This window comes from Neoarius graeffei, chromosome 4, assembly GCF_027579695.1.
Source record: "Neoarius graeffei isolate fNeoGra1 chromosome 4, fNeoGra1.pri, whole genome shotgun sequence".
Lineage (NCBI taxonomy): Eukaryota > Metazoa > Chordata > Actinopteri > Siluriformes > Ariidae > Neoarius > Neoarius graeffei.
This window is the reverse complement of record NC_083572.1, coordinates 34,517,772-34,589,860: the sequence shown is the minus strand read 5'-3', so window position 1 is coordinate 34,589,860 and position 72,089 is coordinate 34,517,772. Positions and strand designations below refer to the sequence as shown.

Here is a 72,089-nt window from a genome sequence, read left to right as displayed (position 1 = left end):
GAGAGATGGCTGCAGTGAGGGAGAGGGTGGGGGGGATGTAGGAGCTGTTTTCACAGAGTTTGCAAGTATTCTGTCAGGTATGCGGCAGTAGACAGATCTAAGTACAGGAAGAGTATTTATTTGCAGGTGTGATATTTACAAAAACAAAACATGAGGCAAGGTCAGAGTAAGGAAACACAAACGAAAGCAAAAGCAAAACAGAAAACAGTCATAAAGCAGAATATTTAACCAGAATCATAAACATGGCTAGAAACAAACATGACCTTGATAATGAAAATACTTCACAAAGTCTCTGTGAAAACAAGGTCCTTATACTGTATGCATATGCAGACTGCGCTCAAATCAGCATCAGGTGTTTCCCTGAACAACTGGGTCCCAAGAGCTTGCACAACGCGTTCTTTGAGCGAGCATGGCTGCTTGAGCTGTGCCAGATTCAAACATGCGAAGGCATGACAGTCAAGTGTTCGCCTGCTGTATGACCACAACTTTTAGCTCACCTGTATATTGCCAAGCATTGCCGCCCAAATGTCTCATTTTCATCAATAACCCATCACAAATAATGTTTCTACTAGTTAGGATCACCATAGGTGCAAGGACCCTACTGGATCCATAAGGAGGAGAAGTTTTTTTTCCTTATTCTTCTTCAAGATGGTCATTTTTGAGGTAGCTCCCATGGGCAAAAAATCATAATTTGGCACACACATCAGTGCTTGTGACAGTTACTCAGGAACAAAGCTGGGTGTTGCCTAGTGGCTCTATAGCACCACCATTTGTAATTAAATCCTTTGCCCAGAATATAGTTTCATGTACATGCAACAAATTTGTTACACGTGGGACTCCCTAAGATGAACACATTTGTATTATTCATTGCTTTAGCCTCACCCCACAGGAAGGGAGTTATTTTGGATTTTGTGCATTTTGACGTGTGACATTTTGAAATACTTGTCTTAGGCAGTTCATTGGATTCATGTCACATTTGTTATACATGATGTCAAAACATTTTTGATGTTAAATTGCAAATGTATTTTTGATAACTTGCAAGGCATTTGTGGCAGCAAGTGTGTGGTCGAGTATTGGCTGTGAATGGCAAGGAGTCAGGTTCAACCAGCAGGTAACATGTGACGAGGTACACCTGTGTCTAATTTCTGGCTGTCTATTAACATGAGTCTCTGTGTGTCTTTCAGATAGCCAGGAACAAGAGAGAGCTACAATGGTGCTTGAAAGTTTGTGAACCCTTTAGAATTTTCTATATTTCTGCATAAATATGACCTAAAACATCATCAGATTTTCACACAAGTCCTAAAACTAAATAAAGAGAACCCAGTTAAACAAATGAGACAAAAATATTATACTCTGTCATTTATTTATTGAGGAAAATGATCCAATATTACATATCTGTGAGTGACAAAAGTATGTGAACCTCTAGGATGAGCAGTTAATTTGAAGGTGAAATTAGAGTCAGGTGTTTTCAAATCAATGGGATGACAATCAGGTGTGAGTGGGCACCCTGTTTTATTTAAAGAACAGGGATCTATCAAAGTTTGATCTTCATAACACATGTTTGTGGAAGTGTATCATGGCGCAAACAAAGGAGATTTCTGAGGACCTCAGAAAAAGCGTTATTGATGCTCATTAGGCTGGAAAAGGTTACAAAACCATCTCTAAAGAGTTGGGACTCCACCAATCCACAGTCAGACAGATTGTGTACAAATGGAGGAAATTCAAGACCATTGTTACCCTCCCCAGGAGTGGTCGACCAACAAAGATCACTCCAAGAGCAAGGTGTGTAATAGTCGGCGAGGTCAAAAAGGACCCCACAGTAACTTCTAAGCAACTGAAGGCCTCTCTCACATTGGCTAATGGTCATGTTCATGAGTCCACCATCAGGAGAACAATGAACAACAATGGTGTGCATGGCAGGGTTGCAAGGAGAAAGCCACTGCTCTCCAAAAAGAACATTGCTGCTCGTTTGCAGTTTGCTAAAGATCATGTGGACAAGCAAAAAGGCTATTTGAAAAATTTTTTGTGGACGGATGAGACCGAAATAGAAAATTTTGGTTACAATGAGAAGTGTTATGTTTGGAAAAGGAAAACACTGCATTCCAGCATAAGAACCTTATCCCATCTATGAAACATGATGGTGGTAGTATCATGGATTGGGCCTGTTTTGCTGCATCTGGGTCAGGACGGCTTGCAGTCATTGATGGAACAATGAATTCTGAATTATACCAGCGAATTCTAAAGGAAAATGTCAGGACATCTGTCCATGAACTGAACCTCAGAGCAGGTGGGTCATGCAGCAAGACAACAACCCTAAGCACACAAGTTATTCTACCAAAGAATGGTTAAAGAAGAATAAAAAGTTAATGTTTTGGAATGGCCAAGTCAAAGTCCTGACCTTAATCCAATCAAGATGTTGTGGAAGGACATGAAGCGAGCAGTTCATGTGAGGAAACCCACCAACATCCCAGAGTTGAAGCTGTTCTGTACGGAGGAATGGGCTAAAATTCCTCCAAGCCGGTGTGCATGACTGATCAATTACCGGAAACATTTAGTTGCAGTTATTGCTAGGGATGTCCCGATCCGATCACGTGATCGGAAATCCGGCCCGATCACGTGGTTTCAGACTCGATCGGAATCGGGCATTACCTCCCGATCAGGGATCGGATATATATCTATATAATATATTCTCATTTTTAACACATCAATAGCTATGCGTTGGCACAGAGTGAGACCAGACCTCTTGTCTCAACACACCAACATCAACGTGTGCGGCATGACATCACTTTGTAGCAGAGACGCTATTGGTTATTGGCTGCCTGTTGCTGGCAAAGTTGAACACGGAAGCAGTTCAAAGCGGAAAGCAAAGCATGTCTGAGGTGTGGCAGTATTTCAAAGTTGATGACAGCAACATTGCCATAGCAAACTGTGAAATATGTAAAGTTGGAATTTCAAGGGGTGGACAGGAAAGGGCCGCATTTAATATGACAAACCTGATATGGCACCTGAAAAACAAACACCCAACACAATACAGCGAGTTTACACAGGCAACGCAGCCAAAGACGACTCAGCTCACGCTGCAGGAGAGTTTAAAAAGGAAAGAAAAAATGCCCCGTGAAAGCGCAAAGGCACAGGAGACCATAGCCAAGATAGCACAGATGATTGCAATGAGTGACCTGCCGTTGCCTTTGTAGAGAACCCTGGGTTTCTTATGCTTATGGAGCACGTAGAACCTCGATTTAAAATGCCATCTCGTCACTATTTCACCAAGAAAGCTCTGCCAGCCCTTAATAAGAAGATTTCTGACACACTACGTGTCCTGTTATCAGATGTACCCCATGTTTCGTTCACCACAGACATCTGGAGTTCGTCGGTGGCTCCCATGTCTCTACTAAGCCTTACCGCACAGTGGATTGATTCAAGTTTTGTTTTGCGCCGTACGACCCTACATGCCCAGGAATTTCGCAGATCGCACACTGCAGAACGCATCCAGCAAGCGATGGAAAATATGCTAATAAACTGGGGAATTGACAAGCAACGGGTCCACATAATTTTGCGCGACAACGCAGCAAATATGAAGAAAGCTATGAGGGATATGGGGGTGCCGAGTCTGGGCTGCGTAGCCCATTCCTGTCAACTCTGTGTGCATGAGGGCCTGCTGTCTCAGCGCAGCGTGACCGAGACCCTGGCCAATGCAAGGAAGATAGTAGGCCATTTTAAACACTCCCCGTTGGCCTACTCTCGACTAGAAGACATCCAGATGGAGCTTCATATGGATATTAAGCACCTACAGCAAGATGTACCGGTGAGATTCATCTCGTCATTCTTTAATATATTTTTATTTTATTATTTATTTCCCATACACTTGATTTAGTAAGCCACATATATTACGTGCTCTGCACCTAATTTGCACAAAAAATAAAGTGAACCATGTTGTTTTATGTGCAGACACGATGGAACAACAGCCTCTACATGCTGCAGAGCCTACTGGAACAAAAACGCGCTCTTAGTGTGTTTGCAGCTGAGCGCACTCTACCAGCTACACTGTCAGCTCACCAGTGGGAGCTGATGAAGAAGACTGCTGATGTGCTATCCCCCTTTGAAGAGCTGACCAGGGATGTGAGCAGGGAGACTGCAACAGCAGCTGATGTGATCCCTGCCATAACAGATAATTTGTATTTTAATTTATTAGTTTATACTGTAACATTTATTGATGTTTGAAAAAAAAATTATCTCATGCATTCATTAAGTCAATCATTCACTCATTAGTCCTCAGACATGTTCTATCTCGGGAGGATGATGATGATGACCAGTGAATAAAAACAATGAAGAGGACTCTCCTGGAGGCAGTGGAGAAGCGCTTTGCTGATGTTGAAACTGAGCCACTCTACTACATCGCCACTCTTCTAGATCCCAGATACAAAGATGGGCAAGTATAGTAAAATTAAAATGCACCTCTAAATGTTTATATAAAGTCAAGTCATCCCCAGACACCAGTACTAAACCAATTTATTTTTTAAATTTCTTTTTAATTTAGTTTTGAGAAATTTAGTTCTAAGGTTAGATTTTTTTCATTTTTACATTGTTTATTAATTGAGTACATGTGTAGGAAGTTGCCTAACTGAAGAGCTGTGCTTTGTGGTGTCTCAGTCTTGTCTCATTATTTTGAATTGTTAATCTGTTTCTAGCTTTTTCACAAAGTCAGCCAACCTGTTGCTTGCAAAGGAACATCTTATCCAGGAGGTGACAAAGGCAGAGGAGAGGAGGACTGCCAGTGTAGTGGCAGAGGAAAATGAGGCCACAGCAGAGCCAGTGAGCAAGGCACCACAACATGAAGCATGTAGCAGCCTGGACATCGCCTTTGAGGAAATCTTACGAGAGAGGCAATCACAGGGACGGTCCGTGAGTACCACATCAGCAGAAACTCAAGTGCAGACCTACCTCTCAGAAAAAAACACCCCTAAGAAAAGTGACCCACTTCAATATTGGAAAGAACATGCCATTCAGTTTCCATCTATGGTTGCTGTTGCAACCCAGTATCTCAGTGCCCCCTGCAGCTCTGTGGACAGTGAGAGACTTTTTAGTGCTGTTGCAAACATGTTGGATGACAAAAGAAACAGGATCAAACATGCTTGTTTTCATCAAGAAAAACATTCATTTCCTTAATTGAAATTACTGTATACCACTGTGAGATGCGTTCTTAAAAGCAAATTACTGGCAGTGTGGCACTTTTATTTTTTTATTTGTTTACATTCCTGCCAGGTATTTTAAGGTTATGTTTTTAATTTATGTTATTTATTGTTCAAACTACCTCACGTAAGTGCTCTGTTTGCTAACGGAGTTGTTGGATGTTAAAAATAAGGTGTTAAATAAAAAATGAGGAACATCCTGGATCCGTTTCTTTCCTCGTCTTTATTATTTTTTATGGATTATAAGAAGTATTGGATCGGGATTCGGTATCGGCAGATACTCAAAATCAAATGATCGGTATCGGATCAGAGGGCAAAAAAACCTGATCGGGACATCCCTAGTTATTGCTGCACAAGGGGGTCACACCAGATAGTGAAAGCAAAGGTTCACATACTTTTGCCACTCACAGATATGTAATATTGGATCATTTTCCTCAACCAATAAATGACCAAGTATAATATTTTTGTCTCATTTGTTTACCTGGGTTCTCTTTATGTACTTTTAGAACTTGTGTGAAAATCTGATGATGTTTTAGGTAATATTTATGCAGAAATATAGAAAATTCTAAAGGGTTCACAAACTTTCAAGCACCACTGTATGTCACACACTATGCGAATTGTACAAATTACTGGGGATTAAATCGATTTGTGCTGGTGTTTATCATCCGTAAATGGATGGATTGGTTGAACAGTTTAACCAAACCCTTAAAAACATGATTCGTAAGTTCATTCATGGGGACACTTAAAAAGTGGGATAGATGGCTAGACCTTCTGTTGTTTGCAGTACACGAAGTCCCACAAGCCTCCACCGGGTTTTCCCCATTTGAATTGCTGTATGGGTGCAAGCTCCATGGCGTCTTAGACATCATTAGAGAGAACTGGGAGGAGGAGCCTTCTCAAAAGCAAAAATGACATTCAATACATTCTTGACCTGAGAGCAAACTCCATGCACTGAGTCACATAACCCAGGAGAATTTCCTACAGGCCCAAGAATGTCAATCTCGCCTGTACAACAGAGGGACACAGCTAAAGGAATTTGCACCAGGAGATACAGTCCTCATTTTACTTTCCACCTCAAGCTCATAATTACTCACCAAGTGGCAAGGGTCCTTTGAGGTCTCATCTCATCTCATTATCTCTAACCGCTTTATCCTGTTCTACAGGGTCGCAGGCAAGCTGGAGCCTATCCCAGCTGACTACGGGTGAAAGGCGGGGTACACCCTGGACAAGTCGCCAGGTCATCACAGGGCTTCCTTTGAGGTCATACAGCAAATTGGGGAAGATGACTATGAGGTCAGGCATCCAGATACAGGCGACACATGTTAAATTTACCACCTCACTCTCCTGAACGGTGGAGAGAGGAGGTTTCCGTGGCTCTGACAATGCTAGTTCTGAAGACAGCAGAGCTGGGACAGGAGGTAAGTCTAAAAAGTCTGGCCCAATTCACCCCAGTCCCTTATGGAAACCACATCTCACTGTCCCAGAGAGCAGAGGTTATTAGGTTGCAGGAGGAATTCCTTCAATGTGTTTTTGCCCCTCCCTGGTCACACTAACCTCATAGAACACCACACTGAGACTCCCCCAGGGGTGGTGGTGTGCAGCCGCCCATATCGGCTCCCCGATCACAAGAAAAATGTGGTTCAAGATGAACTCCAGGCTATGCTTAAGATGGTGGTAAATGAGGAGTCGCACAGTGACCGGAGCAGCCCAGTGGTCTTGGTTCCCAAGACTGACTGGTTGGTCCAGTTCTGTGTGGACTACAGAAAAGTCAACATAGTGTCTAAATTTGACGCATATCCAATGCTTCGCATTGATGAACTGCTCGATCAGTTAGGCACGGCTCACATTTACTTGACAATGGATTTATCAAAGGGATATTGGCAGATCACCCTGACTCCATTATCTCACGAGAAAATGGCCTTTTCCACTCTGGTTTACACCAATTTGTCACCCTCCCTTTTGGGTTGTTTGGGGCCCCAGACATGTTTCAGTGTCTCATGGACTGAATTCTCTATTCCCACAATATATATGCAGTGGCCTATCTACAGTGGTGCTTGAAAGTTTGTGAACCCTTTAGAATTTTCTATATTTCTCCATAAATATGACCTAAAAGATTTTCATACAAGTCCTAAAAGTAGATAAAGAGAGCCCAGTTAAACAAATGAGACAAAAATATTATACTTGGTCATTTATTTATTGAGGAAAATGATCCAATATTACATATCTGTGAGTGGCAAAAGTATGTGAACCTCTAGGATTAGCAGTTAATTTGAAGGTGAAATTAGAGTCAGGTGTTTTCAATCAATGGGATGACAATCAGGTGTGAGTGGGCACCCTGTTTTATTTAAAGAACAGGGATCTCTCAAAGTCTGATCTTCACAACACATGTTTGTGGAAGTGTATCATGGCACGAACAAAGGAGATTTCTAAGGACCTCAGAAAAATTATTGTTGATGCTCATCAGGCTGGAAAAGGTTACAAAACCATCTCTAAAGAGTTTGGACTCCACCAATCCACAGTCAGACAGATCGTGTACAAATGGAGGAAATTCAAGACCATTGTTACCCTCCCCAGGAGTGGTCGACCAACAAAGATCACTCCAAGAGCAAGGCGTGTAATAGTCAGCGAGGTCACAAAGGACCCCAGGGTAACTTCTAAGCAACTGAAGGCCTTTCTCACATTGGTTAATGTTAATGAGTCCACCATCAGGAGAACACTGAACAACAATGGTGTGCATGGCAGGGTTGCAAGGAGAAAGCCACTGCTCTCCAAAAAGAACATTGCTGCTCATCTGCAGTTTGCTAAAGGTCATGTGTACAAGCCAGAAGGCTATTGGAAAAATGTTTTGTGGACAGATGAGACCAAAATGGAAATTTTGGTTTAAATGAGAAGCATTATGTTTGGAGGAAGGAAAACACTGCATTCCAGCATAAGAACCTTATCCCATCTGTGAAATATGGTGGTGGTAGTATCATGGTTTGGGCCTGTTTTGATGCATCTGGGCCAGGACGGCTTGCCATCATTGATGGAACAATGAATTGTGAATTATACCAGCGAATTCTAAAGGAAAATGTCAGGACATCTGTCCATGAACTGAATCTCAAGAGAAGGTGGGTCATGCAGCAAGACAACGACCCTTAGCACACAAGTCGTTCTACCAAAGAATGGTTAAAGAAGAATAAAGTTAATGTTTTGGAATGGCCAAGTCAAAGTCCTGACCTTAATCCAATGGAAATGTTGTGGAAGGACCTGAAGCGAGCAGTTCATGTGAGGAAACCCACCAACATCCCAGAGTTGAAGCTGTTGTGTCCAGAGGAATGGGCTAAAATTCCTCCAAGCTGGTGTGCACGACTGATCAACAGTTACCAGAAACGTTTAGTTGCAGTTATTGCTGCACAAGGGGATCACATCAGATACTGAAAGCAAAGATTCACATACTTTTCCCACTCACAGATATGTAATATTGGATCATTTTCCTCAATAAGTAAATGACCAAGTATAATATTTTTGTCTCATTTGTTTAACTGGGCTCTCTTTATCTACTTTTAGGACTTGTGTGAAAATCTAATGATGTTTTAGGTTATATTTATGCAGAAATATAGAAAATTCTAAAGGGTTCACAAACTTTCAAGCACCACTGTAGATGACAATCATTTATAGCAATGATTGAGAGTGGCATCTCCACCAGCTCAGGGCCGTCCTGAGGTTGCTGAGACATGCTGGGCTCACAGCAACCCAGAAAAAGTGTGCAATTGGACAGGTGGAAGTACGGTATCTGGGCTTCTACTTGGGTCATAGGGAGGTGCATCCCCAAATTGATAAGACTGCAGTGATTGCAGCTTGCCCAAGACCTAAGACCAAAAAGGGAGTGAGGAAGTTCCTGGGGCTGGCTGGCTATTATAGACGGTTCATGCCTAACTTTTTGGACATCAACAGCCCAGTGACTGTCCTCACAAAAAGGGGGCGCCAGATCCAGTCCAGTGGACAGAGCCATGAGAATGGGCTTTTGCTCACGTAAAAGCAGTTTTATGTGGGGGCCCACTGTTGCATTCTCCTGACTTTTCTCTCTCTTTTGTTTTACGTGGCAGATTACCTCTCCTGCCGGGGGGGGGGGGGGGGGGGGGGGTAGCCTCCACTCATGTCCACATTTGTAAATGCCTAGCTTTATGTGGAAATGACCATATGCCCAGTTTTCTATTGTATGTTCATTTCGTAAATGAGGGCCACTGAGTGCATGGGCAGAGTGACAGTAGATAGGTAGACCAGCAGCTAGACCATTCAATCAACTCTTTTGGACCAAATGAAATGATTGGACAGAATTTTTATAGCCCTGTGACTGCTACAGATGATGGCAGATCAGATGATTTTATCATCAGAGCATTTGATTTATTCATTACTGTCAGGATGTAAGGAGAATTTCAAGAAACATCAAAAAGCTTCTAAAAAAATACCTACCCTACCTTTAAACTGCTCTCGAGTTGCATATATTATTTTGCTATACTTTCTCCTTTTGTGTTTATTTTGCATTTGACTTTTGTCCACTCTTTGATGTGAGGTGCAGTGCATGTAAGGGAGTCAAGGCTAATTTCCAGAAATACTTGTGGCATGTGGGAAGAGTGGAAGCAAAGTGATGGGGAATTCGTAGCAAACCCAACAGCCAGCAGTAGTAGTATACAGTAAGTAGTATAGAAGTACAGTATATTGAATTATCATGAAAGAGTTCTGCAAAATTGAGACAAGTGAACTTGTGAATAAGATTTTTAAACTCAACAATATAATTCATACATAAACTTTTAGTAACATATGCTATTTACAGTTGCAATCAGAAGTTTACATACAGAGACATGAATGTCATGACAATATTGGGCTTTCAATTATTGAACTGTTCTTTTTCTGTGGCAGAATAATTGTACAGCATACATCTTTAACAAAAAAAAATGGTGCACTAGCTTTAATTTATTTTGGGCTTTCTGAAATCAACACACTCAATTATACATACAGGGTCAAATATTTACATCCACCCACTTACATTAGTAATTCTGCTAGTGATCATGATTGACTACAACTGGTAGCTTCTCAGTAGGTTTGTTTGACAGCATTCTTTGAATTGACCAACATACAGTATATAGAGATAGTCCAAGGAAGCTCAGTACAGCTCTGAGAAAGAGGATCCTAGATTAGCACAACTCAGGAATGTCTCTTGGAGACATTTCTAAAAATTGCAGATTCCAAGATCATCAGTTCAAACAATTGTATATACAGTAAGTACAAGTTATTGGGAGGTGTAGCAACTTTGCCAAACCACTTTGCTGGAAGAAGAGCCAAATCATCACATTCAGCTGAGAAGAAATTGGTTTGGATGGTCAGGAACAACCCAGGAAGTAACCTTGACTGAAAACTGCTGGAACACTGTCTCCAGTCAAGCAAGTTTTACATTGCTATTGGACCAAGATGCTACTGTCCAAGAAACAAATCCCTGCTCCAAAATAAACACCTTCAGGCTTGACCCAAGATTGCAACTGACCATATGGACAAAGAAAAAGCCTCTTGGAGGAAAGTTTTATGGTCAGTTGAGAAAAGTATTGAATTGTTTGGCTACAATGACCAGTAGTACAGAAACACTGTACCAACTGTGAGAGGAGATCAACAATCGACATGCTTTCATACATTACTCAGTGATGGAACAATGCCCTAGACTCTCAGAAAGAAATCAGAGTTCTTGCCCTCGACATCAAGAAAGCGTTTGATTGTATATGGCACCGTGCTTTTTTTGTCCAAATTGACTTTGTTCAGTATCCAGGGTGACCTACATGTCTGGATCTCATCCTTCTTAGCTGGCAGATGCCAATCAGTTGTACTTGACGGGTTTACCTCTTCATCAATGCCCATATCTGCTGGAGTTCCCCAAGGCAGTGTTCTAGGGCCTTTACTTTTTCTTATGTATATTAGTGATCTTGCCTCACACTTGGAGAATGACCTTCACCTATTTGCTGATGAGTCAACACTGCACATTGTCATAAAAAATCCAGGCATAAGAAGCATTTGTGCAGAGAGCCTACAGCGTGATCTTGACTCAATTGAAAAGTGGGCTTCTGACTGGTGCATAACATTTAATGCAAGTTAAACAGAGATGATCATAAGCAGAAAGCAGACTCAGAACCACCCTCTTTATTTCATGAAAGAAGAGCTAAAGCCCACACAGAGTATAACTCTGCTTGATGCAATCATTACTAACACACTGACTTGGACTCCATACATCAAAGGCCTTGCCAAAAAGACTGCTAGGAGGTTACATATCTTCGGGCACACCAGAAACCTCCTCCCTCTCCAGGCACGGATCGCGGTCTACAAGGCTTTATATCCACCCCCTTATGGAATATGCTTCTCCAATATGGAGCGGAGCAGGCACAACAGCTCTAAAGCTACTGGACAGGCTTCAGAGGAAAGCTCTGTGCCTACTCAGTGACCCACAAAAGGCAAGCATCCTCTCACTGGAACATAGGAGGAAAGTTGCAACTGTCAGCATTTTCTACCACCACATCTTCCTGCAACTTTCTGTGGAGCTTTCAAAAATCTTGCCTGCTCAAGCACCTAGAGCACAAGTAACTCAAGCATCTATGAGTGGTCACCCATACCTTGTCAGTGTACCCAAATCTAACATCCAGCTTCCCTAGGGCAAGCAGATTGTGGAACTTGATTCCAGCTGCTGTATTTCCCAGCACTGTCAATGTGGACAGATTCAAGACTGCTATAAATGCATATTTCTTGAAGTCATTGTAGATACATGTATTTATATTTGTATTGCTATTAATGATAGTCAGATGACAATGCAATTGCGATGTAATTTATATTACTATAAATTCCTAGAGCCGCTTTTCATCTTTTAGATAGCATCACCAGGCTCAGAACTCAGATTTCTTTTTTCTTAAAGGCATGGTGGTGCTATGTTCTGGGGCTGTTTTGCTGCCAGTGGAACTCGTGCATTGCACAAAGTGGATGGAATAATGGAGCCTTCCCACAAAAGTCTTCAGCATAAACTCAAACTATCACAATCTTGGAGACAACTGAATGTTCCAACAGGACAATAACCCCAAATACACATCAAAGCTGGTTGTGGAATGGATAAAGTAGGCCAACATTACATTAAAAAAAAAAGTCCTAACCTCAACCCTGTTGAAAACATGGGAACCGTGCTTAAACATTGGGTCCATGCTCGGAAACCAACAATTGAATTAAAGTTCATTTGAATTTAAATTTACCCTACCAAGAAGGGTCTAATTTGCAACCAGAATTCTGTCAGAACCTTGTTAATAGTTACCAAAAGCATCTGGTCATGGTGAAACTTAAGGGTCATTTAACCAAATATTTGGTGTGCTCTATGTACATTTTGATGCTGTATGGATAATTTTGACCTTGTGCTGAATTCAGACAATTCAAAATAAATTAAAACTTGTGCATCAAATTGTTTATTTTCTGTTAAAGATGCACGTTGTACAATCACTTCTGCAGAGAAAAAAATTTCACAGAAGTTACTGAAAGCCCAATGCCATTCATGTCCATGATGCGTGTATGTAAACTTCTGACTGCATTTGTAGATGATAGTCACATCACTTCTCCAAAACTGCCTTCAGTGGGAGTTTGAAAGGTAGAATGATGTCAGTTCAGAAGTGCGCAACACCAGATGCAGATTAAATTCTGTTATAGCTTAATGACAAGTATTAGTATAAAGTTTCATTTATATGCTGCATCATGTTTGTATAAATAAATTCATGGTCCATGAATGTGATATCCTGTGTGAAGGTGGTGAATATCCAGGTGAAAGCTGTTAAAGTCTGGTGTTCTCCATTCCTTCACAGTCATGCAAAAATTTTATTAGATGCCTTAAAATTGTATGAGACCCCAGTTATCCACAAACACCTCTCATATCTGAATCTGTAGAAAGTTGACCTTTTGCTTCAGCAATGACAAAAATTCAATCTTGAATTACAAGCCAAAAACATGCAATGCCCAATTGTGCCTGTTTTGTTTGCTGTTCTATACAAAAAAAAAAAAAAAAGCATTCAAGATTATGAGCAGAATCATTCCACTCTGCTTGGACATATTTTGATAACCATTACTTATGGATTTGATACATAAGAACTGGAATGTTCATAAAGCCACAGGATTAAAGTGAGGGATGACAACAGAATGCAGTGTCATTATTCCTTAATTTGTTTGTTGAACCAAATTATCTACTTAATGCATGTTGGCATTTGTGTTTCAGTTGTGTTGACTAAGATTTCAGTGAGTGAGTGAGTGAGTAATCATCAAATATGGTCAAAACCAAACTCCAAGTGTCCCCCTTCCCATGTTATTCTTGTCAGGGTTCCAACATCTACAGAACTCAGAAAGTTTGAAATTACAGTCAATCTGCACATTATGAACTTTAATTAAAAAGCTGCAACAGCATTTGAACAAACTGAGCTGCACACAGGTACAACTTGTTACTTTCAATACTCTTGAGCTCTAATAAGCTTGGTTTAGACATTCACCACCACTGAAGTCACCTCAGATCCTGGGATTTTAACAGTGACAAGAACAAAAAAAAAAAGTTATGATAAAACTCACAGAACCAGTCAAAAGTTTGAACATGACTAATTCAATTTTTTTCTACATTTCTATTAATGTTGGGGGGGGGGGGACTTCTTATCCAACAGTGATGAACAGTTGAATGGTTGACATGGGTCACTACAGTTGTGGGCTATTTACTGTATTTTTATTTATTACTTGGTGCTTGAGACCATCAAACACCTTAAGGTGGCAAGAAATACCACTAATTAACTTCTGACAAGGCACATGTGTTAACTGAAAAGCATTCCAGGTGACTACCTCATGAAGCTGGTTAAGATCATGCCAATAGCTGTCGAGGTAAACGGTGGTTAAGAATCTAAAATATGAAACTTCTTTAATAAAAAACACTGTTTACCATATAATTCCATACGTTACTTCATAGATTTGATGTCTTCAGTATTGTTTTACAATGTAGAATATGGTCAAAACACAAACCTATGAATGAGTAGGTGTCCAAACTTTTGACTGGTACAGTACATGCTCACACATCAAAATCTTTCAGCATACAATTAAAGTTGAGCTGAAAGATTAAAACAGAAAAAAAAAAAAAAACCTGTAAGCCTATAAACCCATGAACTAAGATTTGAGACCGCGTTGCCTTGCAAAATGGAAAATAAAGTAACAGGTTTATTTGTGATTAAAATATGACTTCAGTGAGGCTCTCATTTTCAGCACATTCATCAGGATTTCTCATTAGATGCGTGTTTGTTCATAGGCAGATACTGTCCAGGGTTTGTCCAAAAAGCATTAAGGAGGACTTTGAGAATCTGGACTCTAGGTGCCCACAATACTGGGATCATGTGCCGAGTCTGGCAGTGGCGAGTCATGGCAGTGGTAAAGGAAGCAATTACCCCAGCAGCTGTAACAAATGAGGAACAATGCTGCAAGAAACACTAAGGCACAAATGGTGCATGGCTTCCTTTCCAACAGGAAGCTAAGCAAGTAGAAGCCCATGAACATAGAATGGCTGAACCACAGAGCTGGGTTCAGCGGCTTTGGGATCAGTAGGACCGGAAGTAACCACTGGAGGCAGTACATTGTCTCTGTAGTTGCTGGAGGTGATCAAGTTTCAAAAAGATATATCCAGAGCGATGGGTGGTTGTGTTGTACAACCAATAACTGCTGGTGGAGCTCAGCTTTGCAGTCCAGATATCACGTCAGGCCTTGAAGAGAATAAGATGACATTAAAAACAAATGCATTAACTTTAAAACTTAATTGTATATTAGCCATTACTTTAAAAAAAAAACCACCCCACCCACACAAACCCACACCCCAGTATGACAGTATACAACAAAATCTCAACGAGTTCTACTTAGGGTTGCACAAATGCATTTAAACTTCAGTACTTCTGATTCTAAAACAAAAAACTGTTAGACTCCAGAATAGTCAATACTTTGGGGTCTTATTTCAGTACAGTCATGTCATTTTCCCTGGTGAATCACATTACATTCTAATCAGTGTGCAACAACACATGCATAGAAAGCGATCAAATCACGGCTGAGCCGAATACACCTGCAGGTTCTCCAAAAGACAGAGTGAAAGAGTGAAGTATGGGCATATTTTGCCTACTTTGCAAATGACTAGGGCAAGTCCAAAAGAATGCCTCAAACCTCTCAAAACATCTTGCTGACAAGCATCCCCACCTTTACTGAGAGCTTAAGAGTTGATTATCCTGTACAAGTTATGATGAAACTGTTTAGAAAGATAGCGCCTATGTGTTAGCCTACCTTTTTGAACACCACACTCAATGCAGCATTTTATGAGTAAACAAGTTCAATTTATAGTGTCTCACACTCAAGGTTGCTTTACAATTTTATTGGGGGGGGCTCCCCCAAAAGAGGATCAGGATGCAATTCCAGTGGCATAGCTATCCACAACCCCCCCAAAAAAATTCCAGTGAGAAGCAGCAGCCAAAACACACAGCATGCTCCCAACCGGAAATGACCAATACCATCATTCTAAGCATTGTTCTTACCAAAACATCTGCTCTTAAAAAGGTCTTTAATTTTCAATATAAAACTTTAAACACGCATGCTTAAAGACTGATGTTAAATCTTTGGGCAGAAATATGATAAAGTAAACCAACCTTTTCCAAGTGCATGTAGGAATTACAGCTTGAGCCAAAGTATTCGACTGTTTGAATATTCGTACATTGGGTAGGCATTCGGTTTTCAATTTTAGGATTCAGATTTTTTTTTTGGCCACATCAATTCAATTCCATTTTATTTGTATTGAGCTTTTAACAATGGACATTCTAGCAAAGTAAACAAACGCTACGTTCACACTGCAAGGCTTAATGCTCAATTCCGATTTTTTTGTGAAATCCGATTGTTTTGTGAGGTCGTTCACATTAACAAATATGCGCGACTTGTATGTGATCCTCAGTATGAACGAAAAGCGACCTAAAAGTGTTCCGCATGCACATTGCAGGATACGACGACGTCACACGCAGTGAGCATGGCCAGTGTTTACGGAAGTAAAACCGCCCGGTTGCGGTATGACCCATCCAATCTAGCTTGAATAGCTGCATCCCCCCAAATGGAAATCAGCTCCCTAACCTCTGCGTCCTTCCATTGAGAAGATTCAGAACCTTCACAGCCCGAAGCGTCCCTCGCATTGATGTCATGCGCAGGGGCGCAGATACGTTTTTTGAACTGGGGGGGGGGACAAAAAACTGGGGGGGACAAAGCTGCCAGCAAATCAACCCCGATATGCCTGTCAAACTTGTTGTGGGTTACCACAGCAACCAAGCTCGAGCTCGCAACCTGTGCAGTCTGCGCAGCTCAACCAACCGAATATCAGTCTTTGTTTTGTTTTATGTGAATTGTTGCAACTATGTATACACTGCCGTGCACCTCAATAAACCGAATGGTAATTAGTCTTTTGATTTTTCCGTGAGGTTTGCCTTATGCAAAGAAAGACAGCATAGACGTTTTTTTCCTCCCTATAAGTGGGGGGGGGGGGGGGGGGGGACCGAACGAGGTGAATTTAAATCTGGGTGGGACGAGTCCCACCGTCTATCTGCGCCCGTGATTATGCGCCTGTTGTTGTAACTTTTTTTGAGAGACCCGCCGCCTACTTCAGCGCAGAATAGTGACGTTTGTGGCTTGTTGATGACGTGCAAGTCGGATGAATGCGACCTGGCAGTTCAGACTGAAGTCGCATATGAAAAGAGCGGATAGGAATCGGAATTAGGACCACATATCCAAACGGCCTGGGTCGGATTTGAAAAAAAAAAAATCGGATCTGTGTCGTTCATACTGTCAATAAAAGATCGGATACAGGTCACATATGGGCAAAAAGATCGGATTTGAGCCTGCAGTGTGAACGTAGCCAAAGTCATCGAAATCCCCCACCCTATATACCAACTTTCAAGGTATTATTGGTCATTTTTTTTCAAGCTCTGCTGCAGGAACCCAACTCTACCTCTTTACACTGACCTCAGCAGCCCATGGCATAAGCCCACCAGACCTTTGGTCCAGGGGAGCTAAAAATTAAAATTTCTCACATCTCTTAGTATCAAAAGGCAAACATACATTACTTAAATCAACATGTATACCAACTTTCAAGACCATACCACTCAGATTTCAAGTTCTGCTCCAGAAACAAAACCTACCACTAAGACTAACCTGAGAGACCAAGTCTGAAACTGTTTCCATGGAAACATGAAAAATTAAAATCTCTCATTTCTTAGTATGAAAAACGAACATCTACACCTTGTTAAATTGTATACCAAGTTTCAAATCCATATCAAGAATAGCTTTGGATATATACTCCGGGAGGCGGCACGGTGGTGTAGTGGTTAGCACTGTCGCCTCACAGCAAGGTGGTCTGGGTTCGAGCCCCGTGGCCGGCGAGGGCCTTTCTGTGTGGAGTTTGCATGTTCTCCCCATGTCTGCGTGGGTTTCCTCCGGGTGCTCCGGTTTCCCCCCAGTCCAAAAGACATGCAGATTAGGTTAACTGGTGACTCTAAATTGACCGTAGGTGTGAACGCGAGTGTGAATGGTTGTCTGTGTCTATGTGTCAGCCCTGTGATGACCTGGCGACTTGTCCAGGGTGTACCCCGCCTTTCGCCCATAGTCAGCTGGGATAGGCTCCAGCTTGCCTGTGACCATGTAGAACAGGATAAAGCGTCTAGAGATGATATGCTCCGGAAACAAACATTGCTCTTAAAAACCAAAGTCAATCCATTTAAAAAATAATAATTTGAAAAACACTTCAAAAATCCAAAATAACAAAAAGGCACCAGTTCACATGTTGCTTTATATGTATACAAAGTCTCATGAGATCTTTAGTAGTTTAAAAACATGGAAACAAAAACGTGACCAGACGGACAGCCAGACGGAACCTGTAACATTACCTTGTTAACATGTATACCAAGTTTCAAATCCGTATCATGGAGAGAGAAAAAAGAAAATTTTTTTTATATTTTTATAAAAATACACATATACACACACACACTTGTGTTCAAAATAATAGCAGTCCAACACGACGAACCAGATCAATCACTGTTTTTGGTGGAAATTATATTACTACATGGCAAATAATTTACCAGTAGGTGTAGTAGAGTCATAGAAAACCAACAGACCCAACGTTCATGATATGCATGCTCCTGAGTCTGTGTAATCGAATAATTAAGTGAAAGGGACGTGTTCAAAATAATAGCAGTGTGGAGTTTAATTAGTGACGTCATTCATTCTGTGAAAAAACAGGTGGTGTCAATCAGGTGGCCCTAATTTAAGGATGAAGCCAGCACATGTTGTACATCCATTTCTCTCTGAAAACATGAGAAACATGGGTCGTTCCAGACACTGTTCAGAAGAACAGCGTGCTTTGATTAAAACGTTGATTGGAGAGGTAAAACGTATACTGTAAAGTGGTGCAGAAAATGATGGGCTGCTCAGCTAAAATGATCTCCAGTGCTTTAAAATGGACAGCAAAGCCAGAGAGACGTGGAAGAAAACAGAAGACTACCATTCGAATGGATCGAAGAATAGCCAGAATGGCAAAGACTCAGCCAATGATCAGCTCCAGGGTGATCAAAGACGGTCTGAAGTTACCTGTGAGTACTGTGACAATTAGAAGATGCCTGTGTGAAGCTAATCTATCGGCAAGAAGCTCCTGCAAAGTTCCACTGTTTTAAAAAAAAAAAAAAGTGCTGAAGAGGATACAATTTGCCAAAGAACACATCGACTGGCCTAAAGAGAAATGGAAAAACATTTTGTGGACTAATGAAAGTAAAATTGTTCTTTTTGGGTCCAAGAGCCGCAGACAGTTTTTCAGACGACCCCCAAACACTGAATTCAAGCCACAGTACACTCTGAAGACAGTGAAGCATGGTGGTGCAAGCATCATGATATGGGAATATTTCTCTATGATGTTGGGCCCATTTATCGCATACCAGGGATCATGGATCAGTTTGCATATATCAAAATACTTGGAGGTCATGTTGCCTTATGCTGAAGAGGAAATGCCCTTGAAATGGGTGTTTCAACAAGACAACGACCCCAAACACACCAGTAAGCGAGCAGCATCAGGGTTCAAGACCAACAAAATGAAAGTTATGGAGTGGCCAGCCCAATCCCCAGACCTTAATCCGATAGAAAACTTGTGGGGTGACATCAAAAATGCTGTTTCTGAGGCAAAACCAAGAAATGCAGAGGAATTGTGGAATGTTGTCAAATCATCCTGGGCTGGAATACCTGTTCACAGGTGCCAGAAGTTCTCAGAAACCGTGGTTATACAACTAAATATTAGTTTAGTGATTCACATGAATACTAAATCCTTAAGATTTTTTCAGTTTATACAGTAAATATTTGGAGTTTGTAATGAAAAATGCAGACACTGCAATTTTTTTGAACAGCCCAATGTTGATTTTTCTTCATTTTCTGTAAAGTAATTAAAATATTGATACATTTTTCTTCATGTTTTGATGTAGAATATAAATGTGCATTGTTCCCAATGCATGGAAATAAAAACTTAAGGATTTTGAGCTTTACTCACATTTTTAAACACGCTGCTATGATTTTGAACACACACACACACACACACATATATATATATGAATGAGTGATTCCACGCTTATGGGTACTGAAATGGGGACATGAACTTATTTTTAAAAATTCACCTAAAACCATTTCTTTTTTTTACCATCAGGTCACAAAACATGTAATCTTTAATGAATGATATGTTAAAAGATAACTTTAATTTTCTGAGATGTAATAAAAACATTTATATGCCAAAGTCAGAACATAACAGAAGTGTTGTGGACATATATATTCTCAATTTTAACAATGTAGAATTACTTTTTGAAACATAGGAAGGTAATGTTTTAGCAAATATAATTAATAAACATGTGTAGTAGAATAAACATACACATTCTTTCAATAAGATTAACATGGTATATAGCTAGATTGTAATTAATTTGTAACAGACATGAGATGGACAATCGTAACAGAAGTAATGTAACAGACATCATTTTGGAACTCATAGGCTTGACTTTGGCATATAAATATGTTTTTATTACATCTCAGAAAATTAAAGTTATCTTTTAACATATCATTCATTAAAGATTACATGTTTTGTGACCTGATGGTAAAAAAAGAAATGGTTTTAGGTGAATTTTTAAAAATAAGTTCATGTCCCCATAAGCGTGGAATCACTTTTTTTTTTATAAAAATAATGTAAAAATTTGAAACACACTTCAAAAATCCAAAACAGCAAAAAGGAGCCAGTTCACATGTTGCTTGATCTGTTTGCAAAATTTCATGAAGATATCGTCAGCAGTTTTAAAGATATGGCCCAGAAACAAAAACATAACCGGACGGATGGAACCGGTTTCTATATCCCCCACCAAACTTTGTTTGGGCAGGGGATAATAATCCCAACAATACTGTAGAATTACAATCCTTAAAAAGGGAGTGCGTCTTTAACCTTGAAAAGACATTTTGCAGAGCTATGCCATCCATCTCAGCAAAGAACGGAGAAATGCCCGGCCGGTCCATCCTGAGTCAAATTTAGTGTGCGCCATGCACACATACATGAACAACTTAAGTGCAAATTTACTGCTGTCTTTCGAAGATTTAAAAAAAGGTGCATGCACCATTTCTCCACTAAGGTTACCCAGTGCGTACATGAGTACTGGGTATAAACACTGCAATTGAAATAAAGCATACACCTGTTCTCATATATTTGTATCCATATATTTTATGAAGTGTCTGGATTTTGTTATTTTACACTAAAGGTCTGTCCTGTTATGTTAGTTGGGTTCAGTAAATTAAGTTCTTGGTGAATGTTTTGTAAAAATGTGTTGATTTTTAAAGTGAAATTCTAGATGTGATATGGCTCACCTGGACTGATTTCCTAACATGCCATTTGAATGTAGAAAGGCTTGGGCCGTCTTAAAACAATACAATGCACTGATGTTATGCAGTTACAAAATATATAAAGAACTCATGCTGTTGTTGAACTTTTCTGTATCTGTTGATGTGATTACTCATTTCAAGCAGCATCTCTCAAGCCCCTCTCATAAACTGGCCCCCATTACAAACTAATTGAATAGCCCTGGTCTAGACTATCCTGGTACTCAACCCAGAAGTGAAAAAGGGTTTCGCTGCATGCACCGACTGCCTTTTGAAACCATACATAAAACCACGTTCTGGGCACTGGTGTCGTTGCATGATTTGACTGCAATTCTGTTCTCTGAGTCCTGGAATTTATAATATTAATAAAAAAGTCTGCCATGAATGCTATGCTTTTCATTTCATGTAGGGATGTCCCGATCAGGTTTTTTTGCCCTCCGATCCGATACCGATCATTTGATTGAGTATCTGCCGATACCGAGTCCCGATCCGATACTTCTTATAATCCATAAAAAATAAAGACAAGGAAAGAAACGGATCCAGGATGTTCCTCATTTTTTATTTAACATCTTATTTTAACATCCAACAACTCCGTTAGCAAACAGAGCACTTACGTGAGGCAGTTTCAACAATAAATAACAAATTTTAAAAAATAACCTTAAAATACCTGGCAGGAATGTAAACAAAAAAAAAAAAAAAGTGCCACAGTGCCGGTAATTTGCTTTTAAGAACACATCTCACAGTGGTGTATGTTATGTATTGATGGGTTAAGTTTGTCCCACTGTTCTTTCCGTCCACTCCCTACGGCAGTCTGCCTGTTACTTTTCTGTATGCAGATTCCCGGGTTATTCAATACAGAAGCATGTACCCTACTTCAGGTCTCCTGTGTCCTTAATCTTATGTGAATATGTGTAGCTTTATTAAGGAGCCAAGATATAATAACTGGCGACGAGGACGATTCGTGCCTGCGCTCTGTTAGTGGCACAGAAAAATATGTTCTGAAGTTTTGTTTTGCTTTTTTTTTTCCCCTCGCGCGGACGTTTCATGTTTTCTGGCTCAACGCAGCAGCTAGCGCTGATTGTAATGGACGGATGTGGACACTTCTATGACGGTGAAGATTAAAACCAAAAATAATAAAGGGAGGGAAAATAAAGTTCTGACAACAACGACGGAGGACGTAAGAAGAGAAGTTGACGGCACGATAAAAAGGGATAAATAAGAATAAATGCTGGACAATGGCCGCGCTGTTGGGAAATATTGGACCATTTGATGACGCCACTGAACAGTGGAGTGCGTACACAGAGAGGTTTGAGTACTTTGTTCTCGCTAATAAGATCGCAGATGATGTTAAAGTGCCAACCTTTTTGAGTGTAATGGGAGGGAAAGCATTTAATCTGTTACGCAGTTTAACGCAACCACACAAACCTGGAACAAAGTCATACGCAGATATCGTGAAGATCTTAGGGGATCACTATTCCCCCAAACCGCTCGTTATTGCCGAGCGGTTCAGATTCCATAACAGGAACCAGGAAGAAGGTGAATCTATTTCAGAGTTTGTAGCCGCGCTGAAACGTTTATCTGAACACTGAATTTGGATCGTCCGTCCTAAATGACAATACGAGACAGACTGGTGTGTGGTCTACGCAGTGAGTCCATTCAAAAACGCCTACTTACTGAGGCAAAATTGACACTAAAACAGGCCATAGAGTTAAGCACCTCCATGGAAATGGCTACACGTGATGCACAGCAATTAAGTGCCGCAACCCAAGTGCATAAACTATCATCTGAACCAGCAAACAAATCCTCTACTGACAGGCCTTGTTATCGGTGCGGGAGAACTGGACATGATGCACAAGAATGCTGGTGCAGGGAATTAGACTGCAGACATTGTGGAAAGACTGGCCACATTGAACGTGTCTGTAGAAGTAAAAACAAAAATGAAAGACAACATAGGCCTACTGAGGTGAAGAAAAATGCTTTCAGGAGGAATAAAAAGAAACATAAATAAGTTGGAACACAACCAACAGGAACCAAGTGGTGATGAGTCAGATGATGAGACAGTATGTGTTCTATCAATCAGGGACAGTGATGACGGATACTGGGTCACCCCACTTGTAGAAAACAATCATGTGCGGATGCAAATAGACACAGGCTCCCGTCTTTCCATGGTGTCCGAGGCCGTTTACAGAGAAAGGCTGCAACACCTTACCCTCCAACCAACAAAATTAAAATTACGAACCTATACTGGGGAGGCTGTTCCAGTTTTAGGATTTGTGACTGCAACGGTGGGTTACAACAAACAAAAAAAGACCCTACCCCTGTACATCATTGCAGGAAACCGCCCAGCTCTATTCGGCCGCAGCTGGCTGGAAGAACTCAGATTAAACTGGCAAGAAGTTTTACTGGTGAATGATAGTACCACTGGTTCCCTGCGGGAGGTTTTGGAGAAGCATTCCAACGTTTTTGATGGTGAACTTGGCAGCATGAAGGACATAACAGTTAAATTGACCATAAAACCAGGAAGTATGCCAAAGTGTCTGAAGGCAAGGCCAGTTCCCTATGCAATCAAACCGAAGGTAGAGGCTGAATTAGACCGGCTGGTTGAAAGTGGAGTACTGGAACAAGTTAGAACGAGTGACTGGGCCACACCAATTGTTCCAGTAATAAAAAAAGACGGGTCTCTCAGAATCTGTGGTGATTTCAAGGTCACTGTAAACCCTGTCTTAGCTGCTGAGCAGTATCCATTACCCTTGATCGATGACATTTTCTCAGGTCTGGCTGGAGGTCAAAAGTTTAGTAAGATAGACTTATGTCAGGCTTACCTCCAGATGCATGTTGTCCCAGAGTCTCAGGAACTGCTGACGATAGTTACACACAAGGGCCTATACAGGTATAAGAGGCTCCCTTTTGGAATTACATCTGCTCCAGCCCTGTTTCAAAGAGCCATGGAACAAATCCTGAGTGGCCTCCCTGGTGTCCAATGCTACTTGGATGATCTTCTCATCACGGGGGTCGATGACAAGACACACTTACAGAACCTGGAAGCTACATTGCAGAGACTGGAAGATTATGGCCTGAGAGTTCGGCGAGACAAATGTGAATTTTTCAGATCCTCAGTTGAATATTTGGGCCATGTTATTGACAGTACCGGACTGCACAAAGCGCCATCCAAAGTAAAGGCCATCACAGAAGCGCCCTCCCCGGAAGACGTGACCCAGCTGAGATCATTTTTGGGCCTTCTCACATATTATGCAAGATTTGTGCCTAACCTGGCCAATAAGCTCAAGCCATTACACGAGCTGCTGAATAACACCAAGACATGGGAATGGACAGACAGGTGTGAGGCAGCATTCAGGGAAGCCAAAATGGCTCTGTGCGACTCGGATGCCCTCATACATTTGGATCCCAAATTACCCATTCAGTTGGCCTGTGATGCGTCACCCTATGGTGTTGGCGCTGTGGTGTCACATATATTACCATCGGGGGAAGAGAGGCCAATCGCTTTTGCGTCACGCACCTTGAGCCAAGCAGAAGGAAGATACGCCCAAATTGAACGGGAAGCATTGGCGATAGTATTTGGCGTGAAGAAATTCCATCAATATCTCTTTGGCAGAAAATTCACTTTACTGACGGACCACCGACCACTCACCTCTATTTTTGGCCCCCACACTGGAATCCCTTCGTTAGCTGCCAGCCGCATGCAGCGATGGGCTTTACTTTTGTCCGCACATCAATATGACATTAAATACCGTAAGGCAGATCTGCACGGAAATGCGGATGGACTGTCTAGGCTGCCATTGTCAGTCACACACACAGAACCAAAGCCGGCTGAAATCTTTTATTTCAAAGATGTGATGTCAACTCCAGTAACATCAGCTCATGTGAAGAAACACACTCGGGCTGACTCGGTTCTGTCGGAAGTGGTGGACATAATCACCCGAGGAAGGAGGGGTATCATGACCAACAGTCTGAAACCATATCTGGTGAGGAGAAATGAGCTATCAGTCCAGGCAGGATGCCTACTGTGGGGGTACCGTGTCATTATTCCACCACCACTAAGAGGGAAAGTGCTCGATGAGCTCCACTCAGGGCACGGTGGAGTGGTACGAATGAAAGAGATTGCACGAAGTTACTTTTGGTGGCCGGGGCTGGATGCAGCTATAGAGGAGAAGGCAAAATCATGTCATGACTGTCAGAAACTGAGAAATCTCCCACAGCTGGCCCCATTACACCCCTGGTCCTGGCCAGAAGAGCCATGGCAAAGAGTTCACATAGACTTTGCAGGGCCACTAGAGGGCAGTATGTTTCTAGTGGTGGTAGATGCCCACAGTAAGTGGCCAGAGGTTGCGGTAATGAAGAACACCTCCACAGAGAAAACGATCGAAGAACTACGGAACATGTTCAGTCGCTTTGGCTTACCACAACAACTTGTTAGCGACAACGGGCCACAACTGGTGTCTGAAGAGTTCAAGGCATTTATGGAAGAGAATGGCATTCATCACATTAAATCTGCACCATATCACCCAGCTACAAATGGGCTGGCTGAAAGATTTGTCCAGACCATGAAGCAAGCTCTCAAGTCTACACATGGCACTCGGTCACTTAACCAGCGCCTCAGTGCTTTTCTGCTGTCATATCGGAACACTCCTCACGCTACCACAAAGGTGTCTCCAGCCTCAGCCTTAATCAAAAGACAGCTTCGTACACGCCTAGATCTTCTGAGACCTCTGAGGACTAAAGAGGTTGTTCACAGTCAGCAGAGAGCCCAGGTCGACAGAAGAGCTAAAGCACGGCTGCGGACCTTCACGGCTGGGGACCATGTTCTTGCTCGGAACTATGCCAGGGGAGATAAGTGGAAACCAGCGACTGTTTTGGCAAAAACAGGGCCTGTGTCATACACGGTAGAAACCAGTGACCACCTCGTATGGCGGCGTCATACCGACCAACTGCTCCACGCATCTGGTTCCAGTAATGACCCGACTGTTGCAACATCTTCAGTTCCTGACCTCGACATCTACCCAGATCAACACCTGGGTGAATTCCAGATTCCACCAGTAGATGGGGAGGTTCCCCCACCTACAGGCGAGCCTGAGCAGAGTACACCACCGCAACCAGAAGGCAAGACCAGTGCCATTCCTGTGGGTCGTACTTATCCCAAAAGAGACAGACGACCCCCTGATAAACTCTCCTATTAGTCTAGCGACTGACCCACGACGATGGGGCACAATAATCCCCAGGGTTCAGTCTGGGAATTGAGGCAGTCTACCCTCTTTCCCTAGCTAGGGAAAATATTTAATTAATAGGCCTACTGTTATTTGTTACCAGTTATACACCTTGAAATAGAGAGTGGCTTGTTTTCTAAATGTGGGACATTAAAGTAAAGGGGGAGGGATATGTTATGTATTGATGGGTTAAGTTTGTCCCACTGTTCTTTCCGTCCACTCCCTACGGCAGTCTGCCTGTTACTTTTCTGTATGCAGATTCCCGGGTTATTCAATACAGAAGCATGTACCCTACTTCAGGTCTCCTGTGTCCTTAATCTTATGTGAATATGTGTAGCTTTATTAAGGAGCCAAGATATAATAGTGTACAGTAATTTCAATTAAGGAAATGAACGTTTTTCTTGATGAAAACAAGCATTTCTACCCTTTCAGGTTTGAGCCCGTTTCTTTTGTCATCCAACGAAAAAAAAAAAAAAAAAAAAAAATGATCTCATGCTTTGCTTTCCGCTTCGAACTGCTTCCGTGTTCAACTTTGCCGGCAACAGGCAGCCAATAACCAATAGCGTCTCCGCTACAAAGTGATGTCATGCCGCACGCGTTGATGTTGCTGTGTTGAGACAAGAGGTCTGGTCTCACTCTGTGCCAACGCATAGCTATTGATGTGTTAAAAATGAGAATATATTATATAGATATATATCCGATCCCTGATCGGGAGGCAATGCCCGATTCCGATCGAGTCTGAAACCATGTGATCGGGCCCGATTTCCGATCACGTGATCGGATCGGGACATCCCTAATTTCATGTGCTATGCTTTGCTATGTTTTCATTTCAAATCTAATTTTGCCCCTTGCATATTTGACAAAGTATAAAACAGCAAATTTAATAATGTTGAATTGTGCCTAAAATCAGCCCGAGATGCTACTAGAATTGCACCATTGGAAGCCTCCAATTTAAAAATTTTCCAGGGGAGCATGCCCCCGCAGACCCCCCGAGCAGCCTTCAGGGCTCTCCAGGCTGGGCTTTGCATCAGTAGCATTGCTCTGATAGTGGGTCCCCCCCTTCCGGGGAAAGCCCCGAGTAGTACAGTAATATGAAATATATTTATATTATAAAAAAAAAAAAACCTTGAGTAGTCATAAAATGTATAAAATTATACAAGTGTTTTACTAGGAAATATGCCACTCATTTTTCATACGAGATACCTCAGGAACATGGAGAACCAAAAACGTGGCAAGTTTCTATACGTTACTTGTGAGCAAACTGATGGACTACTTTGATAAATTTGGGTACTTTGTTTGTGAATGTGTTTATATAATAAAAAGAACAAAATCACACCTTTACTTGAATATACGAAGTTTATAACTTTGTGCTGAAAAGCTTGCATTTTTCATACGAAATACATCGTGGATCTGAGTGGCATATTTTCCGATCTTTCACTCTGATGTCACTCCCAGCATTTTCCCACTGACTAGACACGTTCAAAATTAAAATTTTGATGAACTTTCATTTGTTTGTTTTTTTTTGTGGTTGTGTCCATATAACAAAGAACATTACATGGTGGTGTGAAGATACAAAGTTGGAGTGGTGAATATATTCTCAAAACAAGAAAGTAAACTTCATATTCTCGCACAACCATGTAATAGTCCCTCTCTCCCTCTGACATGGAGACACACTTTCCCTTGCATTTTTATGTGACATGCTTTTGTTCATTTTTATTCAATGAGAAGAGTTTTTAGGCAAGAATTGTGTTATGACAACTGCCACTGTTCACTTGTATCTGTGTCAGTTAGGCATGCAACAATTACTCAACGACCAAATTAGCTGCCAACTAATTTAATGATCGATTAGTTGATACATGTTTTTCACACCAACTAGGAATGTTTTGACATTACCACTTACTGGAGAGAAGCTAACAAAAGTGCAAAGGCAGCTTCAAAAAACAAAACCCTCAAATGTGGGAGCACTTCTGGGGAGGGGTTAATTGCAAAAGGTGACCTTGTGAATTTGTAAAGCTGCCCTTGGCTGGCACGGAAGCACATCCTGTATGTTGGAGTACCTGAAGACAACGCACATCTGCTCACTGGCTGAGGAGGATTCATCTCTGTAAGGTAGTTTACTAGCCAGTTAGCTAACATTAAAAGCAGTCTTGTGTCATGTTATAAGCTGCAACATTTTCTATTTGAAATGCATACTTGAATTGTTAATGGGGTTGGAACAAAGAAGCAAGTAACAACCTGTTGCTCACAATCCAAATAACTGACAATTTTAAACTTGGCTTCACTGTCAATGTCGGTGACATTTATGGCTGGAGGCAGTGAGTGCCTTTACATGCACATAGAGAAAATCGAATTTCTGCCGTAGCTCGACTGAAATCAAAGTTCTAAATGCCATGGATACACCTTAGCTCAGCTGAAATCGAAACGAACTGGATTTCTCGTAATCGAGCTACGCGACCTAGATTATGCGATTGTAGCCGAGCTACTTCGTGCATGTAACCCTATCGAGCTACGTAGTCGAGTTACTTACTTCCCTTCCGGAAGTGACAAGACCACAAGCAGGAAACACAACAGCCTCGGTCGGCATGACAACAGTAGTAGTAGCGAGCAGCAGAAGAGGTCAGGAGTAACAAGGAGACAAAAAACAAACAATTGAACTTTGTGTGTGTTTATTAAGACATAAGTTAAATTGTAAGCAAAAAAATGGACTTTAGAAAAATATACAATTGTGCAAAATAAGTTGTCTTACAAAACAGTGGTATGCGCAGGACAGTTTGTAGCCAACAGGTGGCAATGACGTGGTGTGAATGTAAAGTGGAAATCACTCTTCTTCATGACGACAACCGGAAGTGTACCAACACGATGGGGCGTGTAGCGCCACCCGTGGCTCGGGTGCACAATGTACCTCACACAATAGCTTGATTTCCTTGTGTGCATGTAGGATTGGATTTCTCTGGCACCTCTGCTGGGACCCTTAGCTCGATTACCGACAGTAGCTCGATTTGGATGTGCATGTAAACGCACTGAGTGTTTCTGCTGACTGCACAGGTTTGCAGATGTCTGGAGAAATTGATATTTTCTTGCTAAATCTTAAAGAAAAATTCTCCAACTCCAGTTTATATGCATGGCTACAGTGAACAATTTGAGTTTGTTCTCGTCAGAAACTGACACTTTTTTTGGGGGGGGGGGGGGGGGGGGGGAAGTGACCGCCTGAATAACCAACCTCTTCATTTATAACAGAGTTCCTACACATTTTCCATTTCAAAATCCATACTTCACAGTACACTTCAGAGCATATTTGATGCCACAGTACAAATGTTTTATTTAAATACCTGACTTTAAAAATCCAAACTTAATACCCATGTTACGAGTATGCAGATGTGGACAAAAGCACCCAACTTCATTACTTAAGTCAAAGTACAGATCTCACTGGTCAAATGTTACTCCAATACAAGTGAAAGTTGTACAGTTAAATTTTTATTTAGAAGTACTTGCTTTTAAAAATACTTAAGTATTAAAAGTACATTTTCTGTCAACATATTGTCGTATTATTGCCACAACGCTTACAAAACCTAATGGCTCTGAGGCAACCAACTAGATTTACTGACTAGCTTGTAGAACATTACAAAATGAAACGCAACTGAACTGAAAAAGCACCAGTCTTTTTTTTTTTTTTGGTAACACTCCTCCCCACCCCAACAAAGCAGCATGGTAGCATTCTGACACCACTCTGGCAGTGTGCGCACACATGCATGTGTATGTTAAATCAGGAAGACGGTGGAATAGCTGTAAATGAACACGCTGAGAGCGATAGACAAAAACAAGCAAATGGTCCATGGATCACCAAAGGATTAAAAAATGCCTGTAAAAAAAAAAGAACACGCTGTATAGACAATTCATAAAAAAAAAGAACTTTGGAGGCAGAAATTAAATATAAAAAATACAAGAATAAATTAACCAGCATTATGAGGACATGTAAGAAGGAATATTATAATAAATTATTAGATAGTAATAAAAATAATATGAAGGGGCTATGGAATGTACTGAATAGTATTATTAGGAATAGAGCTAAAAACAAAAACACAAGCTACCCTGATCATTATATTGAGAATGACAGATCAATAAATAATATGGAGGAAGTGGTAAATGGTTTTAATAGATTCTTTGTAAATGTGGGATCAGATTTGGCAGAAAAGATTCAAGATACAGACACACCTGGAGGGGCAGAGGCTGCTCGATGGGAGAGAAATCCTAAATCTATATTCCTTGGTGCAGTTGGCATAAAAGAGGTCATAGACATTGTAAGGAGAAGTGAAAGTAAAACCTCCACTGACTGGAATGATATTGATATGAGTTTAATAAAAAAAAAGTTATTGAAGAAATTGCAGAACCATTTACTCACATATGTAATATGTCTTTTCAATCTGGTAAATTTCCAAACAACATGAAAATAGCTAAAGTTATACCTTTATATAAATGTGGAGATCGACACCATTACACAAATTACAGGCCAGTTTCTTTACTCTCTCAGTTCTCCAAGATCCTCGAAAAACTGTTCACAGCAAAACTAGACAACTTCATTGAAAAATATAAACTTTTAGCTGACAGTCAATACGGATTCCGGAAAGACAGATCAACAACCCTGGCATTAATGGAACTTATTGAGAAAATCACAAATGGTATAGACAAAAAACATGTTATGGGAATTTTCATAGATCTAAAGAAAGCATTTGATACAATAAATCATGACATTCTATTCAAAAAATTAGAGAGGTATGGTATCAGAGGGGTTGGTTTGGACTGGGTGAGGAGCTACTTAAGTAACAGGCAACAATTTGTAAAAATTGGAGATCACACATCTGAGTATTTGCCCATAACATGTGGAGTACCGCAAGGGTCTGTCTTAGGTCCTAAACTGTTTATATTGTACATTAATGATTTATATAATGTATCAAGTATAATGAAATGCATATTATTTGCTGATACAAACATCTTTTGCGCCGGGGACAATGCACAGCAGCTTATGGAAACAATCACAACCGAAATGAATAAATTAAAAAGGTGGTTTAACGTAAACAAATTGTCATTGAATTTGAGTAAAACAAAGATTATGTTATTTGGAAAATATAAGTCGAACCCTCAAGTTGAATTGAAAATTGACAACATAACCATAGAAAGAGTGTATGAAATAAAATTTCTGGGTGTGATTGTTGATCATAAAGTCTGCTGGAAACCGCATATTAATCATGTTAAAGCAAAAATAGCAAAGATTACTGCAATTTTGGGGAAATCAAGACACATTCTGGACTATAAATCACTACATACTCTGTATAATGCACTCATACTTCCATATTTGAGCTACTGTGTGGAGATATGGGGTAATACCTACAAATCTAACCTGCAGCCGTTATGCACATTACAAAAAAGAGCAATAAGAATCGTCAATAATACGGGATATCTTGAGCATACAAACGCATTATTCGTAAAAGCGCACACTCTGAAATTCACTGATCTGGTTAAACACAAGACTGCACAAATTATGTATAAAGCAAGACATAACCTTCTTCCGGGTGAGGTACAAAATATGTTTATGGAAAGGCAGGGTGGGTATAACCTGAGAGGGGAAATGAATTTTAAGAGAGTAAATGTTAGAACAACTATGAAAAGTATGTGCATAACAGTCTGTGGGGTGAAATTGTGGAATGGTCTGGATAATGAGCTCAAAAATAGCACCAACATAAAACTGTTTAAAAAATTATATAAAAACATGTTAATAAAAATATATGAGAATGAGGACAGGCAGACTATATAGGTGATGATGAAATTGAGAGTAAGTCTGTGACTGGTCTTCTTGTATTTAGTGTATAGTTATAGGTATGTGTATATGTATGTACTGTATATATGTATTGTATGTGTGTCTATATGCATAACATAAGTATCTGTATATATGATTTGATTTGGTCGATTATTATACCATGTCGGTATGTTTTGATATGTTGGTATGTTTTCTTTTTTGTTTATTGCTTTTGTTTTCTTTTGTATATATAGTTTATTATGGTGGAAAGTGACATTTGATTAGCGGTGGTATAGAGGATTAGGATTGGATAAGTTATTACTTCTTCCTAATCCTTTCTGAACATTATGTTATTGCCTTGTGGCTACGCTATTCTGTTTGTTTATGATGTTTTGATTATTGTATTTTTTATTTAAATTTTTATTTTTATATCTTTCTTCTTTATTGTTCAGAATAAAGTAATCAATCAATAAAATGCAGCTTGCTCAGAAAAAAAAAAAAAAAAAAGTGACAATCCAACCTGATTAAAACCCAGGTCCACACCTCAAGCTTAATAACTGCCCAACAGCAACACTGCTTCAAGCAAAGGGGGGGGGGGGGGGGGGGGGGAAGAGACACCATCTGACATCAAAAAATTCCAACAATTTGTTGCGACTGACTAGTACAATACTGTATCTCACCGGTCTCGTTCGCAGGATATATTACACACACACACACACACTTTATATCACACACACGTATGTATTCATGCGCATATGAATCTACCTGTGGAATCATTGTGGTTTAACGTGAAGCTAGCTAATCAGTGAGGCTTCACCTGACATGCTAGCAAACTCTTTTCAAACTCAATTATATTGGGTAGCTAACATTACTAGAAAAGAAAGATTTTTATATTTTGCTTATTTGGCAAGATTATGCTAAAACATATCGGAAGTCCTTTCAGAAAAGTTAGTTATGTTAGCGTAACTCCATTTTTACATGCTAACTAACGATGTTCAAGTTAACTAGCTGTGTTAATGTTAGCCATGGCAACTTGGCAGGCAAATCCATAGAAAGTCATTTGACTAACCAGACTGCATAGCTATTGCAACGTTATCGCTAGTTCTAAAAGCACAGACAGCTCCATTGCAAGCTTTGTCTTGGAATAAACAACGCTTACAAACTTCAGTATGCTTCTGCAGGTTGGACGGTGAGTTTTTGGAGGCTGTGATGTGCTCCATTTTAAGCAAACAAAGCAAATACTTAAAACAAAAATCTTTATTCCTTTTGGAAAACTGAAACATAGGTTCTACGCATGGCCATGGGTGCATGCATTCCCCCAAAAAACTGCTTCCTTCCATTCTGCCATCAACCAATCTTGTTCAAATAACGCGGTTGAGAAAATCATTGAACCTGATTTTACACACAGTCTATGGACGTGACCCTAGTGATTACTGATAGGTTGTCTCAGTGTCACCTGCGAAAGAAATCACGTTTAAGAAAAGAAGGAAAAAAAAAAATCCACTTTCAAAGCAATGAGGACCTTGATAGACATGTACTGGAATAAAAAGCACAATGTGCCTTTCAAAAATGTAGTGAAATTAAAGTAATAAGTTGCCAAAAAAAAAACCCTCAAGTACAGAAATTCAAAAAGGTGTACTTAAAAGGAGATATGCAGAACCTTTAATTTTAAATACACTGAGTGGATAGCATCTCCATCCTTGACTCTTATATGCTGCATAAATGGGGAATAAATTTTTTATATATATATATATATATATATATATATATATATATATATATATATATATATATATATATATATATATATAAGGAATCGACCACAAAAGTTGGCATTCAAGCTGCCCCACTGAGCCAGCCAGCCCTGAGTGCATGAGGTCACAGCAGTAACCGGTTTTAAGGCCGAGGCCTTTGACAGCTATTGACCAAAGAGTCATAATTTATGGTGAAAGTAAGAAATACCGTTACCAACTTGCTCAACTAAAACTGATTTGACTTCATTGATTGTGGGTTGACTCATTAAAACAGAAAAAGGTGTTATAACTTATGCAACATACATGTACATGCATTTTTCACTGATAAATGTCAAAGGCTAATTAAATAGTCAGATGAACTGAGAATCATATTCTGAAAAAAATTAAATAATCTTATACCAGTAACTTAAACACAATACAAAAGTTACATGTATTAATCTAAACGCAGGTATACGAGTGTTTTTGTTTTGTATCCAAATGAGTAGGAGCTTACCTGTCTGTTCTCACGTCTTGTTTCAAACCAATCTGACTTTCAGTGGTTCATTCAGTTCTCCGTTCATTCAATTCTTCCACGCAAGGGTGAGATATTGCTGCTGAGGCAAGCATATCCAGTGGAAGATTCAGACAGCTGGTCCACTCATTCGCCATACTGAGTACTCCGCCATTACTGCTCGGCTCAGGCAATTACTAAAACCCGGGACAGGACGTCACCGGTTTTAGCAACAGCCCTCGGCTCACACTCCAGGAGAACTGGTGCAACTGAACGAACTTTCCTTCTCTTGTAGTTTTATCTAATTTGTTGGTACTGCATCCTCTTTCAATACGGGCTTATCGCCAACGCTCCTCAACAGATCAGAGGTCTCGTACAAGTCTTCAGTAAAATGTACAGAGCAGAGGAGAGACCACTTTGTAGGCGCCCAATGTGCCCATGAACTTCTCACAAAACACGTCCAAATCTTTGTAGTTTGAACATTCTTGGGTCATAAATGCAATGTAAATCCACCTTCTGTTGTGTTGCTGCACCTGCCAGCAACATCTACGTGGCATGGTGATAAATTGGCTCAAAATGGAGAAACGGAGTTGCAGTCAGCTCTGTGTTTTAGTATAGCGGAAATGGTGATGAGCAATGGACTTCCTACTGTGATGTCACAGACATAAAGGTTGTTCACGCAGACCACTACCTATATGAAAAATCGCTTTAATCGTAAAAATTACTATATTAGATTACTAACGCTTAACTATTCCTGTGCCATTCTTGAGGCCTCAAGGCATTTATAAACAAGAAGTGAGGGCATGGTTCTGCGCACATGCTTTAAGTAAAGTACTCAAGTCAATGTACTTCGTTATTGTCCACCTCTGAGTATGTAAGCTAGTACATTGCCAAATAATTGCCAGAAGCAAGCAATTGCTGAAAGTATATACTTTTATAGGCCCCAAAATTTCTAGTGGCACCCCTGTGGTAAGGTACTGTAGCTCATACAAATAAATTAAAAACAAACCCAGACAAGTTCAATGCACAGCATTTTATTCAAGCTGCAATACTAAAAACAATGCAGTGTTATTTTATTTTTGCCATGTAGAGTTGAAGAGCTAATCTGATTCCTACTGTTACAGGTAGAAGGTATGATGTACAACTCCTCAAAAGAAAAGGGAATAGAAATCCACTGACCAGGGCTCAACATTAACAGTAATCCAACTGTCCAGGACAACCAAACATTTGGTCTGGACAAGTCAAATCTGCATCTGCCTTTCCGATGGGACAAGCTAAATATTTTTTTTTTGGGGGGGGGTCACCATTTTTATACCAATTATTCAAGAGTTACATCAACAAAGCTCCAAAAAAACTACAACACCGATTCCAAAAAATTTGGGACAAAGTACAAATTGTAAAAAACGGAATGCAATAATTTACAAATCTCAAACTGATATTGTATTCACAATAGAACATAGACAACATATCAAATGTCGAAAGTGAGACATTTTGAAATTTCATGCCAAATGTTGGCTCATTTGAAATTTCATGACAGCAACACATCTCAAAAGAGTTGGGACAGGGGCAGTAAGAGGCTGGAAAAGTTAAGGTACAAAAAAGGAACAGCTGGAGGACCAAACTGCAACTCATTAGGTCAATTGGCAATAGGTCATTAACATGACTGGGTATAAAAAGAGCATCTTGGAGTGGCAGCGGCTCTCAGAAGTAAAGATGGGAAGAGGATCACCAATCCCCCCAATTCTGCACCGACAAATAGTGGACCAATATCAGAAAGGAGTTCGACAGTGTAAAATTGCAAAGAGTTTGAACAGATCATCTACTATCAAAAGATTCAGGAAGAATCTGTGCGTAAGGGTCAAGGCCGGAAAACCATACTGGGTGCCCGTGATCTTCGGGCCCTTAGACGGCACTGCATCACATACAGGCATGCTTCTCTATTGGAAATCACAAAATGGGCTCAGGAATATTTCCAGAGAACATTATCTGTGAACACAATTCACCGTGCCATCCGCCGTCACCAGCTAAAACTCTGTAGTTCAAAGAAGCCGTATCTAAACACGAGCCAGAAGTGCAGGCGTCTTCTCTGGGCCAAGGCTCATTTAAAATGGACTGTGCCAAAGTGGAAAACTGTTCTGTGGTCAGATGAATCAAAATTTGAAGTTCTTTATGGAAATCAGGGACGCCGTGTCATTCGGACTAAAGAGGAGAAGGACGACCCAAGTTGTTATCAGCGCTCAGTTCAGAAGCCTGCATCTCTGATGGTATGGGGTTGCATTAGTGCGTGTGGCATGGGCAGCTTACACATCTGGAAAGACACCATCAATGCTGAAAGGTATATCCAGGTTCTAGAGCAACATATGCTCCCATCCAGACGACGTCTCTTTCAGGGAAGACCTTGCATTTTCCAACATGACAATGCCAAACCACATACTGCATCAATTACAGCATCATAGCTGCGTAGAAGGGTCCGGGTACTGAACTGGCCAGCCTGCAGTCCAGATCTTTCACCCATAGAAAACATTTGGTGCATCATAAAATGGAAGATACGGCAAAAAAGACCTAAGACAGTTGAGCAACTAGAATCCTACATTAGACAAGAATGGGTTAACATTCCTATCCCTAAACTTGAGCAACTTGTCTCCTCAGTCCCCAGACATTTACAGACTGTTGTAAAGAGAAAAGGGGATGTCTCACAGTGGTAACCATGGCCTTGTCCCAACTTTGAGATGTGGTGTTGTCATGAAATTTAAAAATCCCCTAATTTCTCTTTAAATGATACATTTTCTCAGTTTAAACATTTGATGTGTCATCTATGTTCTATATTGAATAAAATATGAAATTTTGAAACTTCCACATCACATTCCGTTTTTATTTACAATTTGTACTTTGTCCCAACTTTTTTTGGAATCGGGGCTGTAGTTCAAGCACCTTGATCCGGCCGTGTTAATTTATGAAATTCCAGGAAAGCTGAGTACAGCAGGTGTGCATGTAAAAATAATCACATCATAATATCTAATGATAGATTACAGTTTTCCCTCCTAAATTCACAGGCTTCCCCTGTGATTCACCCCTCCCCGCAGCTCCCATTACAGAGCATTTGAACCTGAACAAACAATAAGGTCATTACATTTATTTATTTTAGAACAACTTTTGCTACAGAACTTTTTTAATCCAAGTTGAATCAAAGCCACTGATCCTGTACTGAGGGGATGCAGTTTAAGCAGGAGAGCTGATAGCCTTCTATTCGGGTAGGGGCAGAATTTTGATTTCAAAAAAAAAAAAAAAAGTGCGCGTGTGGGTATACAAAGTACAGGCACAAATCCTCAAAAGGGCTTAAGTTTTTCAGATACTCCTACCCAAGATCTTGCTTGCAAAATAAATCTTGATCTCAAATTAAAAGTTACCTGATTAAATAAAAGGTTGCACATAAACTGAGGGAATATCTTGGAGGAACAGTTATCCCTCCAATACAGTCCCAGAGACTTGGCAATGAGCACTGAAGATATTCTAGAGACTCATTGTGGCCTCACCACTAAGGCTACATCCACACGACAACGACAACGAGATGTTATTTAAAAATATATCGCGTCCAAATGGGCAACAATCAGTAAAATATCAGGTCCATATGGCAACGCAACGCTTGAAAACGATGCAATACACATGCCACACCTCTAGGGGCGCTGTAAGACGGTCCCTTCAGAGACACCAGAACAATAGAAGTAACGACGCATGCGCATAAACTATTATGCGCAAGACTTCATATTAGCCACAAAGTCAGGAAAATCTGTTCGGAAAATTACATTATAATGACCAAATACAATAAAAAGTATTTTTCCAGTCTCACCTGTGAAAGGTAATCCCATGTGATCTCGTTTGGACAGAAAACCTGTTGGTACAGTTAAACGCAGCTAATCTTTATTCTCCGCTTTGACCTTTCCAAAATGGCGGCGAGGATGACGTATGATTCTACGCGGAAGGCGGCGTCTTTAATGGTCCGGAATAAAGTGAATGATACACGTTGATGGAATTAATTTGTTGTTTCTCACATGTGAAAGGTAATCCCATGTGATCTCGTTTGGACGGTAAACCTGTTGGTACAGTTAAATGCAGCTAATCTTTATTCTCCGCTTTGACCTCTCCAATATGGCGGCGAGGATGACGTATGATTCTACGCGGAAGGTGGCGTCTTTAATGGTCCGGAATAAATTGGATTAATTTGCTCCTCTACGCCCTTTTTAAGGAATGTATTGTCGGACTTAAATCAACATCTGAAGAGGTGAGATAGCTCCTTTTTTCCCCTATTTTTGCTGGCGGGATTGCACCATTACACAATAAATATTCACAGTGAAAATATTTTGTAAGCGCGTTTCATGAACCAAGTTATAGGATTTGTTGACAACTCGCATCGCAATGAGAAGATCATTGGCACTACTGGTGTTAAGAATCAGACCATTTCATAAATTAATATTTTGCTGTAGAGCTGCAGTGTTTGTACAATTGCATGTTTTTGCTTCACTATTACTGTCACTATTCTGCTTCTTGCATTACTACTGTGAACTAACACTGAACATAATAATAATAATAATAATAATATCCAAGCTCGTGTTTCAATCTCACTAGTGCTCTGTAAGGCTTTTTCCTGGTGATATTCGTTACACTTCTACCCGGCGTGAATATTCGTTACACTTCTACCCGGCGTGAAGCACTCAGTCATGTGGTTGTGACGTCATCGTAAACAAATCCGTTCTACTCATCCAGACGACTTCACAAAACGGCAACGTTGCCAGATCTTTCCACTCTGGAACCCGTTCTCAAAAAGATTGCGTTTTGGGCACCCAAAACGCCGGTGCCGTGTGGACGCCAGGCCTAAACGATAAGCAATTGTATTGGAGTCACCTGAATCCGTTGCCGTGTGGACAGGGCTTAAGACACTTCATTTCAGTTGTCACCCATCTGTACCACAGCCTCTCATACCCCCTTGCTTGATTCTGTAATTTCGCTCACCTCTCCACTTTCTACATGCTGTTCCTGCTGAGTTACACACAAGAAACTTTCAAATAAAAATACTTCCATGAAGGGAGTTATACTGTAGTGATTGAGATTAAAATGGCATATGAACCATTTATAGTTCTAATTGATTTATAATTCTAATTAGAAAAAAGTCAGATCTCATTTCTTTCTGTAATTTGCCTTCACTCACCTCTCCACTGCCTATCACTACTTTGACTAACGTGTTGAGTGAAGTGTAGTAGTAGACTGTAAGGTATTAGGCAGAGACCCGTCCACCCGTAAATTTGACGGGCAATTGCCGATTTCAACGGGCAAGTATACACACAGACGGATACTGAAACGGACGATAATGCCGAAAATTTTCGCACATGAATACTCCCACGTCATCCGATAAATCCAGTTATGTTCCGCCCACACACGGACTGGCCATCGGGAGTAGCGGGAGTTTTCCCGGTGGGCTGGTGGTTCAGCGTGGGCCGGCGGAGAAAAAAAAAAAACAGTTGCGCGCTGGCCTTTAATATGATAAGCAATGTTAAGTTTCTTTAACAAACTGTTAACATTGCTTATCATATTAAAGGCCAGCGCGCAACTGTAATAAGCAATGTTAACAGTTTGTTAAAGAAACTTAACATTGCTTATCATATTAAAGGCCAGCGCGCAACTGTTTTTTTTTTTTTTCTCCGCTGGCCCACACTGAACCACCGGCCCACTGGGAAAACTCCCGCTACTCCCGATGGCCAGTCCGTGTGTGGTTCCGCCATCATTTACAAATCGTAAGAAACACAGTTTAATACGAAAAATACTGAAAACTTGAAATGAAAAATCAGAATATTTCATCGTTTCCGCCATTTTGGCCCGCACTGAATCTTGTAACATGCGGACTGAATAAATCGCGAATTCTGATTGGTCGAAAATTGCCAAACACCCTGCGTTGTAGTTTCCTCTTTCTTGGCGGGAGAACCGCATTTTTTTTTGCTGACTCACTCTTCTGGATCAAGATGAATCCCAACAAACGCCCCAAATTGAATGTGACAAAAACTGATTCGTTTTTCCACAAAAAGACAGAAAAGGTATGTGTGATACATTGATTAACAAGGGGGGTTCATTGGGGTATGGTAAAATAGAATACTGTTGGTTTTTTTTTTTATTAAATACTGTAACTAGATCAAAAGATTATATACAATTCATTGTTGTTTATTTTCTTTTCACTTTTGTTACCAAATCAAACACCATACATACATCTGATACATTCAGGAGTGAAACTGAAAAAAATACAAAGTAAAAATATGCAATATTTCTGATCAAAAATTACACGCCATTTCACCCTGAAAATGTCCTAGAATGCAGGAAATGAAGTCTAAATTTCAAAAATTTTCTGGGGGGGCATGCCCCCAGACCCCCCTAGAGGGACTTCGCGCCTGCGGCGCTCGTCTTCGCACCTGCGGCGCTTATCAGGATTATATAAAATATTATTTTTGACTGGTAAATTTCTTTTTCTGCCTAATACCCTAGTAGACTGACCGTGCTCATTTGAAATAATGTAAAAAGTTGTCATTTTCTATGGCTAGCTAACTTGATGTTTACAAAGTGATCTATTCCAACATGATCTCACAATGAATATTCATAATGTTAGCAAACTTAGAGTGTCTGAAAACATCACATCACTAACTTTTTTTTTTGGGGGGGGGGGGGGGGGACACACACACGTACGTGTCCATCTTTTGCCCCTTGGGGGGGTTCTGACATTGCTAAGGGTAGTATCTCACTGGGCTGTGACAGCCCGCAACTAGTTGGAGACACAATTGCAATAAAATGCGAATTAGCGACAATTTTCACTTGGAATCACACTGAATTGATATTCGCATATTTTACCGCAAGTATGTCATGTCTCCAACTAGTCGCAGGCTGTCACAGCCTGGCTTTCCCTCGGCAGGCAAGGAAGTAGAAGAAGCCTCATGCAAACGGACTCGAGAAGGGTTCATGAAGGCTTTGCGACACCGATGCATTTGCGGCTATTTTGAGAGGAATTTTGTCGCACAAATTTTTTGAACATGCTCAAAATTTCAGCAAAAAAGGAGCAACACTTTGCGACTCATGCGAGGAAATTGAGAAGCCCCGCGAATGTTTCAAGACACTTTTGAAACACTCTCGCGAATGACATTTGCAATTTGTCACAGCCCAGTGAGATACTGGCTTAACTTGTTTGAATCAAATTGAGTGGGGGATGTTTCTGCATGGTCGTAGTGCCTGCATGCTCTCCCCCGTTTTTGAGCAGGCACACTTTGCACATGGTCTGAGTGCCTGTACCCCTGTTTGTTTGTTTCTTTTGGTCCTTCTTTCCCCCAGACCTTTTCGTGTGAGAGTGCGCATGTGTTTGTGCACGCGAGCGGGATTCATTGAAAATTGGAGAAATGGTGATCAAATACCTCAATAAAATAAAAATACGTGGCGAATCTTCTTTTCATTCAGACATTCACTGTTTCTTTTACATGGTACACATTCACCATCACAAATATTGTAAAATTCCTGCAAAATATTTTACAAACAGTGCCGAACTCACTCACGGTTTGTTTTCAATCACAACGTGATTGTCAACCTTATGTCCAACTTCTTTTCTTTCAGTTTCATTTCTTTAAATTAAATCAAGTAAAACCTGAAGTGTAAATCAAGATTTACCTTTATTTACTCCAGAAGATTTGAATTTGGGCAAGTCTCTCTCTTAAAACTGCATATCAAATAATGAGTTATAACACATGAACCATAATGGGGCACAGGATAGTTTATTCTTCCAGTTAGAGTTTTATTGGGGGGGGGACCACTAACCATAATGACAATCACTATACCTACTTTTTGATAAAGTATCACTTTCCTTTTATTTAAAAGGAGAAGGGCGATGTGTGACATCATTTGGGGGCAAGGCTGAGTGTCACTCTTCAGTACTGAAGGGGCAAAGCGAAAGGTCTACCAAGGTGACAAATGTCAATTTTTTCACTATACATCTGAAAATAGTGTAATGAGCTGCAGCCCTGACTTATGGACAAATGAACTCTACCTGTAAAATGAGGCTGAAACTATGCATTATACTACTCATTAGCATGCTCTCGACTCATTCATGAAAAACTTAAGACATCCACAGGCTAGCCTACTGTAATTACCGTGGTAGACAGTCCAACCCCCGTGGCAATGCAGAAAGAGGGTAAACACTGCTTTACTTTACAGGATTCATGTTCACATTACTGGACGATGCACTTGTACCAAAAAAAAAAAAGTATAAATAGCACTGAGGACAAAGTATAAAATACACTTATTTCCAATGTGGTCCTCTTGATGACAACAGGAAACAAATATAACAATTGTATAAACAATGATGAGTCATTAAAAAATATATATATATATATATTATATATATATATAAAAATAACTAGATAGAACTCGACGCCAACGATGGGGATTGCCTCCGCCTGGTAGACTACACGCCTTAAGTTGTGATTTGGGGATGGACATTTGACCTCACAGTAATCTTGACCTGTGACCTTTTAACCTCAAAATCTAATCAGTTCATGTTTGTCCCAAAGCGCACAAAGGAGAAAGTTTGGTGAAATTCCTTTCATTTGCCTTGGAGATGTGTTCACAAGGTTTTCGGACAGACATTTGACCGCACAGTGACCTTGACCTTAGATTTTGAGATCAAAAGGTCTAATCAGTTCATGTTTGTCCCAAAGCACGCAATGTGACAGTTTGTGAAATTCCTTTCATTTGCCCTTGGAGATATCGTGTTCACAAGGTTTCAGGACGGATGGACGCACAGACAACCCGAAAAAAAAATAACGCCTCCTGCACCTTAGGTGGCCGAGGCATAAAATCTCTCACACACGCTATAAAACTGGGTTGGAATTTACTCCATAAAAACTGTTTCACACGTTTCTTAAAGTGATGACGTGTTTGACTAGATTGCACTGATCGAGGTCAGCTATTGCACAAACTCCTGTATACCTTACAGAAACCATTCAGAGTTCTTTTAAGTGTGACACCACTTACAGTACACTGCTATATTCAACAAAACAGACTATAGCACCAGCAACATTTCTTCACTGATTTCCTCGAGTATTTCAGACATTGACATGAATAATGAGGAGGATCATAATAAACAAGCATTACCATATCAATTGGTTACACACAAGCGAACAGAGTTGTTTTTAGTTAGTCTTTTTTTTTGACAACACTAACTCAAAGCAAGACACCCAAACATCAAGTCGCTTAGCTACATCAGCAATTATTACATTTATGCCACAAAGGAACTCAAAACATCACGCTTAAGTTAAAGGTGGGTATGAGATTTTTTCAGGAGTATTTTTTACCATATTGCTTGAAAAGCTCCTCACACCCATGTTGCAAGCAGTACAATAGAAGGTTTGACCAAAAACGAAATATTTTAATCCAGTCTACAGTGTAAAATAAAGGAAAAACGCCATCCAATCATAGAGGTACCACCTCAAAATGATTGGATACTGACACGTCAATCAGACTAAGGCTACATCCACACGACAACGAGATGTTATTTAAAAATATATCGCGTCCAAATGGGCAACAATCAGTAAAATATCAGGTCCATATGGCAACGCAACGCTTGCTGAAAACGATGCAACACATATGCCACACCTCTAGGACGCTGTAAGACGGTCCCTTCGGAGACACGAGAACAATAGAAGTAGTAAGGACGCATTGCGCATAAACTTATGCGCGAGACTTCATATTAGCCACAAACTCAGGAAAATCTGTTCGGAAAATTACATTATAATGACCAAATACAATGAAAAGTATTTTTCAGTCTCACCTGTGAAAGGTAATCCATGTGATCTCGTTTGGACAGCAAACCTGTTGGTACAGTTCAATGCAGCTAATCTTTATTCTCCGCTTTGACCTTTCCAATATGGCGGCGAGGATGACCTATGATTCTACGCGGACGGCGGCGTCTTTAATGGTCCGGAATAAATTGAATGCTACGTTAATGGATTAATTTGCTCCTCTACGCCCTTTTTGAGGAATGTATTGTCGGACTTAAACCATCATCTGAAGAGGTGAGATCGCTCCTTTTTTTCGCCATTTTTGCTGGCGGGATTGACTCTGCCCTACGGGCCATTCTCTCTCTCTCACTTTGCACCATTACACAATAAATATTCACAGTGAATATTTTGTAAGCGCGTTTCATGAACCAATTTATAGGATTTGTTGACAACTCGCATCGCAAATGAGAAGATCATTGGCACTACTGGTGTTAAGAATCAGGACCATTTCATAAATTAATATTTTGCTGTAGAGCTGCAGTGTTTGTACAATTGCATGTTTTTGCTTCACTATTACTGTCACTATTCTGCTTCTTGCATTACTACTGTGAACTAACACTGAACATAATAATAATAATAATAATATCCAAGCTCGTGTTTCACTCTCACTAGTGCTCTGTAAGGCTTTTTCCTGGTGATATTCGTTTACACTTCTACCTGGCGTGAAGCACTCACAGTCGTGGTTGTGACGTTATCGTAAACAAATCCGTTCTACTCATCCAGACGACTTCACAACGGCAACGTTGCCAGATCTTTCCACTCTGGAACCTGTTCTCAAAAGATTGCGTTTTGGGCACCCAAAACGCCGGTGCCGTGTGGACGCCAGGCCTAAACGATAAGCAATTGTATCGGAGTCACCTGAATCCGTTGCCGTGTGGACAGGGCCTAAAGCCCACGAGCAGCCCGGCCCTTCTGTGTGTGTGTGTGTGTGTTGTGTGAGTGAGTGAGTGAGTGAGTGAGAGCAGCTGAGCAGGGAGAGACAGAAATGCACAGAAAAAGGTCCCTCCAAACAACGGGGATTTACATGAAAACGGAAGGAGATATTCACAAAATTCTTTCACAGTGAGTGCCACAAGGCTCTCCTGAACACACTGATGTAATTTATCTGTAGTGTAAAAATGAGGTCACTAGAGCGAGTTAAAAACGAGTGACTTTTCTGCCAAGTTTATAATGGCAGTCTGAGGCTGCACGCTTGTCCTCTCCTCACTTTCAGGCTTCTCATTCAAAAACTGCAAGTCCTATCGTGTAGGTAGACACATTGTGTGATCAGGACAAGTGTGGCTACTACTTTTGAGAAAATTGTGTGTGGAGTGAAAATTGGGGCTCAAAACACAGTTTAAATGAGAAAGTTTGAACTATTTTTCAAGGATTTCCAAGGTAGGGAGACGAGGGGTGGAGACGCAAGGGGTGGGAGCATGGCGAGGGCGGGCTTGTTTCTTTTCAAAATATGGCTTGCGGGAACCGTTATTCCAAAATCTTGTACCCCGCCTTTAAGGAAGCCATAGAAAGTGTTTCTTACCCTTTGAACTTCTTTTGCGGACTACCATCGCGTTGTCTCGTTTGTCTTGTCTGCTTTTTGGCATCTGGATTCAGCGCTTGGCTTGTACAGCATTCCTAATGCCTGATGCATCAGAATCGTTTGAGTGAAAATTCTCTTCAAAATGTTCCGAGCACACGAGCTGCAAATGTGCCGTTTTTGCACCCAAAGGACCATTCCAGTCAGCCCATGTCTGTCCCTGTGTGGCAAATGGCATTTATCCATTACCTTCTTACCTTTTTGTACTTTGGGGATTAATGCAGGCTAGTTTTTCACTTCTGCCATTGTTATCTCCAGTAATGTTCACATGAATCCTGTAAAGTAGTTTTTGTTTACCTCTGTGTTGTCATGGGGGTTGGACCATCTACCACGGTAATTACAGTAGGCTAGCCTGGTGACGTCTTCAAGTTTTTCATGAATGAGTCAAGAGCATGCCAAGAGTGCTTATACTGCCAGGAATGTGTAAAAACCTCATGCACTTGCCTCTTCGACAGATTTAGCCAAGTTAGATTGTATGCAGATCTGTTTGTAGGTAGTTTAACAAGGTTACAGTCCACAGAATGAGGCAGTCACAGCAGCACTACTTGTACCAGGGATATAAATATGAAAAGTTGCCCCCCCATTCAGTCACAAAGGAGTACAATCAGCTGTTCATCAGCGATATCAGTATTATCTTTCCCCCTCCACTTTGACTACGTTCAGACTGCACCCATAAAACGACCCATATCCGATTTTTTGCCCATATGCGACCTGTATCCGATTTGTTATTGACAACCTGAACGACACAGATCCGATTTTTCACATGCGACCCAGGCCGCTTGGACATGTGGTCTAATCCGATGCATATCGATATTTTCACATGCGACTGCAGTCTGACCGGACAGGGCACATTCATGCGACCTACCGTCATCAACAAGAGACAAACGTCACTATTCTGCGTTGGCTAATCCCGCCTCTTTGGTGGAAACATTTGTACAGTTTTCAGAATTTAAATAGACTTTTATAGAATTGATCAAGCTAATGGTGGATTTGGTAGGGACCTGGATGTTTATCTGTTAGCCTGATTAAATAAACAGTTTCTATAACTGATTTATAACTTAACCATCCTGTACCACATCGCCAGGTCTCGCCTCATCTCCATAGCAAACTGCACTGGTGTTTATGCACCTTGAGCCAGCGCTGAGAGAAGTTGCAGAATTCAGCTGGCTATAAACAAACAATCTAAATAAATATTTATAAAAATGTAGAAAAAGTTTATTAATATGACGAAATAAATGTGCAAATTAAGCCTGAATTAAGAGTTTGGTAATACAGCGGCCGTATCCCAAATGACTGCCTACTGAAGCTCGAGTGCACTATATAGAGTTTAAAAATCCATTACTTCCTAGTAACATGTAGTGCACTTATATAGAAATTAGAGAGACATTTAGGAGTCAACCCTCGTTACCAGGCTACACGTTTTCATTTCAGTTCAGAAACAAAAACACACACGAGACCTCAGACTTTAACACTAACCAGATAATTAAACAAACAAACAAAAAAAGAAAATCATTAAACTTGAAGAGTGCGCTTTTTTTTTGTTTACGTATTAGGTAGATGTGCTTATTATGTGTCAATTTGCGCATGCGGGACACTTTTGGGTCGTTTTCCGTTCATATTGGAGATCGCATACAAGTCTCATAATTGGTAATGTGAACGGCCTAACAAAAAAATCGGATTTCACAACAAATCGGATATGGGTCGTTTCAGGTTGCAGTCTGAACGTAGTGTTAGAGAAATGGAACTTCAATTTTTTCATACAAGCTTTTAATGAAATAATCTCCAGCCAGGGTCAGCTTCAAGCCTTACTCGCTATGCGGAGCTTCCATGTCTGGTGCCCAAATGACGTCAGAGTATTGCTAGAATCAATCGGGGGGACTTTCTGATTGGTTAAAATATCTTCAATGGCAGCATCCATGAAACCATCCATTCTGCATAGAGACTGACTTTCAGGAGATGGATATCTTAGTTGTGTGAGCTCCTTATTTTCAATTATTCACATGAATCATTAGTTTACATCAATCCATCTTCATAACCATTCTAAAAATGGGTTCTCTTCTTTTAACTAGTAGATACTTTGTTTCTTTAAAAAAAAAAAGTATGGTCAGGACAAGTGAATTAAAAAGTTGATGTCGAGCCCTCTCTCGCAGGCACACACGAAAGTTTTTTTTTTTTTTTTAAATCTGCCAAAATGTAACACACTGACCATTCACAGGACTCCCGGTCACATTCCTCATTCATTTTTAAAAAATTTATTATATACATGTACATAATAATAATAATAATAAAATATTTTTAGACCTTCCCTTCATTGGGCTGCATCTCCCGAGAGGTTCTCTCTTCTGAGTGCTCAACTCCTACGACGTAACTGTTTGCTGCAACACTTGCCTCGGCTGCTTGACCCGAGGTAATTCTCTTTAATGGTCAGTAGTTGGCATTCTATGCTCAAGTTAGCATTTTATGCTCAAGTTGCCACACTGAATCCGAGTCTTCGATTTCACTCAGACACTTTAATGAGGAGATGGTGTCCTCATTTAAAAAAAAAAAAAAAAAAAAAGTGTCCGAGTGGAACGAGTAGACTCGCAATTCAATCTGCATTGTAGAAGGTCACAAATGGTTCTGTTACAATTGCATCATTTCTTTGTATATGCTACTTTTATTTACCCACCACTCTGGCTGGGAGATTGAGCAAATTCACCCAGAAAATATTACACACATGCTATCATTCACACCCAGGGGCAGCTCCACAATACCAGCTAGAGGTCTGCGCAGGACAGAATTTTCAGTCCCACTCCCGCAAAGAATTATGATCTTCAGTCCCGCTCCCGCCCGCAAATCCCACATGATGCAGACGATCGCGTTATTTCTCACGAAAAGTTCTTGTCATTGGCTTGGGGAATTAAACATGCTGAGCTTAGCTGAGCTCTCCACTGACCTATCCTTCACCTAGCGCACGTAGCGAGGGTGCGTGTTGCCAGGCGGCATGCGCAGCTGAGGCTTTACAGAGATACCCAACACACCTACCAAAATCTACAGTGGATATTAAGAATATTGTACATTGCACATAGCTTGTGTGTCACTCCTCACATTTACATTCTAGGAAATACAAGTAGGCCTATAAGAAATTAATATAATTTAAAAGACACAGCGTGACGGTGCCCCACCCCCTACTTTGAGTGGATTTGAGCATAAATATCTACAGCTCACAACACTTATCTACAGCTCTCACTCGTGTATGACGCAGAGGGAAATCCCCTGCCCTTTGCTTGTTGTGACAAGCAAAGGGCAGGTGATTTCCCTCTGCATCATACACGAGTGAGAAAGACTTCCAAATGTCTGATTTCAGGACTCTTGACTTTCTAACGGTAAATGTACCTCTTTAAAGCAGCACTTACTTCTGAAGCACTGTGAGCTTCACTAGAGGAGCTCTGCTCTTCTGCCATGATCGGAGATCTCAAACACGGAAGAGCGGAAAGGAATCGGAAACGTACGCGAGATTAGACCACATCCGCAAATTTAGGCATCTTAAAATGTTATTAATGCTAAATAAAATATCCAGCACAAGTTATATATGATAGACAAATTAATAATTTATGTTATTTTAAACACGTTTTTAGTTAGCGGGACTGCAGCTTATCACCTCTCCCGCCCGCATTGTGCACTCCCCCTCCCGCCTGCAATGAGCTTTCAAAATTTGTCCCGCGCCGCACTGCTTTGCGTCAGGTCCCACGGGACTCCCACGGGAGTGCAGGGCTCTAATACCAGCAAAACTTGCCAGCTCTCAGAATACTTGTAACTGCCCATTCTTACATTTGTACTGTTGCAATGTGTGTTTGCACCAATTTTATTTAGTTCTGCATAGGTACAACGTTGCCCAATGTGCGAACATCAGATAGTTCACTAATGGCAGATGCCACAGAAGAAGGAAAAAAAAAGTCACCAACATATGCACATTTCGCTTAAATTCAAGGACATCAAACTCTCACTGGTTTGAACCTTTTGGCTTAATTTTATTTTAGAATATAACAGAGGCAATAGCCTGGAAACAAATTTTTCCATACTCCATTTTCCATACTTATCCAGACCTGGAAATTCCTAAAATCAAATTCCATACTTTACCATACTGCGTAGAAACCCTGTTACCAGGAAACTAGACAGAGAAGATACTTATTTAGCATGCATTTCAATGTCTACACAGGATTCTGGAATAAAAAAAAAAAAAAAAAGGCATAAATGTAGATTTCTTAAATGGAGCGTGACGGATGGAGCCATGACAAGCTATTTGCCAGCAAAAACACATACGAGCTGAACTGCTACTACGATTTCTGTACTCCGTCCTTGGAGGAGGAAGAAAAAAAAATAAAAAAAAAAATCTCTCCCCCAGTCCAACTTGCCCAATGGGCAAGCAGCACCCAAAACATACTTGCCCAAAAAATAATTCCACTTGCCCAGAGCTTCATTTTATTTTGGAGAGAACGGAACATAACACCTATAGACCCCTTTCACATGACGTCACCGCGCCGCGAGATTTTGTTAGGCGCCATATTGGAAGACCAAGTACATGCACTCACAATATAAAACAAAGTACGAGCGAGAGTAAAGGTGACACGATGGATGATAATTCGGGTTATGTGAGTACATTACCAGCTGCAGAAAGGGCACGGTATGTGGAGAAACTGGCTGTGATTGATGGGTTTGACCCATATGATAAGACTTGGAGCAAGGGAGAATGGAAACATAAGGAGGACCTGACACCAATTCTGCCATCTGTTTGCTACCCAGACATTGTAAACTATTTGTTGTTTACACCCAGTGCCTACACTCAGTGTTCGAACTATGCCGATATTTTCGGGGGGGGGGGGGGGGGCGCTCGAAACTAACGGTGTCCCGATGTCCCGGGGACCATAAAAAATGTCATCAGGACACAAAATTATCATATCTGGGACAATCCCGGGACAATGGAAAAAAAATAGATCTAGAAAAAAAGTTCTACATTAATATTATTTACAAAGCCGTAACACATACGTAGACATTCATCTAATTTGTCAATTTTAATTTTAAAACGTTAACAGCGAAAAATACATAGTAGCTACACTTTCGATGCACCTGCATCCGTAGGCTACAGAGCAGCGCATTCTGTTCGAGAATCTTCGGCCGGTGTCCGCATTATATGGACTTGGAATGGAATTGCTACCGCACACGCTGCGCCGACTCTTGCCAGAACAAAAATGCTGAAGTGGTTGAAGCGGACCGACCGCGGGGAAGAAACTGAAAGCCCAGACATAACGTCTCCGGGACCTTCAGGATCCAAAGTGTCATCGCCTGGTCTGCAGGCAACGCTAGCAACTGAATGAACTTAATGAACACTGTTAGACACGTTATAAAATACAACAGGAATGATGTGGATGATATTGACGGAAGATACCGTTCAACAGAATAAGTGAGTTTTCTTGGTGTCTTTCTAGTTCAGAAAGTTTAGTCAGTCAGCAGCACAACTAGGCTCGGACCTGGCAGGTCCATGTATCATCGTTTTCCAGATTGAATGGAATACTTGAATGATCGGATGATACACGGACCCTGGCACTATGCTGATGTTGCTAATGTTTGCACCCGGCAGCGAAAGTTCATAAAAATGGATAACGGAAAGTTCATAAAAATGGATAACGGAAAGTTCATAAAAATGGATAACGGAAATGGTGAAAATTATAAGTTGGCCTTATAAGTGCCAACAGATATTCAAGGTATAAGTAGATGAAATGAACATAAAAGGGGTCTTATTTTCAACTAAAGTGTACTGCAGATGTAGTGAGTTGAAACATTTTCTGAATGAGCTAGTTGGCCCCTTTAAATAAACGGGTATCTATTCATACAGTGAGATCACCAAAGTTTAATAAACTGAAAATGCAATAACTGTAATTTTGAAGTAGATGATGTATTGGACATGTGTCGCTTGTGTCTTGTGACTTATTGTAAAAATGATATAAAGGGTTCAAAATCGCATAGTTACAAATATAATAGTAACTTCATATAATATTAACCACTGGTTATTTCAGAGAGGAAAAAAATGGGGACACTATTGCTTCCATTCGGGACAATACAACACAGAATTCGGGACCACTGGGGGACACAAAGAAAAAAAGTTAATTTCGAGCCCTGGGGGGGGGGGGGGGGGGTCCCTTTTTTTCCCCTTGGGGGGGTGGGGTGGGTGGGGGGGTGGGATGCGCTTGCGCTTGTCTCGGAGCGCGGCTCTCCAAACACATGAGAAGCCTCTCTTACACACCACGCGGACTCCACACACGCATCGCGTCTGAAGTCATAACTCATCAGGGGAAATCGTGTCCACAGTGGCATGTTCAAAAAACAACCTCGCGTCAACAATGATACCACACGCAAGAAAAGAAAAAAGAAAAAAAAGAAAAAAAAAAAAAAAAGGTCAGGCTACTCAACAACCAACCTGGCAGCAGCGAGCAAGCCCCAAACCATCCTAAATTATTATTAAATTGTAGAAGTCTGGGAGGCTTGCTCCTCATACAGTTATCAACTTGGGGCCAATTTGGCATGTTTTAAATCTGAATTTCTTGCGTTCGCTTACCTCAAAGTGTCCGCAGATCATGCACAGACATCCATTATATCCACAGTTTTTTGCCAAGTCTCACACAGGTTTCTTTCAAGTCTACTGTTGGGCCAATAAATCAAATAAAACAGCTCAGATTTGTTTAAGTCGTTTGCCACTCCACTTTATTCTCGTGGGTTCACATACCGCTGCCGTTATCCCTTATCACGAGTTTGTTGGTCTTCCAAAATGGCGCAGGGTCTGTTTACTTCCAGTTTCGGGTGACGTCAGTGAAAGGGGTCTATATGCACAGACACATTCAGAAAAAGAAGTTCTACACCCCCGATTCCAAAAAAGTTGGGACAAAGTACAAATTGTAAATAAAAACTGAATGAAATGTGGAAGTTTGAAAATTCCATATTTTATTCAGAATAGAACATAGATGACATATCAAATGTTTAAACTGAGAAAATGTATCATTTAAAGAGAAAAATTAGGTGATTTAAAATTTCATGACAACACATCTCAAAAAAGTTGGGACAAGGCCATGGTTACCACTGAGACATCCTCTTTTCTCTTTACAACAGTCTGTAAACGTCTGGGGACTGAGGAGACAAGTTGCTCAAGTTTAGGGATAGGAATGTTAACCCATTCTTGTCTAACGTAGGATTCTAGTTGCTCAACTGTCTTAGGTCTTTTTTGTCGTATCTTCCGTTTTATGATGCGCTAAATGTTTTCTATGGGTGAAAGATCTGGACTGCAGGCTGGCCAGTTCAGTACCCGGACCATTCTTCTACGCAGCTATGATGCTGTAATTGATGCAGTATGTGGTTTGGCATTGTCATGTTGGAAAATGCAAGGTCTTCCCTGAAAAAGAGACGTTGTCTGGATGGGAGCACATGTTGCTCTAGAACCTGGATATACCTTTCAGCATTGATGGTGTCTTTCCAGATGTGTAAGCTGCCCATGCCACACGCACTAATGCAACCCCATACCATCAGAGATGCAGGCTTCTGAACTGAGCACTGATGATAACTTGGGTCGTCCTTCTCCTCTTTAGTCCGAATGACACAGCATCCCTGATTTTCATAAAGAACTTCAAATTTTGATTTGTCTGACCACAGAACAGTTTTCCACTTTGCCACAGTCCATTTTAAATGAGCCTTGGCCCAGAGAAGACGTCTGCACTTCTGGATCATGTTTAGATACGGCTTCTTTGAACTATAGAGTTTTAGCTGGCAACAGTGGATGGCACAGTGAATTGTGTTCACAGATGATGTTCTCTGGAAATATGCCGGAGCCCATTTTGTGATTTCCAATACAGAAGCATGCCTGTATGTGATGCAATGCCGTCTAAGGGCCCGAAGATCATGGACACCCAGTATGGTTTTCTGGCCTTGACCCTTACACACAGATTCTTCCAGATTCTCTGAATCTTTTGATGATATTATGCACTGTAGATATGTTCAAACTCTTTGCAATTTTACACTGCTGAACTCCTTTCTGATATTGCTCCACTATTTGTTGGCGCAGAATTAGGGGGATTGGTGATCCTCTTCCATCTTTACTTCTGAGAGCCGCTGCTACGCCAAGATGCTCTTTTTATACCCAGTCATGTTAATGACCTAATGAGTTGCAATTTGGTCCTTCAGCTGTTCCTTTTTTGTACCTTTAACTTTTCCAGCCTCTTATTGCCCCTGTCCCAACTTTGAGATGTGTTGCTGTCATGAAATTTCAAATGAGCCAGTATTTGGCATGAAATTTCAAAATGTCTCACTTTCGACATTTTATGTGTTGTCTATGTTCTATTGTGAATACAATATCAGTTTGAGATTTGTAAATTATTGCATTCCATTTTTATTTACAATTTGTACTTTGTCCCAACTTTTTTTTGGAATCGGGGTTGTAGTAGCAGAGGAATTAATAACTTCAGGTGCATTAAGCTGTGGAGAGTTTTGAATAATAATAATAATAATAATAATAATAATAAACTGGAGCTTTGTTTCTGTTATCAAAGGAACACAGTCCTGTGCAAAATGTCACCATGGAACCAGAGTGTAGAAGTGAACCTATAGTTCAAGAGAGTTCTACACAAAACATACTGAACTTTACAACTGCTGCACACATTTGAAATGGAAATAAGTTGGCTAAGGCAGGAAAATCTATTTTGGATAAAATTGTTACTGCCCGTGACGCACTGATCAACCTGTGTGACTCAGTTGTGCCTTTTGAATCGAGAATAAATGAAGAAGAAACTGAACATAAACCGTTTACTGAAATTACCACTACAAGGGTGATTAAAGTTAGCATATGACTATAGCTACAACTGGAATGTGCCGATTGTTAGTGTTGGTAACTCGCCAGCGCCCCCTATAACGATCCCACAATTCCTTGCGCGCTCCACCCGGATGTGACGTAAAGTGGAACTGCTTTAACTGTATCGAGAGCGCCTTGATTCGTCCTCTCGTGTTCTGGCTACTGGAGTGGTCGGACGGACTGTTGGCACGCTCGCCTACAGTGTTGAGACTAACCGCTATTGTCTGAGAACAGCCTGTTCAAATTAGTTTCGGCCGAACTTTTGAACGACCCGCTAAGTTTCAGCGATATAGTGGTTTTGATTCTAAACCTTTGCAAAGTTTAACTACAGGTAAGTAGTTTTCCACGCTAAGAGGCATTTGCGGACAGCTTCGCTCCTCTCAGCCTTTTTCTCGTCGACGCATCACCGGAGGTTTCTCCTGAAGCACCGTGGGCCAGCTAGGCCTCCATCTCCCTGCTTCGTTAGCCGCGGTTGGACGCAACGCGCCGCTAACCTCCTCTCCTCGGACCGCGACCCTCAGCGCGGACATCGGAGAAAGAACTTCCATCGCATTGAGTAGGCACTTGGGCAAATTTTTTAATTTGTAGCTTATTCAGATGGTTGTTAGGGTCATGTTTAAGCTTTGAGCTATTTAGCATACCCGCTCAGACACGGAAGGTGTTTGTTTGTTTTTATTGTTTGTTTTGGTTGTTTTTTTCTTTGAACTTGTTAGACAGGGTATCTTGCATGATATCTTTCCTTAACTCCATTGCTAGCTTCCCTATCTGATTAGCAGCGCAGCGACAAGTTTGTTATTTTAAGCTCCGAGGCTAGACCGCTACAAGGCCTAGTCCTCTCCATCCAACACCTATATACACACTCACTCTCTCTCTCTCTCGCGTTGAGTTCTTTGCCTAGATAGTCTGTTGGAAATTGTTGTTAAGTGCAGTGTTTGGATCCAGCTGTAGCGTGGTCAGATTCTCCTTAGCAACTTATTGCTAGCTACCTCAGGGTGATACGCTAGCTCGTAGGCTTGTGTTCTCGACTAGGCCTGCAGGCGCCATTTTTCCGACGCCATTTTGATACCTTCCTCATTGAGTTACCTGTGATACGACACCTAGGCACTGACCGCCATTTTGTTTAAGCATTGCCAGAGTGGCTAGTCGTTAGCATCTGCCCACAGATACACACACACACACCGGCTTGCCCTAGCCTCTCACACACACATGCACACACAAGGGATTCTTTTCTTTTTCCTTCTATCTCTTTCTCTCTCTCTTTCCCTCAAATTTATAGTCCAGGTGTAATTGTTCCATTGTTTTGTCTTGTTATTACCTTTGCCGACATTGAATGTATTTTGAGATTATTATTATTATTAGTGAGTAGTAGACAAATAAAAGCTAATAAAATTGAATTGCATTTTACTTGTTCCTGTTTATTCACAAGGTCAACTATTTAGAACTCCTTTTTCCTTCAGAATTTAGCTTTTGTATACAACTGGGTTTCCCATCTAATACAGAGCTACCATTAATCTTGAATGTAACCCTTCACGGTGAGTATTAAGATTAATAATTTAAGATTTTATGAGACTGATCTTTATTTATAAATTGATTAATTTAATTATCAATTACATAATTTATAATTTAATTAATCCCAATTCAACCTACATTAAAGTGGTGCCCCGTGTGAGGCCTAGTTTAATGACCTTGTGAATTTCTCAACAATAACTTGTAAACTGCTGTATACCCAAAATCAACTGTGTTATACCTTGGCAGATGACTTTAATGGTGAATCATTAACAGTGTGTTAATCACAGAACTGAAATTCAGCTGCCAACCACAGTTAGCTGATAAACTGGTTTAATTGATTAGTACATTAGAGTAATATCTAATCCAAGTACTTAATTAATATTATTAATAATAATCATTATTATTAACTAATTATTAATTGAGCTAATTAATACAAGTGAAACATTAGTGAAAACAAAGTAGCTAAGAAACCACATCAATTATTTAGCAACTTGGATTGAATTAAATTCTAACCTAATCAACACCTAGTATTAATTTCCTTTAAGTTAATTAATACATTTCGAACAAAATGTCGCGTTCCCCATCAAGGGAGTCAGAAGGGCCCCTCCTCTCTCTCTTCGACGTTGTAGGCGATTTAGGCCAAGTCCTGGAGGATAGGAGAAATTACTTCTGTGATCTGGACCAAAAGGCTCGCTTTGATGAAATACACATAGCCGTTAGGGAACTTAAGGAGCGTACTATGACTCTCCCAGAAGGGCTACCCAAATTGTTCATGATCTACTATAAGGAAATGGAACATGTGTGTATGACCCTCGAACAAGAGAAAAGAACACTAAAACAACAGCTGGTGAAAGCTGACAGCCTGACCACGGACGCCCAGAGACGACAGCTCCGTGAACTGTTCTACGACTTCAAGGCGATCTGGGCGCGAGATTCTAATGACTGTGACTCCGCAGACATCCACACCGTCCGAATCCCAACAGATCCGAACGCTCCACCGACGTTCGTGCGGCAATACAAAATCCCGTTAGCCGCATACGACTCAATACAAGAAACACTGGACACTCTGCTGGAAAAGCAGATCATTCGCGAGTGTAACTCGACTTACAACTCCCCCTTGTGGCCGGTGCTGAAACCGAACGGCAAGTGGCATCTCACCATTGACTATAGGCAGCTGAACAAGCAAGTGCCCTTGTCAAGATGGCCCATGATCCATCTGGATCAAGAACTTGCCAAGGTGAAGGGTGCAAAGTTCTTCTCCACCACCGACGTGGCGAGTGGATTCTGGACCATGCGTGTGGATCCAGCTGACCAACACAAGCTGGCCTTTTCCTTTGGGAACCGCCAGCTAACTTTCAACCGATGTCCGTTCGGCTACGCGAACTCCCCCGCTGAATTCAACATCTTCTTGCATAAGGCAATGAGCGATGCCGCAGCTCGTGGCAACTTGATCTATGTCGATGACATCCTCATTAGGTCACAGACTTTTGATGCACACCTCGAAGAGATACGCCATGTTCTGTCTCAGCTGTCCAGAGCAGGAGCGAAGCTCTCTGTCACCAAAGGGCAGTGGTGTCGCACCAAAGTTGAATACGTTGGACTGTGCGTCGGGCCAGATGGCATTGAACCCCAGTCGGGGAGGGTGCGGGCTATCCAAGACATCAAAGCCCCATCCAACGTATCCGAACTCAGGAGCTTCTTAGGGGTCTGCAACTACTCCCAACAGTTCATCGAGGACTACGCGGAGATAGCATGACCGCTCACCGAGCTCCTCCGAAAGGATAAACCCTTCCAGTGGAGTGAGCCTCAAGAACTCGCGTTCAAGAGCATGAAGCAGAAGCTCTGCTCTGCTCCCTGCCTCGCGTATCCCGACAAAGACAAACCGTTCTTCTTGGAGGCTAGTTTCTCCACCCACTGCCTGAGCGCTGCACTGTCACAGCAGCATGACAAAGATCGCCGTGTCGTAGCATACGCCAGTCGGTCCCTCAGTGCTGTGGAGTTGAAATTTTCAGACTGCGAAAAAGCCCTGCTGGCCACGGTCTGGGCCGTTGAACACTTTCGCAGTTACATTGGTGGCCAGAAGGTGGTGATAGAGACCAATCATCAACCGGTCTCGTTCTTGAACAGCCAGAGGCTGAGAGAGGGAAGAGTTTCGAACAGTCGCATCGCAGCTTGGATGATGGCACTACAGGGCTACGACGTCGAGGTGAAGTACGCCCAGAACCACAAGATGGCGCTTGGCCGAGGCCTGGCGGAATGCCAGCATTGCGACTGCGAGAATAGTCCGGATCAAACCGAACTAACAACCGTACCTGCTCTCCCCTCCGACCACCACTACTATGACGAGAACGTCTGCAAAGACCCCCCCACCGCTTACATAGATGGATGCTCATTCCATCATGAATGCAAAGTGCAAGCCGGTGTCGGTATCGTATGGGCGAACGGCCCTATACAAGGGAAATACCAACATCGACTCGGGGCTAAGACTAGCCAATATGCGGAGGTAGCAGCCGTGCTCATCGTCCTGCAACAAGCTGCCCGTGAGAACATCAAGCGGTTAGTCCTCTGCTCTGATTCAAATTATGCCAGGCATAGCTTCGTCTCACACTTTCCCTCGTGGAAGGTGCAGGACATGAAAAACGCAAGGGGCAAGGAAGTGAAACACTCCGAACTCTTCCTAGCATGCGATCGACTCGTAACCGAACAGGGAATGTGCATCTATTGGAAGAAGGTGAAGGGACATTCTCAAGTCCCAGGACCTGACAAAGTCGGTAACGATGAGGCAGATGGCCTCGCCAAAGCGGGAGCCGTAGACGGCCCCCTTTGGGAATTCCAGCCGTCATGGCTTCCCGAGACGCCACACCATAACGTAACCGCGATTACTCGCCGACAGGCTAGAGCAGGTCAAACTGACGCAGTACCCCAAGCAGGAACAGTGCAACTCGGCCGACTGCCCCAGGATGCCGACCTGGTGTCTATGCAGGAAAGGGATCCCGTGATCCACCAAATCCGTAAGTTCCTTGCGGACCCCGTGGCGTCCCCAATTTCCCCACAAGAGTTGCAACAGTCCCGAGACTTAAATCACCTTCGCAATCTCAAAAACGGCTTAAAACTCGAGAAAGGACTCCTGGTGTACACACCACGCAACCAGGGACCTCCCCGGTGGGTCGTGCCCACAGATCATAGGGGGGGTCATGTTGCAGTACGCTCACGACAGCCCGTGCGGGGGCCATAGGAACGCTCAGGCGACCTACCAGACACTCCAACAGATTGTCTATTGGCCCTTCATGATTCAGGACGTTACTGAGTATGTCAAAGGGTGCTTGATTTGCTGCCAATTCCGACCAGCCCAACCGTTGAACCGCGCCCCACTGCAAAGCAAAGGCATCTCATTCCCCTGGTCTAATCTCCAGATAGACTGGGTTGGACCGGTGCCGAAATCGGCTCGAGGTAATAAGTACCTCCTGACCGTCACTTGCGCGTTCACGAAGTGGGTGGAATGCTTGCCCGCCCCAAACGAAACCGCAGAGACCACCGCTCTCCTTCTTATGAACCATGTGTTCAGCCGTTGGGGCTTGCCCCTATCCATTGATTCCGACCGAGGTACTCATTTCACCGCAGAGGTCATGAGAGTGTTGTGGGAGATGCTCGGAGTCGAGGCAAAATTCCACATCGCGTATCATCCTCAGTCTTCCGGTCAGGTTGAACGCGCCAACCAAACCATCGTGAGCATGCTTCGCAAGTATGTGAGTCACCATGGCAAAGATTGGGACATCAAACTCCCTCTGGTGCTGATGGCCATTCGGTCCACTCCTCACCGCACCACCGGAGTCACCCCGTTCGAAATGATGACTGGCCGTGAAATGGTTCTTCCCTTACACCTCCTCTACCGACCAGAGGACCTAAGCGTTGCCACTGCGTACACCGCACACCAGTACGTCACCGACTTGCAACGCCACTTGCAGGCCACATTTGCGTGGGCCCAGGAACACCTCGAAGAGAGTGCGAAAGGACAGAAAGCTTACTACGACAGAAAGGCGACACACCGTGAGTACGAAGTAGGCGACAGAGTCCTATACTTCAATTTCACCAAACCGGTAGGAGTAGCCAGAAAATTCTTACCCCGTTGGTCCGGCCCTTTCGAAATCGTCGGTAAACTGTCCCCCGTCGCCTACCGCATCAAAACTTCGAAGCCCAGCCAGGCGCCTTCGTATAGATGGGTCCATAGCAACCAAATAAAGCTCTTTGAGCAGTCCACACTCCATAGGGGGGTGGACAAACAATAAGTTATAGCCTCCCCAACTTAGTTGCATGCCTCTCAATCCATAAGCGTGCATCTATAAGTAACCACCCTTGTTACCACTCAAATCGGAATAACAAACTCCTGTATGTTGCAGAATGGCCCCTCTCTGGATCCTCGGCATCTTCCTAGTCCTGCAGACCACATTGGCCGGTAACATAGTGGAACCAGGTCCGCCGAGTGGCACTGTTCTCCAAGATGCCCCAGGACTGCTCCTCACCAATTGCCGCGTCCATACCCAGCGCGTGTACACCCGCCTCGATCCTTGGGACGTGTACCGTAAGCATTTTAGATCGCCCACACAAACAAACCTCGAAACCGGGCCTGACTCCGAGATTGGGTCCAACATCGAACACGCCAAGCGTACCACAGTTCACATGCTCGAACAGTTACAGAAGTTCATAGTCACTGAGGAGGAACTCAGCGGCAAAACACGCCCTAAACGGTTCCTCGGAGGACTACTTACTGCTGCATCCGCCATTGGCTCTCTGTTCTCAATGGGCCTGTCTGCCGTTAACACCGTTAGCCTGACCGCGGTCAAACGAGAAATGAACATTCTTAAGGAAGAAATGCCAGAAATCCAGGGTAGACTACTAACTCAACAGGAGGAGCTGCAGGGCCTAGGCAAAACCCTGCAGGGAACCATACTAACCGTTAACATGCATTCTACATTAATCAAGAACACAGTACATGCCGTAGACAGGCTAGCGACAATCATGAGAAGCGAAGTCAAGTACGTCCGAGTAATCCGAGACCTAATGCAGGACCTGATGAGAGAAGTAAGTAGCTCTCTCAGCACCCTGAGTGGAGGTAAAATCCCACCATATTTGATACCCCTCAGCATGGTTGACAGCATACTCCGATCTACTACCACGACTAACGTTTACTCATCACAGATTCATCTGGCTTATAGTCTTGGCAGTGCTATCCCCATTTTTGTGAACCCTCAAAACCTAGAAATAGGCTTCATCCTCAATCTCCCCGTTATTGAACGGCAAAACATATACAGAATCAAATCTGTCCTTAATGTAGGTTTCTGGAACAATGACGTACACGTACGTTTGCAGACACCTCCCACCATAGCCTATCACGATGACAACCCCTCTATCTACCTCGTCCCTAACTTAGACATGTGCACCTCTACCAAAGATATCCACTGGGTCTGCCCCAGCAATCCCTTTATCCGAGACACCACAGACCGTCTCTGTGGATTGACAAAAGTCCCCGAGCAGAAGTGTGCAGGCAAATTGTCTATTAAAGATGAAGGAATAGGAACTAGAGTAGAAAGAGCTGGTAATCGGTGGCTAATCAACACTCCCCAAACTGAGATTCTGGTATCATATGATCAACATAACACTGCCACTAGAATGAAGATCCCTAACGAAACCTCTCTCCTAAGTGTCCCACTAGGAGCCACTGTTCACGTGGGTGACATCACCCTCCATCACCTTAGCGCTGACCAGTATGAGACCGAGATAGAAATGCCCGATGCCTTCCCAGGTCACGAACTTGAGATAAACTCCACCCTCCAAGCACAACTACTGCTGGAAGGGACCAAAACCGTGCAATTCGATCTTAAGCCCACTGGCATCGCTACCACTTTCTTGAATAACCGCGCAAACCCCTCGTCCGATCAAGGATCTTTAATAAGCCGAATTGCGCTGGGATTTCTAGCTAGCGGTTGGGTTATCACAGTCTTCATAGCCATCACTCTACATAGGTACATACTGACACTACACCGCAAACTGGACAAAACGATCTACGCACCTGAGAAATTAGATCGTGGCATTGTCCGATTCTCCATCAGGCCTAAGGCCTCCACTAACTTTCTTGAAGAGTAGGCTTGCTAACACGCTAACTAACCCCTCTTTTCCATTTTCTTTTATGGAGTTTTGATTATTTTTTTTTGTTTGCTGTGTGAAATGTTGTATGTAGAAGGTAGTTAAGTAGCCATAGTGTAATTGTTTTCATGTTTTCATGTCCAAGTGCCTATGCTTTCATGCCCAAGTGCCTATGCATCTTATGGACTGTATGAAATGAATTGAACTGTTGAACTGTGTCTGAAAGACTTTTCACAGAAAGGACCCTTGGAACTACCTCTTTGTGGAACTACCTCTTTGTGGAACTACCTCTTTGTGGAACTACCTCTTTGTGGAACTACCTCTTTGTGGAACTACCTCTTTGTGGAACTACCTCTTTGTGGAACTACCTCTTTGTGGAACTACCTCTTTGTGGAATACTAGGGACCGTGGGTCGCAGACTAAACACCATGTGCCCATAGGGTATCACTCCTTTCAGCGCCTATGGCCAAGGGGGGAATGTTGGTAACTCGCCAGCGCCCCCTATAACGATCCCACAATTCCTTGCGCGCTCCACCCGGATGTGACGTAAAGTGGAACTGCTTTAACTGTATCGAGAGCGCCTCGATTCGTCCTCTCGTGTTCTGGCTACTGGAGTGGTCGGACGGACTGTTGGCACGCTCGCCTACAGTGTTGAGACTAACCGCTATTGTCTGAGAACAGCCTGTTCAAATTAGTTTCGGCCGAACTTTTGAACGACCCGCTAAGTTTCAGCGATATAGTGGTTTTGATTCTAAACCTTTGCAAAGTTTAACTACAGTTAAGTAGTTTTCCACGCTAAGAGGCATTTGCGGACAGCTTCGCTCCTCTCAGCCTTTTTCTCGTCGACGCATCACCGGAGGTTTCTCCTGAAGCACCGTGGGCCAGCTAGGCCTCCATCTCCCTGCTTCGTTAGCCGCGGTTGGACGCAACGCGCCGCTAACCTCCTCTCCTCGGACCGCGACCCTCAGCGCGGACATCGGAGAAAGAACTTCCATCGCATTGAGTAGGCACTTGGGCAAATTTTTTAATTTGTAGCTTATTCAGATGGTTGTTAGGGTCATGTTTAAGCTTTGAGCTATTTAGCATACCCGCTCAGACACGGAAGGTGTTTGTTTTTATTGTTTGTTTTGGTTGTTTTTTTCTTTGAACTTGTTAGACAGGGTATCTTGCATGATATCTTTCCTTAACTCCATTGCTAGCTTCCCTATCTGATTAGCAGCGCAGCGACAAGTTTGTTATTTTAAGCTCCGAGGCTAGACCGCTACAAGGCCTAGTCCTCTCCATCCAACACACACACACACACACACTCACACACTCTCTCTCTCTCGCGTTGAGTTCTTTGCCTAGATAGTCTGTTGGAAATTGTTGTTAAGTGCAGTGTTTGGATCCAGCTGTAGCGTGGTCAGATTCTCCTTAGCAACTTATTGCTAGCTACCTCAGGGTGATACGCTAGCTCGTAGGCTTGTGTTCTCGACTAGGCCTGCAGGCGCCATTTTTCCGACGCCATTTTGATACCTTCCTCATTGAGTTACCTGTGATACGACACCTAGGCACTGACCGCCATTTTGTTTAAGCATTGCCAGAGTGGCTAGTCGTTAGCATCTGCCCACAGATACACACACACACACACACACACACGCACACACACACACGCATCGGCTTGCCCTAGCCTCACACACACACATGCACACACAAGGGATTCTTTTCTTTTTCCTTCTATCTCTTTCTCTCTCTCTTTCCCTCAAATTTATAGTCCAGGTGTAATTGTTCCATTGTTTTGTCTTGTTATTACCTTTGCCGACATTGAATGTATTTTGAGATTATTATTATTCGTGAGTAGTAGACAAATAAAAGCTAATAAAATTGAATTGCATTTTACTTGTTCCTGTTTATTCACAAGGTCAACTATTTAGAACTCCTTTTTCCTTCAGAATTTAGCTTTTGTATACAACTGGGTTTCCCATCTAATACAGAGCTACCATTAATCTTGAATGTAACCCTTCACGGTGAGTATTAAGATTAATAATTTAAGATTTTATGAGACTGATCTTTATTTATAAATTGATTCATTTAATTATCAATTATTACATAATTTAATTAATCCCAATTCAACCTACATTAGTGTTTGTAATTAGTATCATCCACCAGCAGATAAAATTAAAATCTTACAATATTGTTTGAAAGTCGAGCAAGATATTTTACAAATAACACTTCAGATATTGTTTTAACAATAATAAGCATCACTGTATAGATGATAGAGCACAAATAGCTCTGTAACTACATGTCCTTGGGGTTGAGACATGCAGGGGTGGGGATACCATCTAGCCCACAGTTTAGCTCAGAGTCCTTCGTCAGTAAATGCTTTGGCAACATTCTGTTCCCAAAAGCTCATGTTGGGAAAAAGTCTTAACATTCCTTGTGTATTCTTGCTTTTGTATATTTTTTTTTTAAATAAACTCTTCTTCCATGTCAGGACTTGTTGGAAAAAGGAAGGTATATTCCAACATGTACCTAATGCTAGGCCACAAACCTGTACCGTCACTCAGAGGAATTTTGTACGGCTCAGAAGTGCGAATAAACTCGAATCAACACTTCTTTCTGACCAAGATTGTCCAAGTAATCTGGTAGTAGAGCTTTTTTAGCTGTAGTTTTCTTCAGACAACAGCAACAGACACTGGACATGTCCGCTTGGTTTCAATATGTGAGCTACCAATCAGCAGGTCCCGTATGCGTTTACGATTTTTATGTCACAATTTACAACCAGTGGGAGACCCCCTTTGTTGGCTGTCCACCAATCACAGGCTCCCGTGCCACAATGGTGATGTGTTGATAAATATTTCAAAAATATCATGAAATATATGAAACCATCAAAAGCAGTTATAAAATGCGAATCAACAATTTCTATGAAGTTTAAAACTGACTGGGCTAGATGACACAGAGTACTGACACTAGTAAACAATCCTATTGCCATAGAAATGCGATTCTTGCCATCTAAAAGAGATAGCTTTTCTCAGTGAATAAAAAACAAAGTGATTAATGATTGGGCTTTAATTTTAAATAAATATATTTATAATAAGTAAATATATATGTTATAATAAAATACGTGTGAGATATATATACAGTAATACGTGTGTGTGTATATATATGACTGACACACACACACACACACACACACACACGTGTGTGTATATATTTATTTATTTTACAATAAATAAAATATATTTTACACATCTCCATCCATCTCTGGGCACTGCCATATTCTCTCCAAGGTTCAAATATCATGCTCAGAGTAGAAATCGTGATGTCACCTACACCCCCACATGACTTACCGAGGCTAGTGGATCTCGTGGACATATTGCTTCTAAATTGTTGTGAAGAAGCCCAAGTGTCAATCGTTTCAGTGTCAAAATAAGCCCAATCACTGATCATTTTATGTGATATGCTTTTGTTCGCTTTTCTCAGTGAATAAAAGCAATCTTTTCGGCAAGAATCGTGTTGCTATGGCAATAAGATTGTTTACTAGTATCTGTGTCAGTACTGCATATGCATTATCTAGCCCAGTGAGATTTAGACTTCATTAAAGTGAAGTCTGATTTGCATATTTTGTTGCCAGTAAAAATCACATGGTTACAGAAAACATCTGATTAGATTTTTAGAATTAAAAGCCTGTGTCACATACATTACAGCACAGTCAAGTTCTTTTTCTGCATTTAACTCATGTGAAGCAGTCAGACAGATATATAATATATCTGGTTGCAGTGCAAATGGTTGCAGCCAAATAAGCCTATTTTTAGCAATATCATAACTTTTAAAATGGATGAATTGTTCAAGTTTTATGCAGAGGGCACATCAGGGCACTTGCCATGATCAGCAAACAGCATTTATTTTGGGGGTTTGTTTGACTGTAAAGCAGGTTCTCCACTCAGAGTGTAAAGGCCTCTGCATGCTCGTGCGACAAGGCTTTCGCAGATAGCTTTTCGCAGACAGTTGTAATTTATTGTTGAGCGGGGATAATAGGCGTGCGCGATGTTATTCACCGGCACAACGCAAGGGGGCGCGAAGTCGCTAGGAGTAGTTGGTGGGTGTGGTTAGTGGAGTGTTTATCCTCCGGTTACTTATAATGACTAGAACTTTTTTTTTATAATGACTAGAACTGGAGTCGTATAGATGTACGTACTTCCTCAATCAACCGCTCTTCATGCTGCTCCATCTTCGCTCGTGTTTTTAAAAATGCCGGTCGTGAAAACAAACCAAACCGGGAAAGTAGGGAAGCGGAAGTGCGTGTACAGCGGATGTAGAGTGGACCAATCAGAGGCCTCTTGTCTGCGAGGCTTCTGCGGTGGTCACAATTTTTGGGAGGTGCGCGCAGAGCGTCTGCGAAGGTGGGGGGGGGGGGGGGGGCTACGCAGACACTGTCTGCGACGCTATCTGCAAGGACTGGGTTGTCAGCATAAATTGGCCTTAACACCTGACTTGCACTTGCAACCAATCCCTGATAACCATGGTCACACCCATTCCCAGTCACTGATAACCATGGTAACCTCCCCCACCAATCACTGACCACCACTGTATGTCCCACCCTCTCCTTGCCCTCTTAGTTTAAATCTAAGAACATTCTTTTTTGGAGACATTACCTTTTACAAGTCCTAAAGAGGAATTAACTTTTTTTCCTTCACGGCAATTGCACAGTTTTCTGGACTCCGATCTATTCAAACAACAAAAGGACACAGAACTGGTATGTTGAGAAGATGAAGCTTGGCCCCGGAAAAACCTCGCTACGTCACGGCTTAACAAATGGATTTCCGGTGGACCTTCTCAGTTTTGTTCATGTCCGTAAACGTACACAGACTACTGAGCTCTATATAAGTGTGGCGAGCTCGTAAGCTCATCAGAATTAAACCATCTGGCTGCCATCTTACCACTCGCATCACAGAGTAGAATGGTCATTTAGACTGCTGGAAGCTACACATAACTGAACAAGTTATGTAGTTTGGTGAGAAAATTTACCGTATTTTCTGGACTATAAGCCGCTACTTTTTTCCTAGGTTTTGAACCATGTGGCTTATACAAAGGTGCGGCTATTCTGTGGATTTTTCTTCCACCGCTAGGGGCGCTCTAACCGGAAGTAGAATCAAAAATAAGATAGACAAAAAATCAATGCAAAGAAGAATTAGCAGATCTTTAGCAGATAGAACACGCACGACAAATTACTAACTGGTAATTATTTTCAAATCCAGCGAAGATGATTAAAGTGACTTGTGGTTTCAAACACAGGAGAAATGAAGGTAAATAAATACCGGTTATTTTCTCTTGGTTCTGTTCCGTTTTAATCAGCAAAGTTGCTGCCGTGTTAAAAGGCACTGTTTGGAAAGAATCTGTTCAGGTACATACATGTACATTTACAGTACAAAATCGTTCTGTACATGCAGTAAATATCTAATTTTTCAACATAGATATCTGCGGCTTATAGCCCGGTGCGGCTTGTATATCTTTTTTTTTTATTTTATTTTTTTTTAAAAATAGAGCGGATGCGGCTTATATACAGGTGCGCTCTATAGTCCAGAAAATACGGTACAAGAAAAATGCCTGCATGTGTAGCAGTGAACTGTACAAACCGTCAAGTCAAAAGGTTGTAGACAGACATTTCACCTGTGAGTATTGATCGTGTGTGATCATTTTTACATGTGTGCACAGTGCCATTTGCATGGACCCCTATAGCATTTTATGACTGTTTGAAAGAGGGAGGGTTTAAAAAAAAAAAAAAAAAAAAAGAAGTCTGCCTCATTGCCTTATCCATTTTTGTTGAAACTCTGACGCTGATATTTGGGATGAACTGTGACTCAGTTTTTCAATGGAAATGTCCCAGACTAGATCAAAGCCCAAGTCTAGACATGTTTGCTATTGAATGTGAGAGCCTGAACGCAACATCTCAAATTCAAAAAGAGAAATTAACTGAGTAAATTAGCCTCAGTAGCCTAAATGAAAGGACCATAGCCTTAGGCAGAAATGGCAGTGAGGGATGCACATAAGAGACGTTAGGGTAGGTCCATGCCAAATGACCAGATGGTGATTGCAGCACCAGATTCATTTTCTTTGTGAGAGCTTATGGTAATAGATACTGGTGAAATATGAACTGATGTAAAATAAATAAATAAATAAATAAATAAATAAATAAATCCAGGGCCCTGTGTATTTAATGAACTAGGTCATTTTGAATATTACTGAAATTAGACCAGAATGTACCCCCTAAATCCTTGCCAGGTATTTTTGGAGTTTTAAATGCATTTCTCAGCTTCTAGGCTACACAGAGGTTTGAAATTTGGTAAATTAACTCTACAATGATACTAATCTGGAAGGAAAACAGACCCTTCTATTTAGAAAATCCTGGCCATAGGTACTTCCTAAAAATTAAGGAAATGGGGGGGGGGGGGGGGGGGGGGGAAGGAAAAAAAAAAAAAAAGCACTCACGAGTGGGGTGTAGGGCCCTGAAAAAACTAGAAAACAAATGTATTCATCTGTCACTACCTGGTCTTGTTATAAATCAGACTGCCTGGTCACTTGTATAAATGGGAGCTCTCTAGATAGAAGATTTACAGAAATATGGCAGATTCAATTACATACCCAACAAAAAGTATCATATCTTTAAGACCCTGAATGGAAATGAAGCACAGGTCTGCAACTTGGTAAATAGTTTCATTAACTCATTCAATCACTACAAACATGTGAAGTGTCATTATTTGTGCATCACTCTTTTCAATCCCAAATTATCCATTTTTAATGCCCTCAAATTTGTTGTTTTTGCTGTTACATGTACTCTACAGTTCACAAATAACTATATACTTGACCATGAAAAAAGTAATTTAAGATAACAGATGCAGCACTCTCCTATTCATATGTTTGTCATGACTGATACTGGGTGTAGTCTGTTTACAGTTGCATTTCTGACAGACTATATCAGTATTTATAGTTTTCCATAGATTATGTATACACCAGTATTTTAAGATACATGTATATAATTTATACCATTTTATTTGATATTTCCTTTCTGTTTTCATCTAAAATACACATTCAAGGGCATTAAAAATGGGATTGAAAAAAGAATGCTGCACAAACAATGACACTTCACATGTTCGTAGTGACTGAATGAATGAATGAATGAAACTATTGACCAAGTTGCAGACCTGTGCTTCATTTCCATTCAGGGTCTTAAAGATATGATACTTTTTGTTGGTTATGTAATTGAATCTGCCATGTAAATATTCTATCTAGAGAGCTCCCATTATACAAGTGACCAGGCAATCTGGTTTATAATAAGACCAGAGTTGCTCTGTGTTTTTCTTAATTTTTAGCATTTTTAGGAAGAACCTATGGCCAAGATTTTCTAGATAGATGGCTCCATGTTTTCCTACCAGATTAGCAACACAGTTCACTTACCAAATTTCAAACCTCTGTGTAGCCAAGAAGCTGCAAAAAATGCATTCAAAATCCCTGGCGAGGACTTAGGACAGTCTCGTCTAATTTAGTAATTTTTCAAAATGGCATAAAAAAAAAAACAAAACTCTGGGTCTAGAAAGCTGAAATTTTGAAAACTAATTTAATATAACTAATCAGTAACTTCCACCATAAAAATAAAAATGTGCTGCAACCTATTATATATATATATATATATATATATATATATATATATATATATATATATAGTCTTTTTGGTTTGGACTTACCCGTTATTTTTTCTAGTTTGGTCAGCAGTTATTTCCATTTACCTAAGGCTAAGCACAATTGACAACGTACAATAAAAAATAAATAAAAAAAATAGAAGAGAAAAAGAAATATACGAAAGAGAAAGATACACTGTAAAAGAGAAAATCTGAAACAATCTCTAAAAATAATTATGGTCATAAAAGAGCCGTTCCAAAAAAAAAAAAAAAAAAGACACTGGACTGGAAAAGGAAGAGGGAAAAAAAGACCGTGAAGGGGAGCGCTATAACGATATGTAAGGAATGTGGGTAAAGTTGAGAAAATAATAGGAGGTAATGAAAGGGGAAAAAAGTCAGGAAATGCTTTTCTTGGGACAAGTTTGATCGGATACGATGGTTTAACACAAGCCAAATACACACGATGAGAGTGGTAAGATGGCGGCCAGATGGCTTCACTCGTCTGTGCAGCACGGAATAAGCTATGAGCTCTCCAGATTTTATACACAGCTCAGTAGCACAGATACAGACGAAATGAATGCCAAGCACGGACAGAAGGCTCGGTTTGTCCATATCCGTATCTAACGATGAGCCTCAACGAGCCTTTAGGTACTCATTTATACTACAGCGCGTATTTTCAGAAACTGCAGGACGCCGTGGTATATTTAGCCACTGGCGTCACATTTACGTTAACTTGTTAGCTAGCTCGCAACCTGGACCTTTACTTTAAGCGCATTCCAACATACAAACCATTAAACAAGTGTCAAGGGCTAACCCTAGCAAATTTGGTCGAAATGCATGTCCTTTGATATATGTCGAGAACAAAAACGGCACTAAGCAGCTTAATGTTTCACTGATTAGCATGCGGAACTGAAAAGAGTTAACCAGAATAATAAAGCTAGACTAGTTGCCCAAATGTAACCCAGCCTACAATATCAGCATCTAACTTAACAACTCAAGTATGCAGTATAGTTAGGAAGTTCATGAATAATTTGCGGTTATTTTTCTGTGTTCTCAACAGTTAATGACAGCAATGGCCGGATAATGAGGTGCTTGAGTACTAGACTACCATGTTACACTGGAAGCACACGACTAGCTAGCTAATGTAAACCATAATTTGACGACCCAGAGAGCACAAAATTATCAATACATATATGAAACAATTTACCTTGACCAACATACCTGCCATTCTTCATACTGAATAGTGAGCTCTCACCACACAAAGTCCACTCCTTCTCACATCGGATCGTTTAGCTTTTGACGGAGACGTTACCCAATAGTCAAGGACCCCAACGGCCAGGTGTCCTGCAAAATGCCTGATTATAATTCTCTCTGTCATACACAAGAGTACACGCAATCGCTGCGGTCCATTCTAAAGTGATCTGCTTTGCGCAGCTTACTTTGGAGGGGGACCGCCCACAGCAGCCATTTACTGGGTTGGTACTCGAGATTCTTGTACTGTTTTTAGTGCCGAAGGAAAGGTGGCGGCAGCAGCAAGAGTAGGTCAAATCCACTGATCTTTACGTAAAATAATCTGGATCGCTCATTTGCCAGTCCCCGCTGTGCAGACGAGGGACGCCGTCTGGCCGCCATATTACCACGCACATCGCGTATTTTTGGATGATGTGTTAAACTATCGTATCCGATCGAATTTGCCTCAGAAAAGTATTTCCTAACTTTTCCCCACTTTCATTACCTCCTCTTATTTTTACCCACATTCCTTACATATCTTGATAGCGCTCCTCTTCATTGTTATTAGTTTTTTCCCCTTTTCCAGTTCAGTTCCTGGTCATTTTTGAACGGCTCTTTTACTAGAAAAGAGTAATTTTTTTTGAACGGCTCTTTTACTAGAAAAGAGTATATTTTTTTGAACGGCTCTTTTACTACTATAATTATTTTTACGGAGATTATTTCAGTTTTTCTCTGATACAGTGTATTTTTGTCTTTCGTATATTTCTTCTTCCTTTCTGTTTAGGACAGTTGTTGAAACAGGATTATTTTCTCATGTTATTTGCCATTTTCACT

The 72,089-nt window shown here is 41.4% G+C and overlaps 2 protein-coding genes across 4 annotated transcripts; one reads left to right on the top strand and one right to left on the bottom strand.

Annotated features, from left to right (window-relative positions):
* Window positions 1–13,599: 13,599 nt before the first annotated feature.
* blcap (bladder cancer associated protein) lies at window positions 13,600–71,435 on the bottom strand. 3 transcript variants are annotated; one of them, XM_060919150.1, is made up of 2 exons: window positions 71,233–71,435; window positions 13,600–14,962 (listed from the first exon to the last, which is right to left on the bottom strand). In XM_060919150.1, exon 2 carries the CDS (start codon window positions 14,835–14,837, stop codon window positions 14,574–14,576), a length of 264 nt encoding a protein of 87 aa, XP_060775133.1. In that variant the 5' UTR covers window positions 14,838–14,962; window positions 71,233–71,435; the 3' UTR covers window positions 13,600–14,573. The 3 variants fall into 3 exon arrangements, with proteins under 3 accessions (XP_060775133.1, XP_060775132.1, XP_060775134.1); XM_060919149.1 differs by having other exon boundaries at window positions 71,247–71,435; XM_060919151.1 differs by lacking the exon at window positions 71,233–71,435 and adding an exon at window positions 52,444–52,629.
* On the top strand, window positions 23,386–26,716 carry LOC132884356 (uncharacterized protein K02A2.6-like). The gene has a single exon (XM_060918201.1). The coding sequence runs from the start codon at window positions 23,645–23,647 to the stop codon at window positions 26,354–26,356; it is 2,712 nt and encodes a 903-aa protein (XP_060774184.1). The 5' UTR covers window positions 23,386–23,644; the 3' UTR covers window positions 26,357–26,716.
* Window positions 71,436–72,089: the final 654 nt, after the last annotated feature.

Coding starts and splice junctions, on each gene's coding strand:
- LOC132884356 (XM_060918201.1), top strand. CDS start 23,645: ATGAAGGACATAACAGTTAAATTGACCATAAAACCAGGAAGTATGCCA.
- blcap (XM_060919150.1), bottom strand. CDS start 14,837: ATGTACTGCCTCCAGTGGTTACTTCCGGTCCTACTGATCCCAAAGCCG.